General features: G+C 33.7%; 5 protein-coding genes across 5 annotated transcripts in view; 4 read left to right on the top strand and 1 right to left on the bottom strand.

The window, feature by feature from the left end:
- Positions 1 to 2,690, top strand: part of LOC100266489 (putative laccase-9) — an 8,822-nt gene extending 6,132 nt beyond the window's left edge. Inside the window, exons 7-8 of the mRNA XM_019217859.2 lie at positions 2,057 to 2,409; positions 2,488 to 2,690. Of these exons, the coding sequence (XP_019073404.1) occupies positions 2,057 to 2,409; positions 2,488 to 2,690 (556 nt within the window). The remainder of the gene's footprint in view (positions 1 to 2,056; positions 2,410 to 2,487) is intronic.
- A 31,861-nt stretch (positions 2,691 to 34,551) lies between these two features.
- Positions 34,552 to 37,327, top strand: LOC100261284 (putative laccase-9). The gene is made up of 7 exons (XM_002263910.5): positions 34,552 to 34,715; positions 34,863 to 35,014; positions 35,178 to 35,425; positions 35,505 to 35,633; positions 35,775 to 36,366; positions 36,445 to 36,800; positions 36,894 to 37,327. The coding sequence occupies exons 1-7, from the start codon at positions 34,602 to 34,604 to the stop codon at positions 37,094 to 37,096; spliced, it is 1,794 nt and encodes a 597-aa protein (XP_002263946.2). The 5' UTR covers positions 34,552 to 34,601; the 3' UTR covers positions 37,097 to 37,327.
- A 6,950-nt stretch (positions 37,328 to 44,277) lies between these two features.
- LOC109121401 (laccase-14) lies at positions 44,278 to 46,977 on the top strand. Its single transcript, XM_002263949.5, has 7 exons — positions 44,278 to 44,418; positions 44,515 to 44,666; positions 44,769 to 45,016; positions 45,327 to 45,458; positions 45,553 to 46,144; positions 46,249 to 46,601; positions 46,685 to 46,977. Exons 1-7 carry the CDS (start codon positions 44,287 to 44,289, stop codon positions 46,867 to 46,869), a joined length of 1,794 nt encoding a protein of 597 aa, XP_002263985.2. The 5' UTR covers positions 44,278 to 44,286; the 3' UTR covers positions 46,870 to 46,977.
- A 43-nt stretch (positions 46,978 to 47,020) lies between these two features.
- On the bottom strand, positions 47,021 to 53,821 carry LOC132253138 (ras-related protein Rab7-like). Its single transcript, XM_059734547.1, has 4 exons — positions 53,743 to 53,821; positions 52,926 to 53,110; positions 52,707 to 52,852; positions 47,021 to 47,477 (listed from the first exon to the last, which is right to left on the bottom strand). The coding sequence occupies exons 1-4, from the start codon at positions 53,819 to 53,821 to the stop codon at positions 47,414 to 47,416; spliced, it is 474 nt and encodes a 157-aa protein (XP_059590530.1). The 3' UTR covers positions 47,021 to 47,413.
- Positions 53,822 to 67,109: 13,288 nt separating this feature from the next.
- On the top strand, positions 67,110 to 69,884 carry LOC100240798 (putative laccase-9). The gene is made up of 7 exons (XM_010647528.3): positions 67,110 to 67,271; positions 67,419 to 67,570; positions 67,734 to 67,981; positions 68,061 to 68,189; positions 68,331 to 68,922; positions 69,001 to 69,356; positions 69,450 to 69,884. Exons 1-7 carry the CDS (start codon positions 67,158 to 67,160, stop codon positions 69,650 to 69,652), a joined length of 1,794 nt encoding a protein of 597 aa, XP_010645830.2. The 5' UTR covers positions 67,110 to 67,157; the 3' UTR covers positions 69,653 to 69,884.
- Positions 69,885 to 72,089: the final 2,205 nt, after the last annotated feature.

Below are 72,089 nucleotides of genomic sequence, written 5' to 3'. Positions count from 1 at the left end.
TTGGTCGTGTCCATCAACTCCCCTTGTGTTCGTCGTGGGCGCTTGGGTGAATGCACTATAAGGTTAGGGTATGCACTTTTCCTAACAGCAATTTCTTTTAGGAGAGTTGGTAGCGCCTGAGGTCCTACAAGTGGTATCAGAGCCGAGGTCACGAGTTCGAACTCCAGGGGTGTCGCTGGGGGGGAGATTGTTAGCAGATCGGAGGGTTGGCTGTGTCCATCAACTCCCCTTGTGTTTGCAGTGGACGCTTGGGTGAATGCACTATAAGGTTAGGGTATGCGTATTTCCTAACAGCAATTGCTTTTAGGAGAGTTGGTAGCGTCTGAGGTCCTACACTTTCCATTAGACTAGATACTCTATCGCAAGAGGGACTCCTTATCTCCTGATGACCCGTTTAGCAAGGATATTTTTCACCTCCTTCTCCCGTGAGCCCTCAGATGGATGCAAATACCTACACTTTCAATGCTTGGAGTGTTGCTTCCTCTTGACCATTGAGTTTACTTTTCCCTTGGTGACCTTGTTCATGTGTGTGTGGCCTAGCTTAGCTCGCTCCATTTTTACCTCTTTTACTTGTACCCCTAATAGTAAGGAGGTCTTAGGCGTACTAGGCTTTAGGTTGACTTGGAGGGCACCTAGCAGCTACATTGAGCCCATATGTGCTTGAGACACCTCGTGTTTTTCCTAGCTAAGTAAGCCACATCATTGGGGTAGAACTATCTCTTGATCTCCCTCTTAAAGTCCTCCTACGTCTTTATGGTGCAAATGTCTTTCTACATATCGGCGAACCTTCTACGCCACCATAGAGTAGCTGTGTCAGTAAGGTAGAGGGTTGCAGTCCTTACCTTAGTCATCTCATCAGTTAGTGCGATAGCCTCGAAGTATCACTCCATATGCCATAAGAAGTTGTCCAACTCCTTGGCATCCCGCTTGCCACTAAACCCTTATGGCTTTGGCACCTCCACCCTAGATGCCTCTTGTGTGGCCATGACCCGTGCCAACATAATAGCCTTGTAAATGGCCAACTCTTGCCTAACCTCCTAGTCTCGGGACTTCATTCGAGTGGCCAAGGCCTCCATCCTTGACTCCATGCTAGCAAGCATGCTCAAGACCTTTTCTTGGAAGGACATAAACTCCTCGTGTGACACTGGCTGAACTTGTGAGCCTATCACCCCCTCATGAAGGTCTTGGATCTCCTCCCTTAGATCCTCTAAGCCCTTCTCCATGTCTTGCTCGATCAAGTCCACCCCTTCCCGGGTGTTTGCCCCATGTTGGCTATAAAATCACGAGATTTATCCTTCCTGCCCCTACCCTTGCCCCATGTAGTAGGCTCGATCTCCCTCCCACGGGTTGGCTCACTAGTCTCCTCCATGTTGGATCCCGACATGCTTCCTTTACTATGCCCGCTTCATAGTCGCGCTTTGATACCAACTGTCACAGACTTAGGCTTTTCCTAAGCTCGTGCGGCACTTAGACAAGTCAAGACCCTTAATCTTGCTAAGTCAATCTTACTCCCGATGCTTAGCTTGCTAGGATAAGATGCTCATGACTTGGAAGCTTTAGAAGGGGTAGTAGGCAACTCTTAATGAATGGAAGTTTTTATTGCTCAAAGGAAGCTTTACAAGTGCTTTGAGAACTCACTTGCTTGGTTAGGAAGTGATTTGGGTGGTGCCTTGGCCAAATGAGGTCTTAAGCTATTTATTGGCACCTTAGGAAGTTTCTAGAACCTTGGAGGGTTCCTTACAACTCAAGAATAATTTAGAACATCCTACACAATTCTATGTACAAGCTTAGGTACAAGAATATACAAGAGATCCCTAGAATTCTCTAGAAAGCTTTGGACTCCTCTCATGTCTTCCACTATAGTGTAGAGATGTGTGGACATCTCTAAGCATCTCTAGAACCTTTGACACTCTTCCCACCAATGGCTTAGTGTAGATGGCTCCAAGAGTCTCCAGAAACTTCCTGCCCTCTATATAACCCCTATGGGGAAGGTTATTTGAAGCATCTTGTGACACTATGCATGCTTGGAAATGACATTATGAAAACTTTATTGCAGGCACACTAGCGGGGTTTACACTACAGATTTTCCAGACTACCCACCTTCTTACTATAACTTCACTGGGGATACTTATCCTCCTCCTATGTCCGTATTGGCAACAAAAGTAAAGGTGTTGAATTATAATGAATCAGTGGAGATAATAGTCCAAGGGACTAACCTGCAAGGCCAAGGTGAAGATCATCCATTGCATTTGCATGGATACACCTTTTATGTGGTTGGGATGGGTCGTGGAAATTTCAACAATGAGACTGATCCAAAATGGTACAATTTGGTTGATCCACCTGAACGTGACACCATTACAGTTCCAAAGAATGGATGGGTTGCCCTCAGATTTTTAGCAAATAATCCTGGTACGTATGTTTTCTTAAGAGATCACTTTCAGGGTTGCAGAAATCTTTTTGTTAACCATTCTCAGTTGTTCTTTACAGGTGTATGGCTATGGCATTGTCATTTTGATAGGCATCTCACATGGGGAATGGACACTGCTTTCATAGTGAAGAATGGTGAAACCCCAGAGACTAGTATCCTGCCACCCCTTGCTTACATGCCTTCTTGTGCAGTTCAATCCCCTATCAGGCTTGAAGATTTCCAGGATTCGATTGAGCTAGTTAATAAGATAAATGTCAACTGATTTGATATTTTACTTCAAATCTAAACTCTATCCTAATCTAGTGAAGGTTTGTAATTTCCTTAAGAGTAATGTCTTTCTGAAATAACAACTTTTCTGTACTGTGATCTCTTAAAATAGAAAAGTTTATGCTTGTAGTATACATCCCATACGGTGGTCATAATTTTTTTTTAATCAAATAATCTGTCATCCACATTAACTACCTGGATTAGAGATCATAATATATACTTCAATAGTTACAATCTTTCACAAATGCCAAATCCTTGAGAACTTACAGATAATGCTACCTTGTATCCTTGTATATTCAAACTTTAGAGTTCAAATAATGATAGAAATAAATGGTACCTTTGCCATATGTTTCAAAGACCTGGTTACGGTGCCTAAGGCTTTCATTTATAGGCTAAAAGAAAGAATATGCCATATGAAATGTTGGGCCAAAAGTTGGTGGAGTCATACCTAACTTCACAACAAACATGTTTTCAAATTTAAACCGAAGAGTAAGAATACCTCATCACCAACATTATTAACATAAAGAAAGAGCAAATGGTAGGATAAGTCACAAGTGTGGCAGCAATGAATAAGATGGCAACGGGGTGGGTTTGGGATGGGTTGTCCTCATTCCATTTATTTAAAATAATTCAAATTTCTATCCCGATTATTCAAAATAATTTCCATTCTCGTCTTATTTAAAAAATTAAATGGGATGGTGCAGGGCAGATCAAGTATGTGAATTTTCCATACCAACTCTACCCCACCTTGTTTATTTGTTTATTTATATTATTTTATATATATTTTTATTATTTTCAAAATTATTAGTTGCTTTATCAATATTAGATAAACCATAAATTTTAAATTTTTACACCATTGGTCTCTCTCCACTAAAGACCCATGTTCGATCCTCATTCCATATATTCCCTATGTTTGCATATGGTTTCACCCTTTTAAAAAGGGTCCCTTTGAATCCCACATCAGAAATTTAATAACAGAAACTACCCTATAAAACAGTCATCCTGTTCAATCATTTTTGAATAACTGAAACTACCCTATTAAACAGTCATCCGGTTCAATCATTTGTTGGTTGTATGTTCTTTCTTCTTTTGAAAAAAAGAAAAAGTTAGTGGGAGCGGGCACAGCATTGGGCTTTTCTGATCAAGAGGTGGGTAGATTGTTCCGGTCTAATTTTTAAAAGAAGAAATCCCACAACCCAATCGATCGCCCGAGATATCCCTAGTTGTTATTGTGTTGACGACTAAACAGGTAGTAATCATCCCTTTCTTGATATTAATATATGCAATTTGCCTATATTTTTCATGTGAAGTAGCTACAAAATCAATGTTAAAGGATTGATCGTTTGGATCATTAAGAGCACAGGAAATTAAACCTATACAAACCATCAAAAGCAAGGTGATTTGATTTTCTACAAATTTGGCAAGTAATTTTATCGTTATTATTTCCATTATTTGGACGATGTTGTTTTCCAAAGGCATTCCTCTCCTTTGGTTGGCCTATATTGCTATTTGTTCAGGCAAAATTGTTATGATTATTATAATATTTAGTTTGAGCATTGGGAGGCTAAGCAGGGGTTAAGCCTATATATCCTTGGGTAATTAAACTACCTGTTACAATCATGACCATTTTGACCAGTCATGTCAACCAAAAAATGTTTGTGCATATTTTAGATGCTTCTTGTCTTCCTCCCTATGTGTAACTAATATTTGTTTGTGGCCTTCTAGAGTAAATATAAATGGACTAAAAGTTGGATATGGTGGTGGTTTAAAGTTTATTTGATAGTGATTTTTGGAAATATTTTTAATTTTTAGTAAGTCAAACACACTTTTAATATTAAGACTAACAAGGATGGTACTCTGCAGGTGTATGGCTACGGCATTGTCATTTGGACCAACACTTCACATGGGGTATGGCCACACCAAGCGGGCCCTGAGGCTAATCCCCATTTTTGCCCACTGCTAATGGGCCAAATGCTTTGTTAATTTCATCTTAAGCTCGTCTATATTTGTAGGAAGAAAATTTTTTCTGATGTGGGATGGGTTAGATGGATAGAAAATGAAAGTGCCAGCAGCTTGGGGAATCGAACCTGAGTTGCAGCACAGAACATAGGAAATATCAACCATTGGGTTATATCTGTAAACCATTACAAAAACCAAACAACGTAACCTTTGGTTTTTATTTTTTGTTTTTGTTTTCTTTGAAGTTTCATTAATTTAAATTCTTAAATAAACATAAATATTTCAGTGAATATTTATTTTTATGATGATAAGTATTAAAATAATAAAAATTTTAATTTTAAATATGTAAATAGAATTGAATATTATATTTTTCCTTTTATTTTAAATATATTTTCATATTTAATTATTATATATATATTTTATTAAATAAAATTTAAAATATTAATATATTTATATTTAAACTTATCATCGTTTAATTGGGTGATATCAAATATAAAAGATAAAATATTCTTAAAAGTTTGAACAATATTTATATTTATAATTACTTATAATTAATTTTAATTTTATATAATATATTAAATTATATATTTATGACTTCACATGCTTGACTATCGATCCCATCAATAAACCGTAAATTGGTAATTTCTTCGATTCAATGACCAATTCGATTTTAAAAACATTGATAATTACACACCAAAAACTGGTCTTCTTCCGCATCTTGATTACATACCCCCTCATATACCTCCATCATCTATTTGTCTTGAAGGCTTCAATGACTCAGATTAAGTAATTAACGGTATAAACTACATTTGATCGAGTATTATCTATCAAATCCAAACCAAATCATAACTTTGAGACTTGACTCTTTGGTTAATAATTAATTAGTCGTTTTTCGAGGAGATCAACGTTGAAACATCTTCATAGATGTGTTTGGCATTTGTTTTATTGCTTACAAAAATAAATGAATCATTGACGGTCTAATGACATTTTTGTGTTCATCAAGCAAGTTCACTAGAGCTTGAAGGTTTCATGCTTTCATGCAAAGCGCCACTCCACTATTTGGCTTGGAATTTTCAATGCTGATTAAGTAATAGTTAATAGAATAGGATTTGGGAATTGATGAATTAATTTAAATGATATAGCTATTATAGAATAGTATTTAATGACTTAAAATAAGTTTAAATAATTATGTTAAGTGGGTGTTTGGTAAACCAATTTAATAATTTAATTTGAGTCATTAAGTAAATTAAGTATATTTAGTAAAATAACTTAATAGTATGACAAAATTAAAAATAACTTTAAATAATAAATAAAAATAATTAATTTATTCTTAAGTCAAAACCTTTATTTTACCTTTTTTATCCCCATTTGCCCTAAATATCTCCATATCTCCTTTACTATTCCACAACTTCCACTATTATTCAACCTCTTTTACCATAGTTATAATTTATGAGAATAAATGTATTAGAATTAGTTTTAAATTAATTTTATCAAACAACCTTAAAATAATAATTAAGTAATAAGTTTTACGTCAACAAATTAAATATAATTTAACTTAAAATTAACTTAAATCATTAAGTAATAAGTATTAAATTTTATCAAATACCTTAAGTTATTGGCTTAAATCAACATCCGATGTGTGCAGTTGAAATTCAACATTCAAATAAAATCAAATATAATGTAAAAGGGTGAAATTATTATCAAAGAATAAAGAAATAAAACTTTTTTTAACCCCCCCTTTATTTAAGAGCTATTACTTTTTAATATCATCATGTGACAAAATTATAGGGACAATTAAAGGACAGAATTACTCCGAGGTAGTTGTTGCTTACCATTCAAAGATGCCGACTTCTCAAAACTATGGTCTCAGACATAGATTTCTATACCACTCCAGGGTTCATTCTATCTCTCTCTGTACGTTGTAGTGTCATCTCTAAGTGATGGGGTCTTTGCGAATCTAAATATTGGCCTAGTATGAATTGGTTGAACAAAAATAGGGAAAGGTTGATTGGGTTGTAGATGAATTATTGAAGACAAAAGGGAAAGACTGCATTATAGATAAATATATTGGATTCTTTGAAGAAGGAAATATATTATTTTAGTGTATGTTATAAAACTATGGATATTAACATCCACAAACCTAATTGTTTTTAAAAAATAAATAAATAAATGATACTAATTTAAAAATAATAATTGTTAATAATTTTTTATTTAAAATAAATAAAGTTTAATACATTTAGTACTCAATTATGAATAGAGTATTCTAGAATTTTTTTGGTGTAATTTGCAATTAATTAGATTAATTTTAAAATTATAAATTATTTAATAATTTAATATGAAGTGTCACAACCTTTCTAGATATGATCATCCAGTGACTATTTGGGTCACTAGCCAATCTTCTAGTGTCATATCCTCTATTGGTGGGTGTCTTCGTTATATAGAAGAAGGATTTCTCCCATCTTTTGCTCTCTTTCCTTCTTTATAAGCTTCCCAAACTAAATCTTGATTGGTCGAGGAAATGTCATGTCAAGAATTAGATGTTCGAGGTTGCGTGGCATACACAATTAGCTGGCAGATCTGTGTTAGGCGACGTGTGGCTATCTTTCTTGATGCCTCATGTTGATGTAATAGGATGAGGTTTTCCTTTGGGATTTATTCCTCATACACACCTTGTTGGTGCCCTCAATATTCATGACACATGATCCATAAACAACTTCTTCCTGGTTATCTATTTTTTAAGTTCTTCTAGGATCGGTTGAGGCAAGCTCTCAAATCACTGTTGGTTTAAATGGAGTTAAGAGGATTTCTCGATTGGGAAATGATATTCGATCGATACAATATCCAGGTACCTCTTCTCGATAAAATTGGGCACCCCCTAGGAGGTAGTTTTTGTAGCGAAATTAGCCACCCAACCTAAGCGGGTAGGCAGATTCACGGGTTGGCCATTTTCTATGGCCAGTACCTCTAATGCCCCTTTTCGTGGCCAAGTGGGTTCGGGACAACGTGCACTGAGAGCTACTTGGGTGCAAAACCTTTATGTTGCGGTCCATAGGAATATGGTAGGTCATAAACCCATCACCTTAAGGAGCGGCGACGCTTGGGGATTTGCATAAGATGGCACAACGCACACAACAATCTTTTGATTTTTCTTTGGAAATTTCACTTTGTTTGGGCACTTTGCCTAGATGAGCACATGGCTTTGATGGGCATTTCACCTTATTGGGCATTTCGCCTTGTTATGCATTTTTCCTAGATGAGCACTCAACCTTGTGGACTCTCATTTTTCACAATGCGTCCCCACACGAAACGGCGAGACTTGCTTTTGATTTGTGAAAAATTATATTTTCATTAAAATTTGGAGTCACCACTTACTTTTATTTTATTTTTAAAGGGAAAAATCGATCTAGTAAGAACAAAACCCCTAAAATGTCTCCTGAATTTTGGAAAAGCTATATGGGAAAACTCGAGTCTAGGTTCGAGGATCAAGTTGCCTATCGGGAAGGTACCTCTAAAGAGGTAGCACCCCTTTAAGCCCTAAAGAGGTCTCTACTAGCTAAGTTAAGGGAAGTATGACAATTAGTTAGTTGATTGAGGATACCTAGGTAGGTTAAGGTGATTTCAAAACTCTGATAATTCTAATGTGTCAAACAAGGATTCAAATCACAATCATAAAGAAAGGATAATATGCATACTTGGATTAATAACTTAAATGGCATCACAAAACGCTAAAGTAACTTCAGGTATAATATCCCTCAATATGCATTTTATCAGAGAAAATCAAATGAACATCAAGGTACCCAAAGTCAATATCAAACATGGGTATAGTTTCCAATGACAAACATATTCATGGAACTTTGAAATGGGAAGATAGAGAGTGTACCTGAGTACCAAACATTAGTGTTTTTATAAAAATGGGGTTAATTCATAAATAATAATAATGAGATTAAAGAATAATAAAAAAACTAAATCTATATATATATATATATACACTTAGCATGTCCCAAATCAAGAAAAATTCACAAGCATGTTCAAAAGTGACCAAATTATCAAAAGCAAAAGAATATCATTAAAATGGTAGAATATTCGTTCACAAAATAAACTCCAAATAAATATCAAGAAAGATTAGCTCACCAAAATAAAAATTAGGTAACATCTTTAACATGTTCAGATTAACATACAATAGGCTAAATTAATCAATTATATTCCAATTAATAACAAATTTATTCAAAACTGAGACACGTCACAGAAAAAAAAAAAAGTCAGCAAATGATCAAAATAGAAGATTGTACAAAGTAAATCTAAAACAAATATCCAAAAGTAAAGTTTTATCATGAAAATTTTCAGAAAACATCTCCTATATGTCTAATTTATCATCTAAGTGACCAAATTAATTAACCAACCCACATTTAGTACCAGATTTCATAATGATGATAAGCATTTTGAAATCACTAAAAAATACAAATAATCACATAAAATCACACAACTAAAAGGAGAAAATTCCTAAGGAAACAAAGTGGTGTGTGCAAAAAGTGAGTGAAACATGCTGAGTTGTGTGTGATGAAAGTGAAAGTGTGGCTGATGTGTGTGTGTGTTCATAGTGGCAACCTGGTGGTCTCATTCTCTATGTAGCTATGTGTGCCTTTTTCATCAGTTCGGCTAGTGCGTGTTCTTCAAAATTTAGTTGGTGGTGTTGCTTTTCACAAGCTTATGAAAATTCTCAAAATTCAGCAATATGATGTGTGCTTGTGCTAGCAATCTAGTGGTTTCAAAATCTGATGGTGTGATCATGTGCTTATTGTTTTTCTCCTCGCAGCCATGCACTATCAACTTACCTCTCCTCCATTAACAATCATACACAATCAGCTTGCCTCCCCAAAGTTCTAAAGACTCTCCTCTAAAAATTTTGACCATTCTTTTATTCCCACCAAAATTCAAATTTGTCCACTAATAGCCACTTCTCTAATACCTTCTCATCCTTTTCCCTTCAAGCCAAAACCATGCACTAAATCCATGTGACTCTCTAGAACATTCTACCACCTTCTTTTTTCCGCAAACCGTGCACCAAATAGTCTTCATTCTAGAAAAATCTAATGCTCACACCAATCCCCACTATGTCCATAATAAGTTCAAGTGTTCCCCACATTATGACTCTTTCCACTTTACAAATTCTGATTTTTATATTTCATTCATCCACCGAGCCAAATCCGGTATCATCCCAACCAGAAAATTATCTCACCAAATACCCACACCTTTTCATCCAATCATCTACTTCATATTTTTCCTTCAAACCAATGCACTTAATTTTAACTATTAAAAAAAAAAACGAATTTACCCATTCATTCTTCCACACAAAAAAAAAAAAAAAAATCACATGCCCCCTCTTTTCCAATCCATCATTCCAGTGCTATTTATCATATCCATATGCATGCATGAGTGGTTGTTTGTGGGTACAACCCATGAAAAAAAAACCTATGAACCCTTTGGTGTGCACAACTTCTTTTTTTTTAAAAAAAGTCTCGGGGTCTCTTAAGAAAGTGGACTATGTGTGTGTTGAAACAATTTTCGATGGATGCAGCTGTGTTCCAAATGACCTTCCATACCACTCTCACGTTGAAGGGTGTGTGTTGTGTCTTTCATTTTTTTAAAAAACCTCGTCATCTCCCTCAAAATTGACAAGAAATCGAACAATAGGCAGAAAAGAAAAAAAAACACATAAACTGCATAGGTAAAAAAACATAGAACCTAGCTCCATTTCATTGATTCTCAATGGGCTTTGAACGAGTGAAACCATTAGGAAGTTGAAGGTGCTCTCAAGGAATAATTTTAAAATAATCCATGCATCAAATATTACAAGAGAGATTAGTAAAAGAAAATAAACACAGTAAAACCTAAAACAGAGCATGTGCATACATAATCCTATTCCACAAGTTAAACTTCAAGTAATGCCTAACAAAGCAATGAACGTATCAATAGCAATACTCATGCAAACACACTAAAGATCTGCGAAGCTCAACATGCATCCTCTATTACTCACAAACTAATAGACAAATAATGTCTAAGTAACAAAGCAATAGTAATGAGGAATAATCAATAAAAAAAACTACAAAGAAACCATATCTAAAGGTACTCTTCTGATCTTCTCCTGGATTGGTCAGTTTTTCTTGTTCCTTCCTTCTCTTTCAGAGAATCTTTTGTTGTCCATTTTCTATCTCTCTACTCTTCTTAAAAAATTAGAACCTCTCATCTTCTCTCATTTCCTTTCTTCTTCTCTTATCTCATTTTTTTCTCTCTCAAACAACCCCCTTTCTTCGGTACAAAAAAATCCAAACCTCCTCCTCTAGGCTTCTCAATCTCTATTTTTTATATCAAAATACCTCTTCCTAAAGGCTTCTTTTTGCCTCTTTGAAAATTCCCCCCCCCCCCCCCCCCCCCCCTACTCCCTTCCTCATGCATCATTTTTCACCACTAGTTTTTCCAAAACTTAGCTTTTACATGCAGCCTCTTCAATTTCCCATGGTACAACCCGAGTTCCCATGGTGTAGTTCCCTTTCCTTCACCTTCCAACTTGGCAACCTTCTTATTTTCTTCTAAAATGGTACGGGTGCTATGTGGAATGTGTAGCCACCCGTACATATCCATAAGTGGTTTTTCAAAATGTTAGAACTTCTTTTTTTTTTTCCCATATGACCAGCCATGCATATTTTCATGAATTCTTCTATTAAAATTTCATCCACAAATAACTGCATAACTCCATTATTTTAAACCATGAAAAGTTTAACAACAAAATTTTCATACAAAGCCATCAAATTTCCATTACTTAAACCATAAAAATTCAACTTCAAAATTAATATAGGCTGCCACTGAAATCCACTTTAATTTCATCGAATTTTCGATCATAAACTTTAACCACAAAGCCATCAAAACTCCTAATGAATGCCTACAACCAGGATACCTCATGCAAAAAAAATAAAGCCAAATGTAAGTTAGAAATCTTATAATATAATAGCAAAACAAAAAGAATTAGAAATCATACAAAATTTAAAAAAATAGAAAAAAAAAGTAAATAAATAAAATAAAAACAATAATACATGTACCTATAAGAAAAAACTAAAGTATTACTTCATGCAAATTTAATAATAATATATAAGATAAGATCACCAATCACATACAATTTTCTGAAAATAAATAAATAAACACAAACAAATAATAATAAATAAATAAATAAGTAACTAAATAAATAAATAGATAAATAAAATCAAGCACATGCAAGTGTTAAAAATGAAAATAAAAAAAAAACTATGAAAGCCATGCAAGAATTACTTAAAAGGTGACCTGGGTGGGCCAAGTGAACCCGAGTGGGCCTAGGTGGGTCTAAGATGGTGCTTAAGTAACCTAGGGTGATCAGAAAAGTGCCTAAATGACCTAAGATGTGTCTAAATGTCCTAAAAGTGTACCTAAATGAGCTATCCTAAAAGGAAAAAAGAAAAAATTAAATATAACTCAAGGCTACCAAAGTCATAATGAGGGTCCGGATAAACCCTCAACAAAGGGTCCTAGAAAGTGGCTCAGAAAAAGTAAACTATATGAACGTCAATAGGCCACCAAGGGTTGACTACAAGTCAATAGAGAAGTATAGGAAAACACCTAGTGTCACATGTGCTAAGAGAACAAAATGGAGGGTCTACAAATATGCCCTTCTTGGGTATAGATCAGGAATATAAAGAATACGAGTGAAAACATGAGTAATGAGTGGAACAAAATGAATTGTACTAAAGAACTAAGAAATACCAAAAAATTTATCCCAACACTTGATGCGATAGTCACAAAGATAAACCAAACAAAAGAGAAAAAAAAAACTTTAGATAAGAGGAATACTAGAAAGCCTATGTAATGAAACAATAGGAAAAATGAATACGATGAAATGATGAGTATAAGGAGTGGAAAACTATCATCTTTGAACACTAGGAAACTATTGCCTTAAACTCTACGAGAATGATCGATCGATATAGGTGCAGTCCCAAAACTAAAAAACAATCTGAACTGATAATGATCGATTGATATAGATGTTGTCCCAAAATTGAAACTCAAACTGAACTAGAGATGACCTATCGATATAGGTGCAGTCCCAAAACTAAAAATTAGTCTGAAATGATGATGAAGATGACTGATCTATATAGCTGCAGTCCTAAAATTGAACTCAACTGAACTGATGATGATGATGACCAATCGATATAGGTGCGGTCCCAAAACTGAAAATCAATCTGAACTGGTAATGAAGATGACTGATCGATATAGGTGTAGTCCTAAAACTGAACTCAACTAAACTAAAGATGAAAATGACTGATCGATATAGGTGCAGTCATAAAATTGAACTCAACTGAACTCATGATGACTGATCGATATAGGTGTAGTCCCAAAACTGAACTCAACTGAACTAATGATGACCGATCAATATAGGTGCAGTCCCAAAACTGAAAATCAATTTGAACATATGATGAAGATGATCGACGGATATAGGTACGGTCCCAAAACTGTACTCAACTGAATTAGAGAAGAAGATGACCGATCAATATAGGTACGGTCCCAATGACCTAGAGATGAAAATGACTTATCGATATAGTTACGGTCCTAAAACTAAACTAAACTAAACTAAACTAAACTAATGATGACCGATTGATATAGGTGTGCAACTGAATTGATGATGATGATGACCGATTGATATAGATGCAGTCCTAAAACTGAACTCAATTGAACTAGAGATGAAGATGATCGATCGATATAGGTGTGGTCCCAAAACTAAACTCAATTGAATTGATGATGACCAATCAATATAAGTGTGGTCCTAAAATTGAACTCAATTGAACTAGAGATAAAGATGACCGATCGACATAAGTGCGGTCGTAAAACTGAACTCAATTGAACGATGACTGGTTGATATAGGTATGGTCCCAAAACTAAACTCAATTGAATTGATGATGATTGATCGATATAGATGTGGTCCCAAAATTGAACTCAACTAAATTAGAGATGAAGATGACCAATCGATATAGGTGTGATCCTAAAATTGAACTCAACTAAACCGATGATGATCAATCGATATAGGTGCGATCCCAAAACTGTACTCAAATGAATTAAAGATGAAGATGACCGATAGACATAGGTGTAGTCCCAAAACTGAAACTCAAATCAAACTAGAGAGGAAGATGATTGATTGATATAGGTGTGGTCTTAAAACTGAACTCAACTGAACTAATGTTAAAAATGATCAATCGATATAGGTATGTTCTTAAAACTAAACTCAACTAAGCTGATGATGACTAATCAATATAGGTGTGGTCCCAAAACTGAAAATCAATCTGAACTGGTGATGAAGATGATCGATCGATATAGGTGTGGTCCCAAAACTGAACTCAACTGAATTAGAGATGAAGATGACCGATATATATAGGTGCGGTCCCAAAATTGAAACTCAAGTCGAACTAGAGATGAAGATGACTGATCAATATAGGTGTGGTCTTAAAACCGAACTCAACTAAATTGATGATGATCGATCGATATAGGTGTGATCCCAAAATTGAACTAGATGATGATGATGATCGATCGATATAGGTGCAGTCCCAAAACTGAACTAGATGATGATGATGAATGATTGATATAGGTGCGGTTCTAAAACTGAACTAGAAATGAAGATGATTGATCGATATAGGTGTGATCTACGCTAAAAATGAAACTAAACGGATATGATAATGATGACCGATTGATACAAGTGTGGTCCCAACTCAAAACCGAAAGATGAATAGGTGTGATTAGGTATGAGGCTAAAAAAATGATGGCCACCCATCCTTCGACCATGATCTCAAACGTAATACTTCTTCAGTTGATCCATATTGGTTGGCTATAAAATTGGTTTCCATCTAGGTCAGTCAACCATGCAACCCCTTCTGGAGTCAACTCTCAAGTAACATAATATCCATTCTAACTAGGTCTGAACTTCCCCTTAAGGTCTCTAATCAGACCTCTGAGAATCCCCAAAACCAAATCTTCTTTCTATAACGGCCTAGACCTAACCCATTTCTTGAAAGCACAAGCCATTTTCCTCTGATAAACCTGAATATGGTTTGCAACTCTCAACCTCTTCTCATTTAAAAGGTTAAGTTGATCAAACCGAGCCTAATCCCATTCTGTCTTAGAAACTTGCTGCTCAAGGGTTAAAAATGCCTAAACTGAAAAAAGTGGCTTTGAACACCTAAGCTGATGAAGTGCTTTGAACGCTTAACTGAGGAATGTGACTTTGAATGCCTAAGCTATAGTCATATACCAAATGAAACTAGAATGAAGGAATGACCTAAATAGACTCAAAGAATAGGAATGCTTCAACAAACTAAGAGGTGGGGGAATAAGGTCTACAAGAATGACCTAAACAAACTCAAAGAACAAGAATGGTTAAAACAAGCTAAGAAGTGGGATGTTGGGTTTGCAATCGAGAATGCCTAAAAGATAAATGCGAACATGTAAAGGAAACCAATCTATAACCCAAGATAACTAAATGACTCAAGAGAAAGAGCAATTGAGATAATGAACTCAATGAAAAGAGGGTATGCCCTAGTAGAAGAGCTCTGAAAGGGGAAATACCCTTGGTGATAACGTTAGGATCAGTAAAATGGGTCAAATGACCATGAAATCCATAAGAAATCCAATGAACTCAAAGAAAGGATATTCCCCAATTTAAGATTATGATCAACATAAGACAAAGAATGTCACCATACAAAACACTCTAGGATCTGCTCAATGATAATGCAATGAAAATATATAGCCTCAATCAACAAATACTTAAATAATGTCATGCATCACCGGGACTATGTTGACAAAGAAAAAACTAAAATAATGGATCCAACAAATGTTGACCAAGACTCCAAGTCTAAAATGTAAACAAGTCCAAACACAACATATCAACTATCAATGTGAAAATATCATCACAAATACATCAACAATCTAACAAGCCCTAGCATTATAAAATATGTTAAACCTAATGTCCAAAGACATGTGAAAACTTAGCCAAAAAACTCAAGACTAGTCTACATCTTCTTCTTATCAAGACCAGCTATAGCCTCCTAGATCAAAGCCATAGCAGTAGCAAATTGATCAACTATAATCGCCTATGGATCCATATCTCTTTGATCCAAGATTTGATATGTCTGATCTAACTGGTCTGACACTTTAATCAATCTACCTCTAACTTTGATCTAAGAAGTTGAACCCAGATCAAACGTATCAATACTCTTACAATAGTGGAAACATTGGATAAGACACAGTGTAAGAAAAACTCTACAAGGAACGTCTAGTAACTATGTAGGAAAGTAACCAAGAAGTACTCAAACTAATATCAAATTCCAAGCAAATATTTAAGAGACTACTACAAAGGTAACTAAACCTATTAGTACTAACCCGACTCTAAAAGCCCATAGATGCACCCACGTGTAGGAAGAGAATCCTAATGGGGCCTAAGCTTAGCCTATAAGGACAAGGTGGCTCTATAAAAAAAAATGGGTGGGTTAAAGGGATCCCTAACAGAAACAATTGTACTCTCTGACGATACACAACCCCCCCTCTACATGTCTCCGAAGAGACGGGATGCTTCCATGCAAGGTGGTCATCACCTCCACACATGTACTACCTCGCTTCCTAGGGGGTTTCCAAATGGCAAAGGCTCTCACATCTCTCAATACTCAGGGGGTAATCTATTGCGCATAGTGATGTGTGTGGGTGCATCCGAAAATCTATGATCTAAAAGAAACAAAGGAAACACATTGGACGCACAAGTATCCATGAAATCTAGCTTTAGGCTATACAAGTCTTTACAGATCAGACTCCACACAGCATCAATAAGTCTACCTCCTCCATAGTGCTCCCAAACATAGATATAGCCCATTACTAGACCCTACTCCTAACCACCAGTTTGGTTGAAAGACAATCATAAAATAATATGTCTCACATGAAGTATGAGAACAAGAGAAATAAGGTCGACCAAGACTAAGGATTTGGAAATAAGGGGATACAAGTATGTCCTACATAAACAAGCAACAAACAATCATGCAAAAGAAGAGGGAGTCATGCAATAACCAGTCATGCAAAAGACAAGTGTAAAATAGCAAACCATCGATGTCCTAATTGAACAAAAGTGATAGTGAATCATGCTAAAGGGAACATGCAACCAGATAATCATGTAAGAGAAGCAAGTATAATGACATGTTGAGATATCAAATCAATTAAGCAAGCAAACTGAACCACCTTGCCTAAAAGGAAGGTACCCTCTAATCAACTAATTAAATGTCATATTTTTCTCAACTAGTATTCAAGCTTGATCTTCTATGAAACCAGAGATTCTGGGTTCGATCCCCTGTGGACTCGCCAATTTGTGGACCCGCATTTTTCACGTGCATTCCCACTTAACTAGCAAGACTCGCTTTTGATTAAAGTGAAAACATATGTTTATAAAAAGTTGGAGTCACCACTTACTTTTATTTATTTTTTTAAAAGAGAAATCAAGTAAGAACCAAACCCATAAAATGACTCCTGACTTTTGGAAAAGTTATCTACAAAAAACTCAAGTTTGGGTCCGAGGATCAGCTTACCTATCGGGAAGGTACCTCCAAAGAGGTAGCACCCTTCTAAGCCCTAAAAAAGTCTCTACTAACTAAGTTGAGGGAAATATGACAATTAGTCAATTGATTCTGAATACCTAGGTAGGCTAAGGTGATCTTAAAACTCTATAATTGCTAGCATGCCAAACAAAAATTTCAAACGCAATTATAAAGAAATGATAGTATGCGTACCTACACCGCAATTTAAATGCTATCACAAGACATCCAAGTTAGTTCAGGTATTATATCATTCAACATGTATTCTATTTTATTCAAAGGACTAGGCACTAGTCAAATTAAACCTAAACAGAATCAAAATACATTAATAATAACAAGAGGATCAAAAACCTAAGAACTACCGAAATTCCAAAAATGAGAACTTTCAATATGATAACACAATCAAAATACATGAATAATAACAAGAAGATTTCAAAGGACTAGGCACTAGTCAAATTAAACCTAAACACAATCAAAATACATTAATAATAACAAGAGGATCAAAAACCTAAGAACTACCGAAATTCCAAAAATGAGAACTTTCAATATGATAACACAATCAAAATACATGAATAATAACAAGAAGATCTAAAACCCAAGAACTTTCAATATGAAACTAAAAAAAGAAGATCAAATATTAAAATTATCAAACTTAGCATTATGAGACTTTTAATAGCATGGGAAATAATTTAAAGACATGAAACTAAAACAAGAAGATTAAAAACCTAAGAGTTAATGAACTTTCTAGGATAAGACTTTTAAAGGCATGCAAATAATATAAATAACATGAAACTAACTAATTTCAATCAAATAATGAAAAATCATCATGAAACTAAATTATTGACATTTAAGAAAAATTATTTAACAAAAAATTGTCATGACTAATAATAAGATTTAACACCCTAGAACTATCAAATTTTCAAAGTTGAGAACTTTCATGGCATGAAAAATGATCTAATAATACTCAGATGACATGGATTATCAAGATCAATCACAATCACTATTTAAAAGAAATTCTAGAGAATACACTATCATAAAGTTTTAAAGCTAGCAACAGAAATATATATATATATATATATATATATATATATATATATATCAACCAATAGAGGATCAATAGAAACTGAACCTAGAAAAGAAAATAGAAATAAAATGTATACTAACAATTCTAATTCATCAAACTACCAACAATAAATTTTTAGGATCATGGAATAGCAAGACCAATGGAATCTAAGTATAGAGATGTTAAGAAAATGCATTGACAATCAAATATCAAAAATTAGTAACTAGGAAACATTGAAACATGAGACATTAAATCAGTGGAAACTAATCCTAAAAATATTAAGAATATATACTAACATGAAATATTGAAAATTGGCAACTAGAATATTAAGACTTGAGAATATTGATTAACAAAAATTAACCATAAAACTATTAGGAATGCATATTCATATCATATTTAAAATATCTAAGTTCAACTTCATTTCCCTTGATTTTAACCATGCATTCAACTCCATATTATGCTCCATAAATATGATCACTTTGATATATTTCTCAACTCAAACGCACACCAATATGCAACTCATATTATGTTTCTTAAATTTATCCATTAAAAAGAACACTAATCAACCATAATTTGGCTCATGAAGATCTATCAATTTGGATGCATTTACTTCATTAATTCTCAGCCACACAACCACCGTATATGCAACCACTTTCAACTTATTTCTTCACTTGAGTTTTAGCACAATTCAACCATGAAAATATCCACTAAACTTCACTTGAATTTTAGCCATTCAATCACCATATATGCAACCACAAAATCTACTAGAATTTAGTCGTATTTCTACTTGAATTAAAGAAATTTTCAGCCATGAAAAAACCCTATATATGTAACCTCTAATCTCCACCAAACGGCCACCAAAATGCAGCCATGAAACTTCATTACATGGCTAAAATTTAGCTATCCAATTCCATTGATTTTAAGCTAGGAATTAACATTTCCACTTGAATTTCATCCACTAGCAGCCACAAATTCCATAATTCTCCATAAAAAGAAATTCAGCTACCAAAGATTAATTATAGGCCACCGAATTCATGAAATTCACATGTATTTTTCCATTAAAAAAAATCATCAATTCAAATATTTAATAGCCACCACTTTCACTCATTATTACCATTAAAAAAAATAATAATTCAAGCCTCCAAAGTCTCACTATGTTGCTGCCACTTTTTCCATTAAAACTCACCAATGCGACATGAATTTCTACCCCAAATCTTCATGTCCAATCTTGAATTTTAGCTAATTATATTATTTAAATTTTAGCCAATTACATCATTTAAAACCTTAGCAAATCTCCACTTGAATTTCAGCCATGATTTTCATTAAAAATTCAGAAAATAATCACTTGAATTTCAGTCATGGTCTTCATTAAAATTTCATCATTTCTCTACTTAAATTTCCATAAAATTCAACCACTTTATTAAGCAAACATAGCCATTAAAATTTAGTCATGAATATCCATTAATGCAACCACTTTTCTCCATTTTTTCGCTAAAAAATTTAGCCATAGAAATCCACACACACAAGGCCATTATTTCCATAATTTTCCACAAAAATTTACCATGACAATTTACATATTCATGGCCACTATTTCATGCTGAAAAGAGTGGCTACCATTTGATTCGTGCCCAATTGGTGTCTCAGTTGATTCGTGTCCAGCTGGTGCTCCTTGATTGAGGGAGTAATCAACAAAATTTATAACCTATTACACCATATACTAGGGTAGCAAAGAAAAAGCTACTATAGCATAGCGGCTCTAGGATCGTTCACTGGGAAAGATTAGCAAGTTATCAATGATACCAATTCAAAGTGAATTGGTCTTGTTTCATTTCAAGGTTAGCTTAAGAAATAAAATACAAACTTTGATTGGCAAAGATTTAGATTTAAACTAACTATAAAACAAGTAATGGGAATAACTTAGGAGGAAAAACATTCCTTGGAGGGTCAGGTTCACTGGGGTGGTTCCTCATGCAAAAGACATAGCTCTGGTTAGATGGTTCATTTCCTCGCGTTAGAGATTCAACATATAGTCAATTCTCTAACCGGTGATGTACAGATACATCCTTTAATTAGATTTCAACTTTAATTCTCTCACTGATACAACTTGCAATGGTTCAAGTCTCTCACTAAGCCTTAACCATTCAAGGTGATCTTTAACCTTGGACTTCCCTTCTCAAGCTTGCAAGAGATAACTAATGGATGTCTCCTTGGAGTCCAAAAGCTTACCAAGTGTTGGCAATTCCAGAAAATCCTACCTTAAAGTCACCTCCCAAAGGCTCGCAAGGGGTAAACTAGTGCATCTCCTTGGTTGGAGATCACTTGCCTTACCAAGTGTTGGCCCAGGTAACTCTAAGGTGTTTTAAGTTAACTAAAAACATAGAAATCACTAAAGGATTTCACTTCCTCTTCATTAATGGCTGAAACCACAAAGCTTTGCATTCTTGCACTTGGAACCTTCCCCGGCAACCTTAGCTCCAAGGAACTAAAGGTTTAGTTACTCATTCTCTGGGGAAAATTCCTCAGAGAGTTCATAACTTAGAAAAAGATGAAAAAAACAAAGTGAGAAGGTAAGGCAAAACAAAGGGCCTGAACTTTACTTGCTCTCAAACTTTTACAAAAAGGTTCCTTCTCCCTGAGAACAGGCTCTCGAGAGGTATTTATATAAACATAATACAAAACTAATTATTACATGGATATTTACTCTTTTTCCTAACTTAAAAGCTAAGGAATCTTGTAATTGGTGGCTTACAAGGAGAATTTTGGGATTTAGACAACAAAATTTGATGGAAAATATCTCCCAATGTCGGTAGCAAATATCGGGAAGCACTAAGGACCATTTCGCAAGAGAAAATGATGTCTGCGAGATTTCGCAGACACACAAAAAAGGCTGCGAAATCACTTCGCAGCAAAAGGCTAATCTCGCAGCTCTGCGAAGTTGGCTTTCACCTTGAGGCTCTCAGCTTCCAACATGCGGCATATATCGGGCAACTTCAGGAGGAAATCCACAACACTGTTCAAAAAGGTTGTGAAATCATTTCGCAACAAAAGGGTGATTTTGCAACACTTTGAAAAATGCTTCTTTCAGCTTAGAGTGATTGACTTGTAATGGCTGTAACTTCTTCGTTTCAACTCCGAATTGTGCACCATTCGAAGCATTGGATTTTTGACTTCCTGAGCTTTAAAATGGTGTATAGCATGCATCAATTAGCCTTCAGAAAGTGCTCCAAAAGTGGCTGATATGACTGTCATCAAGAATATGCTTTATGGCAGATTCTCTTTGCTTCTTCTCCTTGCATTCCGGATTTACTTATGGCAAAGGACTTCCAAGATTTGGTTCTTCATGTTTCTGAGCTTCCAATTGCTTTGCCCAAGATTCCTCATAACTTTCCTCAATCACGGATTGCTTTGGTGATCAAAAAGGCTATCAAAATACCAAAACTTAACACAAATTGATTAGAAGTGCTTGCAAAGGTCCTTAATACGAAGGGCCATGTAGGCCATGAAGAATTAAACTCTCCATCCATTATGATATGTGTAAAGCTCTCAATACGCGAAGAATATTAGTTGATATGTAATTTAGAATAAGACAAATTGGTAGAGGTGGAATGAGGAATCTTGGAGACATAGAATTGAGATAAGGTCTTAGAGAAATAAGTATGGGAATGGGTAGAGAATAATGGGTAATTTAAAGAGAAAAACTAGGGGGTGTTAGGAAGAAAGGATCACGCTGCCACCTTTATTCCCATGAATGCATGGTTGATGTTTTGAAGAATCCACCTATATAGGGCGCCCAAGGTTGTCATGGTCATTCCCTATAAGCGTGATGTTGCTGAACATGCACTAGAATGATCATGCCAAGGTTGGGGGCCCAAGATACGACTTAGGGTGTGTCATCCTCAAGTGACAGCAAAGGTATTCATATGCTAAATGAGATATGGGGCTATTCTAAATATGGTTAGATTTCTTATGCCATTATGGTTACTCAGACTATCAGATGCACTTGTCTCATAATATCACTATAAACGTCCTACGACTTATATCACCCTGAAATTCACGACAACAACTGCATGTGTAACATTAGAAGGTAGGATTGTGCATCCAACACCCAATTTCTCACTAAGAGGAACACATTAGTAGGCTATGAAGAGGAGTGGTTAGGGAGGACAATGCTTCTCGGGCAGTATCACAGGTAACATAACTCGACCAACATCAGCAACAAATATAGAAACAATAAACACAAAAAAAAACAAGATCATAAACAGAGCATAAAAGATGGAAGTAAAGGAAATCACAAAAACCACATTTTACATTTCAATCCATGAGCTTAATTGAGCAAGGAGAACTTGAGATAAAATTAAAAATGAGAATAAGACTAAAATTAATATGTGCATCTAAACAATGAAAAATAAAGCAGTGAATAAATCAGTGGCCATAAACGTGCAGACAAACCAGAATCTTATGAAACTCAACATGCATCATCTGTTATCCACAACCGAGAAGGCAAATGATGACTAAGCAGCAAGAAAACAAGATGGAAATCAAAGATGATTAAAACAAGCAAAGAATCCATAACAAACTTATGCAGTCCCAATGGCTATACCCCAAGCATGCAATAAAACACACAAAAATAATCAATGATAGAAATTTAGAAATGAACAAGGGTTTTACAGTAAAGAACTTACCTCTGAAAGGAAGCCAATCAATCACTCTTTTTTCTTTTTTTTTTTCTTTTTTTTTGTTGAAAACCTCATTTTCTTTTTCTACAATCTTCCTTTCCCTTGTCTTTTCTCTCAGATTTTTTTTAACACCTACTTTCCCCCGAAACTCATCCACCCCTCAGGAAATCAGAGCATCATCTTCTTAGTTCATTTTCTCATCTTTCTCTCTCTACTTCTTCTGCAAGTTGTGTACCATTCTCTTCAAAATAGTTTGTCTTTCCGATTTTTCATATCCATTTCTTTCCAGCATCCCACCATTTTTATTTTATTTTCTTCTTCCTTAAAAGTGAAGGTTTTTTTTTTTTTTTTAAGGCTTCACTATGTCCCTTTGAAAACCACATCCAACTCATTTCCCATGTATCATTTTCCACTAAGACTCTTTAAATCTCCCTCAATTCCCAACTTGAATTTCTTTTTTCTGTACTTTTCCATGACTTCTCCAATTTTTCATGTAGCCCCCTATTGAGTTGCCATTGAAATTTAAGAGCTTGTGGTGGGCCTTCCTAGAACTGGAGAGAAACTAGCCCGATGCACTTAAAATGATGCATCAAAGGTGCCCATGCATGACAAGGTTGCATGCACGTGCATGGGATTAATGTTTGGCATGCATGTGAGAGTTGTTCTCCCCATTGATAGCCCATCTTTTATTTTTCTTATAGTATTGTTGGTTTTTTTGTTGCTACTAGTTTTTCCATAATGGTGTAACCCTCATGATTTCTACATAGAAATGCATTCACAAAGCCTAATGTGCACAAAGTTTACTCAATAAACATGTCAACCACTAAAACACTATATATACCGCCACTATTCTCATGAATTTCATTAAAATTTAACGACTCAATTCCAACTACTAAGCCAACAAAATCCATATCGAACTTTTTTTCAATTTTCGAAAACCAAAATCTCCAATATATAGCCCTCAAGTCCCATGCAAAAATAGGATAATGATTAAAGTAAAAAAACATGCAAAATTAAACATCAAAATTACGCAATTTAAAAATTAGAGTGTCAATCACATGCATATTTAAAATCAATCATTAATCTCATACATGCGAAAGAAATCAAAGTACAAATCTCATGTAAAAATAATAAAAATAAAAACAAACACAAATATTAATATCACGTTTGCACTCAAATGAATCAAGATATTAAACGAACTCAATAAACAATAATAATAATAAAAATGTCAAGCTCGTATAACCAAAGAATTCATCTCATCTAATCAAAGATCTAAAATCAAAACAAAGATCACTTATGCTCAAAATCAAGCAATCAAACTCAAAAACTAACCTAAGTGAAATAGGCCTATCAGAGACATCCAAGTGGAATCTATCCTCAAAAAAATCTAAATGAGACCTAAACTAAGCTCGAAAGGCAACCAAGGGATGACTACGAGTTAATAGAGAAGTACAGGAAGGCACCTATTGTCACATGTGCTAAGAAGACAAAATGGAGGGTCTATAGGTTGTCTTTCATGACGCCTCATGTTGACATGACAGGACAAGGTTTTTCCTTTGGGATTTATTCCTCATACGTGCCTTATTGGTGTCTTTAATATCCATGACACATGATCCGTGTTGACGACCCGACAACTTATTTCGGGTTATTAATTTTTAAGTTCTTCTAAAACTAGTCGGAGCAAGCTCTCGGATCACTATAGGTTTAAATGAAGCCAAGTGGACTTCTCGATTGGAAGATGATATTCAACCGATACAACATTCGGGTACCTCTTCTTGATAAAATTCATCACCCCTTAGGAAGTAGTTTTTGTAGTAAAATCTGATGTGCGTTGAGAGCTACTTAGGCGTGAGACCTTTGTGTTTCAGTCCATAAGAAAATGGTAGGTCATACATGCATCACTTTGAGGAATGGCGATGTTTGAGGATTTGCACAAGGTGGCACAATGTGTACAACCATCTTTTCATTTTTTTTCTTTTGAAATTTCTCTTTGTTTGGTCATTTTGCCTAGATGGGCCCTTGGCCTTGATGGGCATTTCGCCTTGTTAGGCATTTTTCCTAAATAGGCACTCAACCTTGATAGGCATTTAGCCTAAATGGGCACTTGGCCTTAATGGACATTTTGCCTAGATAGGCACTTAGCCTTGATGGACATTTCGCCTAGATAGGTATTTCGCCTAAACGGGCGCTCAACCTTGATGGATATTTCGCCTAGATAGGCATTTCACTTTGTTGCGTACTTAGCCTTGATTGGCATTTTACCTTGTTGTGCACTTGACTTTGATGGACATTTTCACTTAGATGGGTATTTTGCCTTCTTTGATCATTCGCAGGTTAGAACTCTATTGGTGGTAGAGTTGTATTTTCCTTATGCATGCGCGCAAAGATAGGGCAGTGCTACCTTGTCCCATGGTTCTAGCTCCCAGATGTGCTTATTGTCATGCCATAGTTTTTTTCTCGAGACTTGAGTGTGCTGGTAAGAATTGGTCTACTTCTTTTTGTTTCGTTTGAGGGTAAGCTGAATTTTTTTCATACACTTATGTTTTTCCTCCATCTTTCTGTTTTTTTTTTTTTTTTTTTTTTTTTTGTGTAGCATCATGAATTTTGATAGCAAAAGGGCAAGTTTCTTGACCGCATTGCTGAAACTGACCAATAGAGGCACGTTGGGTGTTTTTTTGGCACCTAAGATTGTTGGTCAGGTGTTTCTTAACCCTTGAAGCTTTGGTCGAGTGCTATTTGGCACCTAAGGTTTTTTAGGCAGGTGCTTCTTTGGCAGCTAAGGCTTTTGGCCATTGATCGCTCGAATTTTGTCGTTTATTGATCAAAACAAAATTTATAACCTAATTCACTATTCTATAGCAATTTGCACCCGATCAAAAAGTGGTTTTAGTACAAACTACTGTAGTATAGTGGTTTTTAGGTATCGTCAACAAGGATGGATTATTCTCGGTAATTAAGGCTTCAATGAGATGATAAGAAATGATTGTGATCAAGTGAAATTGACTTGAAATTGCATGATAAAAATCCAAAACAACAATGTATTCAAATTGAGAGGAAAATGAAGTGTAAAAGAGAATAAAATTAATAAGATGTGAAATTCTCGGAGTTAGGATTTTCTAGAAAGCAATTTCCATGGTGAATAGATGTTGAGATCTAATTTTCATCAAGTTAGATTGAAAACCTAAATTTTCATCTAAACCGATTTTTGATTTAGCTTTAAGTCTAGATCTAATTTCTCTTCAAATTAGGTAATCTAATCCAAGAGATCAATTCAAATCATATATTCAATTCATCTTAAATTATTTTCCAATGATTCACACAATGCAACTATTCAATCTCATCAAATCTATCATTAAGAATTTGATGAATTTACCTAACTTGCATTGTAGTAATCATCCAAGACAATTTGAAGAGAAAAATCCCCAAATTTCAATTAATCAATCAATTGGATCAAATTACCTTTGCAATTCAAGCTCAATTCTCTAATTCACCATAGATCTTGCCTCTAGATCCTCCCTCCTCCGAGAAAAACGAGATTTAGCCACTCATGCTTGGAGATTTGATCTCACAAGACATGTTTGGCTATCAAGAAAATGAGAGAAAAAAAAAAGTAGAGAATTATATAGAGAGAAGAAATATGGAAAGTTCTACAATTATGAAAAATCAAAAAATTTTAGAATGAGTCAATCTCGTTTCTATTTATAGGCCAAGGTCAAGTGGACACTTGGCATCATCTAAGAGGTTTTCCGGAGGCTTCTTCATCACGAAATCTAGAGAAAATACATTTTCGCACGAGTCCCAGCAATTTTGCATGATGGTGCGAAGTGGAAGATCCATCAAAATTATTTTCGTCTTCTTGGAGCGTTTCGCATGGTCATGCAAAATTTCTTTTCACTTTTCCCTTAGTATGCTACAGCCAAAACCCATTTTGTTTCATTTCGCATGGTCATGCGAAATTGAAAAACATGTTTTTTCGACTCCTCTTTGCAATTTCTCTCGTTTCTTCATTTTTAATCTATTTCCACCACCTTCAATTCAGCTCCAAAGCTTGGTCCAAACCAATTACATTACTTCTTTCATTGTGTATTTGGATCATCGTCAACTTTATTTGCTTTCTTCAATTTGATTCATCTCTTTTGACACAAATTTATCAAAATGATATCTTGAAATGGCTCCAAAACTTCATAAAACTTGTAAGTAACTCTTGCAAGGGCAAAACACATGTTAATTGAGTGTTTTAGGCATAATTACTACTCAAAATATGTGAAACTCATGAGAATTATTATCTAAAATATGTTCTTTTTGAGTAGTAATCAGTCATGTGCTTTTTTAGTAACTAATGTCTTTGGCCAAGTGCTTCTTGGCACCTAAGGCTTTTTAGTTGGGTGCTTTTTGTCACTTAAAGTTTTAGCCAGGTACTACTCGACACCTAAGGCTTTTTAGTCAAGCACTTCTTTGGCACCTAAGGCTTTTGGTCGGGTACTTCTTGGCACCTTGGACTTTTTGGTAGAGTGCTGCTTGGCACCTAAGGCTTTGTTAGGTGTTAGGCCTGGTCAGATGCTACTTGGGCACTTTAGGTTTTGTTAGGCGTTAGGCTTGACCAGGTTCTTCTTAGGCATTTTAAGTTTTGTTAGGCTCTAGGCCTGGCCGGGTACTACTTGAGCACCTTTAGCTTTGTTAAACGTTAGGCCTAGTCGAGTGATTCTTGGACACTTTAGGCTTTGTTAGACTCTAGGCCTGGTTGGGAGCTATTTGGGCACCTTAGGCTTTTTGGGTTGGGTGCTTCTTGGCACCTAAGGCTTTTTTTTTTTTTTTCTTTTGGGTCGTCGTATGATGCACAGTAGATCCACTTCGAAAAATACAATTGTTGATGATCGTGCCTCCTCATTTGGGGATCTTTGCTTCCAGACGAATTGGGCCATTTGGGAGGACCAAGAAATTTTTATTTGGCAGGCCCGCCAACGCCTCTTTGTCAATTGGTAGTGTTTGGGTAATTGTACCAAGTCAAGACGCCAAGATCTAGGTTCTCCCTTCTGAGCTAGTCATTGGCTCTTTTCAGCTCATGTAGCTATCTTCGGTACTCCATCAATTGGGGTTCAATCATCCATTGTGGCTGCTCGTTATTGGGATGAAACTCACCATCAATATGGTTAGTTGCCCATTTAGTCACCATGGTTAGCTTTTTGTTTCATTCCGATAGACGACACCAATTATTGGTGCACAACCTTTCTGAATGTGATCATCCAGTGACTATCCGAGTCACTAGCCAATCTTCTAGTGTCATCTCTTCTAATGGTGGGTGTCTTGGCTGTGTAGGAAAAAGATCTCTCCCATCTCTTGTTTTTCTTCCTCTCTTGTAGTCTTCACAAACTAAGTCCTTATTGGTCAAGTGGGTCAACCTTCTCTTAGGGAAATGTTATGTCGAGAGTTAGATGTTAGAAGTTGTGTGGCATACACAATTAGTTGGGTAGATCTGTGTTAGGTGGGGTGCGGTTGTCCTTTTTAACGCTTCATGTTGACGTTATAGGACAAGGTTTTCCTTCGGAATTTATTCCTCATACATGTTTTGTTGCTACCCTCAGTATCTGTGACACATAATCCATGTTGGTGGCCCGACAACTTTTTCCCGATGATCAATTTTTTAATTCTTCTAGGATCAGTTGGGACAAGCTCTTGAATCACTATAGGTTCAAATGGAACTGGGAGGACTTCTCAATTGGGAGATGATATTCGGTCAAGTACAACATCTGGGTACCCCTTCCTGACAAAATTTGACACCCCTTGAAAGAGAGCTTTTGTAGCAAAATCTGACACCTGACCCTTGAAAGGTAGGCAGACCTATAGGTTGGTCGTCTTCTATGACCAATACCTCCAATATAGAAAAAAAAATAATAGTCATTATGGACCAATTTTTATCCATAAATTTTTTTGTACTAATTAGGTCACTATTTGAGTTTCAAATCATTTTTAAAAATTATCAAACTTGTTAATGAATCCAACACATTATCTCTTGCTTAATTTTAAGTTTGTTTGTCTATTAAAAAAATCACAAAATATGGTTCTATGCAGACGAGAAATAATAAAGTCATTTTGAACCAATCTTTGTCCATAAACTTATGATATCAATATATTTATTATTTGAGTTTTAATTTATTTTTAAAAATTACTAGACGTGTTAATAAATCTAAATCTTAAGTCTTGCTTGATTTTGAATTTATTTGTCTAGTAAATTTTTTTGTAAAGATATGACTATTTATAAAGAAGAAAGTAGCCAAGTCAATAAAATAAATTTTTGTCAATGACTTTATAATGTTATTGAGTTTCATGACTTTCAAATAATAATTAATTAGTTTTTTAATTTTAAATTATTTTTAAAAAATTAATAAATTTTATGTATTAATTATAGTTCAATTTAAAATTTATTTACTCAATAAAAAGTTTTAAAGAAATTAAAACAAAAATAATACGCATAACTCAAAGGATGATCATACTGAAGATTTTCAATATTAGTACCGAGTCAAAGAAAAAGAAAAAAAAAATATTATGTTCAATTTTATTTATTTTTTATCATTTTTTAAAATATCTTTACATATATATATATATATATATATATATATATATATTAAAATAGATAAATAATAATAATTTTTACGTGTTCCCAATTTTATTTTATTTTTAAAATTAGAAGAATTACAGGTCAAGATTGGCGTCTCCTCCGAAGCTCCATCTTGAGGGGGCATATTAGAGAATTCATTACAATAGATTTTCTTTCTATTTTTAAATTCTTCTAATTAGTTGTAGTTTCCTATTTTTGTGTTTTGGGTAGATTGTTTCCTATTTTTGTGTTTTAGGTTTGTGTATATATATTCATTCTTAATCCATGAAAAAGTCAAGTCATTGTTTCTCAATAATCCTCTCTCTACTTTAGCATCAAGTATTAGTTTTAATTATTCTATCCATTTCAAAAGTCAATTAATTTATCTAATTATTTTAGTTATTAAATTCTTGTTCCAAATATTAATGTTGAACAAAATCTCTTGATGTGTACTTAATTTGCTTCAAATCTCAATTTCAAATATAATTTTAATATTAATATTCAAGAAAAATGTTCTTAATATTCATCTTATTTTTCTAAATTTTAATTTGACATCTAATTTCCATTTCATAAAATTTCTAACCACAAAATCATTGTTTTAAAAGTTCTTTTCATATCTTCCCATCAATTCATCCTCCTATCTCTCTTTAATTAAGTTTTTAATTCCAAATGTTACTATTCTAAAAAATCTCTTTACATTCATTCAAAATATTTTAATTGCTATGAATTATGGAAAAATATGTATACAATAGCACAAAGTATATTTTATTTATCCATATAATCTTTATCCTTAGAAAAAATAAAGCTATTGATTATAAATATTAATGTACTATGTTTAATTGACAATTTTGTTTCATATCTTACTTAGGGTTGATTTCATTCAACTTTCTTAAAGTTTTAACTAAATACAATTAGCTTCTATTGACTTGAAAATTCATCAAATACCTCCTTTATTTTGAATTAGAAGAAAGGTGAATAAAAATATCAAATGAAAAAAATAAGATAGGTATTTGATGAAATTTCGATTCAATGAAGGCCAAAGGTATTTAGCCAAAACCTCAGAGGAGGTCAATGAAATTAACCCTTCTTATTAAAAAACTCGTTAATCTTAATATCTTCAAGAAACTTCAATAGAATCGAATTTGGAATCATTTAGAGTCGTTAATTTTGAGGTATGTATTTTTAGATTATTAATTTGGAATAACTAATATATAATTATGAATTACAAGAGTACAGATAAATGATAAATGTAAGAAAATCACAAAAATAGAGAGATATATGGGAGAGCATTCAAATGCTCCAAGGGCATTCGAATGTTCAACTAATTCTAGTGATTCCCACTTGGGTTTTAATTCTAAAAACCCATTTTTTGGTATGTGTGAAAGTGGGGAAACTCTCCTTATTAGATATTTAGGGTTTTCTAAATATAAATAGGCTTATTATATTGAAGTACAAGAAACCTAAGAGAGGTATTGTGATCCATCAAAAGCTTGAATGTCTAACTCTCAAATTTTCAAGATATGTTGTAAAGTACCTTACAACTTCAACAAAGGTTAAAGATTTTCCTTATAAAATCTATAAGAGCTTGCAAGGAGGAGTGTTATAGACAGATCTAAGACCCTAGGGAGTAGACACATTCAATCCCATAAATTTGGACTGACGCTTCACATGGGGTATGGCAAGTGGCAACACCGAGCGGGGCCAGAGGCTAATCCCCAGTTCAGCCCACTGCTAATGGGCCAAATGCTTTGTTAATTTCATCTTAAGCTCAGGAACAAATATTTTATGTCAATTTCTGATGTGGGATGCGTTAGATGGATAGAAAATGAAAATGCCAGCAGCACAGAACTAAGGAAATATCTACCATTGGGCTATATGCAAACTATTACAAAAACCCAATAATGTAACCTTTGGTTTTTATTTTTTGTTTTTGTTTTCTTTTGAAGTTTCATTAATTTAAATTCTTAAATAAGCATAAATGTTTAAGTGAATATTTATTTTTATAATGATAAGTATTCAAATAATAAAATTTTTAATTTTTAATATGTAAATAGAATTGAATATTATATTTTTCCTTTTATTTTAAATATATATATATATATATATATATATATATTATTAAATAAAATTTAAAATATTAATATATTTATATTTAAAGTTATCATCGTTTCATTCCATGATATCAAATATAAAAGATAAAATATTTATTAAAAAAATTGAATTATATTTATATTTCTAATTTCTTATAATTAATTTTAATTTTATATAATATATTAAATTATATAATATATTAAATATTGAGGTACTTGCCATTCAAAGATGTCGACTTCTCAAAACTATGGTTCAGGCATACATTTCTATACCACACCTTTTTCCCTTGGTTCTCTCTCTCTCTAAGATTCCTTACATGATAGATTTTTAATTATAAATAAATTTAAAAATAAATATTTTTTTAATAAAATATGATAGTAATATTATAATAAAATCATAAATTATATTTTTATAAAAATATATTATTTTAATATATGTTATAAAAATATGGATATAAACATCTACAAATATAATTTTTTTTCTTTTTTTTTAATTAAAAATGAATTATACTAATTTAAAAATAATAATTGTTGATAAGTTTTTCATTACATTTAATATTCAACTGCAGATAGAGTATTCTAAAATATTTTACTATAATTTGCAATTAATTAGATCAAATTTTTAATTATAAATTAATTTTAAAAATTAGAAAGAAAAAAACATTGGTAAAATATATTAAGAATTTTTTAAATCTACTTTCAAATATTTATGTTAGAAATGACTATTTCTTTACTAAACAATTTCCAATGACATGCTCGAATAAAAGTCTCTACATTATTCTCATTTTTAATTTAAATAAAAATACTTTCTTTTTTATTTTTCATTTTCACTGTCAAATAAGTCATTAATTAATTTTTCAATGGGCGATGAGCAAGAGATCAAAAAGTTAGTTGCAGGGTCACATCCATCAGTCAAGATTATGCTGATGTGACTCAAAAAGAATTCCCACAGGTGATTAAAAGAATTCCCACATGTGATTCACAACATGGCAAACTACAGCTACCTTTTACTACATGGTAAGGATTCCGGCAGACATCAAGCCCAGCAGCCAACTAAATATCTCTCCATAGGGTGGACAAAGGAGCCTAGTCCAACTTCTAGCAAACATTCATGTATTTCAAAAGAAAAAAACAAAAAATCACAGAAAAAGTGGGTTTGACTCACTATTTAATATATATATATATATATATATATATATATATATATAAAATTGAATTTTAATTTTATCTTTCATTCATTTAAAAATATTTTAAAATATATACACTTTTTTATAAATCAAATAATTTTTTCCTAAAATACCATTTTATTTGATAATATAATTTATAAATTTTAAGGCTTTTTTTTCTATATATATATTTTTTAAAATTAGTGAATTAAAACCCGCTTTTCATTCGGTAGATAATTTCATTATATCAAAAACTTAAAAATTCTTTCAAATTAAATCTCGTAAATAGGATTAGATTAAGATAACTTTTGAGTTGAATATTTTCCTTCAAGTTTCTCTTATTTTCTCCTCAATCTTCTTTGTTTTAGAATGCAAATATTTATTTCATCCATTTCAAGGAACACTCAATTTATGATTTTATTATTTTATCTATTAAATTTTAATTCCAAAACATTAATGTTGCACAAATCTTTTAACATTTACTTCTTCAAAATATCAATTGTTAGTTCATTGCTTCATTTATTAGATACTAATTTTAAACATTGATATTCAAAAAAAAGAAAAATCTCTTCCAATTAATCACATTTTAATTCTTATTTTATTTAACTTTATCTTAAAAATTAGTGTTGTTGATGGTTATTTCCCATTTTTTTTTTCATTCACCTTTTCAGGGTCATTTTTCAAATATAGTTTTATGATTTTCATCCACCAATTTTAACTCTCACTGGATGGCAAAAAAAGTTCCTAAAGCTGTACATGTACGAGTTCTTTTTTACTTTATAGATGCGTTTTAAAATTATGAGGGTTATTTGATATTAGAACGAATAATATCCATACGATTGACAACGGGGTATTACAATTGGTATCAAAATTGTTGATGGTTCTCACTTGAATAATAAAATTTTCTTGTTCAAACTCGAATCAATGTTTAAATTAGTAATCTTACTAAATGCCTCATATAATAATTTTTTTAAAAACCTTTAGAGACCTAAGGAAATATAAATTAATAATTGAAGAACTCTATCCAAAAATTAGCAAACCATGATACAATATTGAAAAATTTCTTACAAGTTCTATTTTTCTTAATTCAACTTTTTCTCGGAACCATCCACACTTAAGATTTTTACATCGATCATATCTCTTTTTTATAGGAGTTTTTCTATTTTTTACAATTAATAACATCTCTTCTTTTTGTAGTATCTTAGACATTAATATATTAACTCTTTGACCACATCCCTTATTTTTGGATTTATACATTATATATATACCAAACATAATGCTGTCCCGAAATTAATAAATAATTATTTATCAATAAATAAGTAAATATTCATTGATGCTTTCACATTTCATTAGTCATTGGAATGTTGTTTGGCTTTCACTTTAATTACAAAATCAAATAATTAAAATTTCATAAATTAATTTTGATCTTTTCACATTCCGTGAGTCGAATGTTGTTTGGCAACGTTTTTCTAGCCTACGTGGCAATTTCAGGGGAGACAAAAGTGGGGTGGGAACAAAGAGGTCAGACCATGGACTCCACCTAAAATTGAAACAACAAGAAATCAACCAAAGGCAAACCTGGGCCAGTCCAACTAACTCAGGACCAACCGTTGTTCTTATAGACACTTGGTTTAAATGAAGTAGCATTTAGGAGCCAAATTTTAACTGGCCTCCTTCCTCTCAGTAGACGTATATTAGAAGAGGGAGAGTGAAGAAATAATGGCGTTGGAGAAAATGGGTTCTGCCGTACAGTTTCTGCTTCTTGTGCTTTTGAGTGGATTGATGCTTGTCTGCAGGATTGCTGAAGGGGATACGCACTACTATGATTTTGTTGTGAGTTATGCTTTTGGCACTGCCTTGGTTAATTTAATCATTGGATCCTTCTTGCCCGCTTTTCTGATATTTATGGACCTTGTTTGTTATTTATTTTTATTTTTTTTAATATACTCATATTCTTCCATTTTGCTGGTCGTCTTGTAGCTCAAGGACACCAATTTCACAAGGCTGTGTGTCACAAAGACCATGCTGGCTGTAAATGAGAGCTTCCCAGGGCCAGTGGTTTATGTTCACACAGGCGATACGGCTATTATCAATGTTCAGAATGAAGGGAGTCATGGCGTCACCATTCATTGGTGAGGACACTTGAATCTCTTTCTCATACTGACACTCCCCATATAAACTAGATAAAAGAATTGGAGTTTTGCCTACATTCTTAGAAGATGAAGGAACTAACTAATAACTAATAAGACGTCAAAGCTGAAGAATAAATGTTATAGATGTCATTTTTGTTATTAGGCATGGAGTGAAGCAGCCAAGGAATCCATGGTCAGATGGCCCAGATCACATCACGCAGTGCCAGATTCAACCAGGGACAAGCTTCACACAGAAGGTGATATTTAGTGAAGATCAGGAAGGAACCCTTTGGTGGCATGCCCATAGTGACTGGACACGGGCCACTGTGCACGGTGCCATCGTGGTTTTGCCAGCTGAAGGAACCACCTATCCATTTCCCCAGCCTGATGGCGAAGAAGTTATTGTATTGGGTATGCAAATATTTTCATCAAAATTTATGATTTTGTATATTTTTAGGAAGAGCAGCTTCTCATGATCATGTACCTGCAGCATGTTGGTATGATGCAGACCAGAACGTGGAGCTTGAGTATGACCTGATCCATTATAATGCTACTACACCCGAATCCGATGCTTACACCATCAATGGCTTTCCTGGAGATCTAGTCGCATGCTCTAGTGGTATGTAATTAAGCATATAACTAGTTAACATTTCTAACAGACTTATGCATATATATGAAAAAAGTTGAAGAGGAATTTCAAGTCGTTGTACATTTATAAATTTAGATCTGATGATCACCATGTTTGTTTCCTGTGTGGCAGAGCCAGCATACAGTTTGGTTGTGGATTATGGCAAGACCTATCTTCTTCGCATAGTGAACGCAGCCATGAACTCAGAACTCTTCTTTGCTATTTCTGAGCACAACTTGACAGTCGTTGGCACAGATGGAACCTACACCAAACCATTAGTTACCAATTACTTAATGATCACCCCAGGACAAACCATGGATGTCTTGATCACAGCAAACCAAACCCCAAGTTACTATTACATGGCTATAAGACAATTTGTCACCATTGACCCAAGTATACCTGACTTTACCAATATGACCGCTACCGCGATACTTCAGTATAGAGGCAACTACACCCCACCAGCTTCGCCTTCCCTTCCCACTACGCTTCCCACTTTTTACCAATTAGACGCTGGATATAACTTCACCAGCAAGCTCAGGAGCTTAGCAAGCCCAGAACACCCAGCAAATGTGCCCCAAAATGTAACTACCAGAATGTTCATAACAGCTTCAATTAATCTGGTCAGCTATACATTTGAGGGAATTATAGTCCCCCATATTGCTTCCACCTTGAACAACATAAGTTTCATGGATCCCAGTTCTAGTATATTGGATGCCTACTACAGGTATACCTTTGTTGCCTACTACTAAAAAACATGGACTTTAATATTTGCTTCCTAATGATTCCAAATCCTTAATTTCAGGCACATAAGTGGGGTTTACACCACAGATTTTCCAGACGACCCGCCTTCCTTTTTTGACTTCACTGGTGTGGACGATTTGCCTTCTGCCATAACGAAGCCAGCAACCAAGGTGAAGGTGCTGAATTACAATGAAACATTGGAGATTGTATTCCAGGGAACAAATTTGCTAACGTCAGCTGAAGATCATCCAGTTCATCTGCATGGATATACCTTTTTTGTGGTTGGCATGGGTTTTGGAAATTTCGACCCTGTGGCTGATCCTAAAGGCTATAACTTGGTTGATCCACCTGAACAAAACACGGTTAGAGTTCCTAAGAATGGGTGGGTTGCCATCAGACTTAGAGTTGACAATCCAGGTATGTTCTTCCTCAACTTTTCATCCACTCGTTTTATAGATGAATCATAGATGCTAATTTTCGAAACTGATTGTGTGGATGATTTTCTTGAAGGTGTGTGGCTATGGCATTGTCATTTGGATCGGCATTTCACATGGGGTATGGCCACTGTTTTCATAGTGAAGGATGGTGGCACACCAGAAACTAGTCTCCTTCCACCTCCTGATTACATGCCTCCCTGCACAACTCCATCCCCTATTCGCCTTGAAGATTTCAATGATGCAGATGGAGTAGTCAACACTATAAGTAAGATTTGATCCAAGTATACCATATCAATTCCAAGCCACATCTATTAAGATGATCTTAACTGTAAGAATAAAAGTCCTGTTAGTTAGACAGCTGCTTTTGTATTTTTCTAAGAGATGAGCTGGAGTTAGTTACAGATTATTTACAGTACTCTTTTTGCCCGCCCCCTGTATCAAGAACCTTGCTACTCATATTTCTCTGTATGATGAATGAGAATGAAATGAGCACTCTGTTTCTTCTTCTCTTCTCTTCTCTGTTTCCTTTTCATAATAGCTCTGTTTCTTCTTCTCTTCTCTGCTCTGTTTCCTTTTCATTATAACATCATAACTCAATGAGGGTACCTGATCTGCTTATTTGACACTCCAACTGAGAGCTCCTCCTTCTGGTTAAGAAAACAGGGGCTCTCTCTGCTTTGTCGTTGGAATAGGGCCCCCCACATCTCATACCATGCTCTTATATGTATTTCGCTATTAGTCATTTTTCTTTTATTTTTTAGGTGATAAATACCATTTTCCTTTTTCCTTTTTCTTTTCTAAAAAAATTGTATGTGATGGGATGAAAACGTCCTCACCTTCTTCACACCTATCAAACCTTAAGTCTCCTCTGCTCACTCTATTTCTAAAAAAGTTGGTTGAAAGTCTTCATTTAGTGGCTCAATTAAGGCTCATCAAAACATGTTGGTCAAAATATTGTTAAACTTATTTTTCTCAAATTAAGAGAAAAAGGAATCACTTAGCAGGTAGGGCACATACAGTTGTTACCAAATATTTCTCCTATGAATCTTTTATATATACATGTGACACCATCTTATCAATTATCCAAAAATTCTTAATAAATGAAAATTTATATGAGAGGACTAAGAGTTTTTTTACTCTCTAAAATATGTTCTCCAAACACCCGAATTAATGTTTTTAAAACTCAACCAATCACTAAACCGAAAAAGTTATTATAATTATTATTATTATTATATATAAAATTAAAATTAAAAGTAATTATGAGAAATTAGAATTAAATATAAATAATTAAAATTTTTAAATATTTCATTCTTTTATCTTTTATATACTCCTATTAAATCATATAAAATGTAAATATATTAATATTTTTAATTTAATTAAATAAAAAAATTATAATATTTTATTGTTAAGAAGATATTTCATATATAAAAATAAAATAAAATAATTTTTTTTTTACATCAATTAACTTCATATTTATTATCTTTTTATTCACATTTCATTAACTTTATATTTTATTATTTTATCCTAATAGATAAGAGATGTTGTTAACCTAGTTAGGATGTGGAAACAGATAAGGGTACTTAAAGAGGGGAAAAGTTGTTTTCTACTGTTGGTCAAAATCTAATTCCCCTCTCCTCCCCTTTTCTCATTTTAATCAAACCGTTAATCTAATTAATCAATTCTCCAATCCAATTAGTCGATCTACTAGTTCAATACTAGTTAATGTTGCTTAAAATGGCTCAATTTTTTTTTTAAAAAAAAAAAAGTTAACCCACTAGTCTAATCAATCAATTCTCTAATATGTCTAATTAGTCCTACTAGGACCCCTAGATCTCTTCATTCCCATACTCTGGATTGTATAGGTGCATGCAAACTACCCTAAGCCTTTAGATCCTATGTAACGAAAGCAAAAAAATAAAAAATTTAACATTCTCCTTGTCTAGCAAGTTTCATTATGAGTTCTTTTAAGATGAAACATTTTTCCACCGGGTGGATAACGATTTGGTGGTAACGATAGTAGTCAGATCATCAACACAACCCATTTTTTTCGACCGTTTGCACTCAGGTATTTCAATAACCTTTTTATAGAGCAGATCTTCCAACATGCTAGGCACATTAGAGTCAGAAAAATGATATTTCTTCTCCTCCAATTCCTTCAAGGTGAACCGACACTTCTCATTTTCTTGGGTTGATGCAACCTCTTTTACCTCCTTTTTATCTCTTACTGAAATTTTAATGGGAGTCGTATTTACCATCATTGACTCCTGGACAGGTTTCTTTGAGGTCAAGTCACACATTTTCCCATCATTTATCTCCCTTTGTTGGTCGATGATAGGATCTTTCGTTACACCATGGTTGGCTATGCTGAGTTCTATGTCATGTGCCCAAGTAGCCAATTCTTCGAAGGTGTAAGGTCGTATTCCTTGGAGGATATACAAAAGACCTCAATGCATTCCTTATATGCACATTTCCACAACTGAACCTCAAATAATCTATTCTTAAGATCAAGACTTAAGGAACGCCAATTATTGATGTAGTCAACAACCGACTCATCTTTCCATTACTTTGTATTGGTAAGCTCCATCATGGTTACTGCTCATACGGTGCTATAGAAGAGGTTGAGGAATTCACGCTCCATTTGATCACAATTGTCAATGCACTCAAGTGCAAGGTCTATAAACCAATCAAAGGCATTCCCTTGGAGAGATTGAACAAATTGTTTTACCAATAGATCACCTTCCATGCTTGCATTATTGCAAGTTTGGACAAAGTGGGAAATATGTTGCTTTGAATTTCCTTTTCCAATTGAATGATTGAAATTGTGGAGGTTGATAACCTACAGGCATACATAGGTTATCAATCCTCTTGGTGTAAGGCTTAGAGTAAATAAGTGTACTTTATGAGGGTCTACCATACTGCTCTCCGATGGTGTTAGTTATCATGTCCTAAAGTTTTTGGATAGACAGCAATGCCATCGAGGCAAATTCAACAGTTTGTCTCTCGACTTACACCGACTTAGACGCATGTGGTACATCACTTGGAGATGCGATCCCCGAGGGGTTAGTGAGTCCTTAATTTGACTCAATGTGTTTTGTGCTTGTGCCTCGACCTTGTTTATGAAAGAGGTTATTTGTAGATCTTTCTCCTATATAGTCTTGGTGAGTTTATCGATGGCACAAGCCATTTCTACTAGTTGTTCTTCCACAGATGTAATGCTAGTAGCCATTACCAACATGGTCATCAAGAATAAAGAAGTGAAAAAACTAGAATGGTCAAAGGGATTGTTTTGCTTTAACTCCCCAATTGGTGAGCAAGTGGTTGAGCTAGCATCAACAATAAAGTATAGAGACTTATCCTCAAAGTCCTTCATTGTTGAATGGTATTTTTCCCTACCATGAAAACTCTATCCCTTTGGCCCCAAAGAGGCCAAGGTGATGACTAGTTGGTGACTGTCACACGTCTCCGTTGTTTTTAACAAACAAGTGTGCTCGCTTGCTAACTTTGTTAGTGGTGCAGTAGTCAATTTTGCTTTGCTACATGTGATAAGGTTGATAAAGTTGCTATATGTTGATTGGGTAATGACAATCTTGGCATCACCCTTGTCAACATGTGTAACTTAAGCCTTTTTAAATGTCATTGTCTTGGTAGTGATCACCTTTTTGGAAAAAGAGATGAGAGGCAAAGAGGTCCCAACAATCGTGCTAGAAATTTATATGCACAAATTTCATGAAAGTCCTATAATGTAAGCAAAACAATAGGAAAAATATGTGAAACAAAATATTTTATTAAAATTAATAAATTGTGGGTACAATTTTTGTGGTAATATTCTTTTATAAAAGAATATATCTCTCTGATTATTTCACCTTGATCACAATTTGAAAGACAACGATGAAAACGTTTTCTTGATTTCAGAGATCAATCGAGGACCACAAGTGGCTTGTTCCCGAATGAATTCATTGAACAACGAAGATCATGTATGTAGTTCTTCTATGATTTCTTGGACTTGTAAGGATATTTTGTGAAGCCTATTCTTCTTTATGGAGCCTTGTTTCCATGTGGAGTCATTTTTTTCAATCCTCAAAAGCCTCTTTTCCCGTGAGAGTCATTTTGTTGATCCGAAGAAATCTCTCCATTGAAGGAAGTCACCCCTGTTTATAGTTGAAATTAAGGAATTAAATTTTGGAACTCTCCAAGATTTAGTTGTTTGATTTTAGCAACTTGTCTTCTTTGTTAAAGAAATTTGCTAATAAGAGAATATTTATTTGTTATTTATTCTCTTTTGACTTCAGTTGACATATTTGTTTCCTTTAAGAATTTGTTAACAAGAGAATATTTATTTTTTTTACTTCTCCTTTTACTATAATTGAAAATTTTAATTTTATTTGGAAGACAATTTTTTAGTCATCCAAATTTTACCATGTGCCACCTTTTAATATATGTCACATGTCAAATGTGTTTAAGACCTATCACTTGTCGATCCCAAATTCTATCAATTAGGGAGCCACATTTTTTTGAAGACCAATTTAGCGATAATTTATTTCACTAAAAATTTTGATATCCAAGGTGAGATGCTAAGTCAATTTTAGAATTGGATTATGAGGGATTCAGTACTTTCCTATGGATCCTAATGGTCCTTATTCAAGCTCATATCCCTTGATAGAACATTATTTGAGGGATAGTTAGGTTATTATTCATATATGTGCATTAAGGGTTAAGTGACCCAAGCCCAAGGTGGGCTCAGGTCATTTAAGCCTATAAGTAAACCTATAGAAACTCCTTTAAGGATTTAGAGATCGAATCTTTGCTATTCGGTCTTCTAAAGAGAAAAATTCTAGCTTTCATCCACACAAAGAAGATTGTACCATCTTCAAGCTAATCTCTAAGAGAGAGCCATTAGACCAAAGATCGCAAAGTATTCAAGATCCACGTCAACTTGTGATCATTTGGAATTGGTCTAAGAACATTCAGACCAAGGTAAAGATTTTTGAGCACATAAATCTAAGGTTCAAATTTGTGAATGCTTCCCTTACATAAATTTAGAGATCTTTAGGATAGTTTTGCATACACCCCAACGATCGAAGGCTTAAAATAAAGAAGTCCAAAGATTCTAACAACTAGTGTTGGAGCCTTGAGTTAGGGAAAAGCATATTAAAACCTTACTATGGTGTGCTCACTTGGTTTTGTAAATATTTTTTTTTTTTTTTTTCATCCCATGGTCCTAAGGGATGAATGAATGAATGCATGTATGTCTTGAGGACTATTGTGAATTGATGTTTAAATTTTTTGTTCTTTTAGATAGGTTTTTTATTAATACCATATTTTTGCATAAAAATAGGGTCAATATCACATCTTAAGTTTGAGTATATCATTAAAAGCACCCTTCAACTAAGCAATTATATGTTATCTTGTATATGCCCAACTTTCTCATGCTTACTTTGAGTTTTTTTTTTATATTTATAGGCATATTTCATGAATAATGATGACCTTGAAATCCTCTTGGACATCTTGGATGTGAGGATGAAGGGTGAAGTAAACCGAAAAAATCAAAACTTCAAGGATTTCTCAAGTGCAATCTATGTTCAACCAATAGAATGTTTCTATTATGCTCCATTAGTGTACAATGCTTCTAAGTAGGATCTCATCCCGCTACTCCACTCCCACTTACACTTGTAATAACATTAAATGAATTAAAAATATAGAACTACATATATAAATGATATTTGATATACAATAGACTATAATTTAATTTGGATATAAAACTTATATTAAAGTTAACTACCATTGAAAGTTAACTATGTATTACATGAAATTGAATAAACAATTAACTATAATATAATTTCAATACTATACTAAATTTAAAAATACTAAATTAAATTACTAGTTTTTATTGAAAATGTACTAATTAGGTGATTTAAATATAATAGACATTTAAACTTATAATATAATGTTAGTAAATAAAATGAAGATTAAACAATGCATATAAATGAAATTCAATATATAAATACAAGTGAGTATAATTAATGTTTAATGTTAAACTATTATTAAAATTAAACTAATAATTTCAATCATTTAAATTATTAAATTTCTACTAATTAAATAATTTAAATTAAATTACATATATACCTTAAAACAATTTATCAACCTTGATTTAGAGTTAATCCACAACTTTAATATCAAATTCCCAAATTTATAAACTTTTGATAGCAATCACTAATAAAATTTGAGTAATAAGAGATCAAAAGAGTTTCAATTAAATTGTGGTTGAAATTAATTAAAGTCAAACCCAAAATAGTTATTGGGTTGTCATCTTAACGATATAATTCATTTCCATTAAATTCACTTCCCAACCATTGGATCAAGGCTAAATTTAATTCTAGTCCTTCGATCAATTATTTGACCGTTGGCTCAGGTTTAACAAGCATAGGCTTTATTCTAGTCATTGGATCAATCCCTCATAAACCAAATCGTTGGATCAACTTTTCTTTTATCCATCGAAAAAATCGGTGATTTTTTTTTCCCTATGTATTAACACCCAAAAAATAATATTTCTATAAAATATCGTAAAATTTTTGTCGTTAGTTTGAACTACCTAAATTTCTTGCACCCTCGTACACACAAAACATCCGTGCATCCTTAATTACTATAATCATTTTGCTTCTTTGCTTTCTACATGCAATTCAAGGGTTACCCTCAAACCTAACTTTCTTCCACACTTAAGAATAAGGAACCACGACCAATCTATACACCTAACTATTATTAACATTTCTTATGAATCTTCAACTAAAAATTTAATCAGTTAGTAAATCTCCAAAAAATAAAAAAATAAAAACATTTATTTTAACCATAACAATCACTCACAAATAAAAACTAAGAGGATAAATGATAAAACTTAATACTTATTATCTTTTAGTTAACTTAAAACTTATTATTTAATTAATTTTACATTTTTAAGTGTTAAAGTTATCTAGTAATCTAAAATTTTGGATTAAATAGGCTGATTTGTTCGGAATTTTATATATATTTTCCAATTTTTTCTTCCAAGTTTTTTGCCTGGATTTAGCCTTGGTCATGTACATATTTAGCAGCAGTCATGTATACAATTCAATGAGTCAGCTATGGACGCTGAATCTACGCAGAAGACTGGACAGTGGCTTGCAAAACATTACTGCCTATCGTAGGATAGTCAGTTATGGAGGCTGAATTTAAGCAGAAGACTGGACAGTGATTTGCAAAGCATTTCTGCACGTCATAGGATAGCTATCAGCTGGTGATACTTTTTTTTCTTGTGAAATTCTTGTCAATTGGACTGTTGGTTGGTGGGTGGAAAATAGAGGTGGGGCAGTAACCAGAAGTCAAGTATCAAAGAGGAAAGGAGTCCAAGGAAATGAGAAATCTGTCAGATTTTCTTATAAATACTTCAGAAGGCTCAAATATAAAGTTTTATCTCACCACCTGCATCTCAGTCAATGCAACAAAGCAGGAAAGAAGCTATGGGGTCGAAGAAGATGGGTTTTTTCTTGAAGTTGCTTGTGCTTGTGCTTATGAGTGGAATGCTTGTTTGCAGTGTCCAAGGAGACGCCCACTACTATGACTTTGTTGTGAGTATTACCTTAACACTTGCCTGCTTTGATCAGAATCCAAGGTCTTTGTTGCTACTCACATTGTACATTGCCTCTCTTTTTGATGTCCTGTAGCTGAAGAAGTCCAATTTCACAAGGCTGTGCAGCACAAAAAGCATGCTGACTGTGAATGAAAGCTTTCCAGGGCCAGTCATTCGGATTCACAGAGGCGATACGGTCTACGTAAACGTGCAGAATGAAGGCGATTATGGCGTCACCATTCATTGGTAATGACAGTTCTTTAGCTACTCTTTACAAATGAAGGAACTAACTATTTATTCACATGAGTAAAGCTCACGAACAAATAATAAGAAAGGGGAAATTGTTAGGCATGGAGTGGAGCAAACAAGGAATCCATGGTCGGACGGCCCAGAGTACATCACACAGTGCAGCATTCAACCAAGAACAAACTTCACATACGAGGTGATATTGGGTAAAGATCAGGAAGGAACTCTTTGGTGGCATGCCCATAGTAACTGGACAAGGGCCACTGTCCATGGTGCTATTGTTGTTTTGCCAGCTGAAGGAACCACCTATCCATATCCCAAGCCTGATGCTGAAGAAGTTATTGTGCTTGGTAACTCTGCAAATATTTTTTACTACAACGGATTTCTATTCTTGAAAAGTAGGTAGGGGAATTGAGAGTCCATGTGATTTTGTATACTTTGGAAAATTAAGTAGGGGACCCAAGAGCCCTATGTGGAACAAGCGAGAATGAGAACAAAAAGCACTATTCTTTCAACAGAAAAAAAAAAAAAAGAGATGGCCCATAACTAGCTGGTACCATGAGAATGATTTTTTTTTTTTTTTTTTCTATAAAACTACAATGAATGGAATGGATTAATTCCGGATATTTAGGTGTGGATCTTATTATTTTCTTATTGCAGCATCTTGGTTCGAGGGAGATGTGAACTTGCTGGTTCAGGAGGCTCTGCTCCAAAATTCCACTTCATCTACTCCGGTATCAGATGCTTACACCATCAACGGCCAGCCAGGAGATTTTGCAGCATGCTCCAATGGTACCTCAACATACAACTAGCACATAAATGTATCCTGTGTATGAAGAGTTACAAGCATCAACATCTATTGATTTTCATGACTAATTTGTTGCAGGAACAACATATCGTTTACTGGTGGATTATGGCAAGACCTATCTTCTTCGCATAGTGAATGCAATCATGAACTCGGAAACCTTCTTCGCCATATCCGGCCACAACCTCACTGTTGTTGGCACCGACGGAACCTACACCAAACCATTTGTCACCAGTTTCATAATGATCACCCCGGGACAAACCATGGATGTCCTGGTCACAATGGACCAGGCTCCAAGTTACTATTACATGGCTGCCAGGCAGTTTGTATCTGAAAATCCTGAAGTTCCCGACTTCGATGATTCAAATGTTACTGCAATTATTCAATATAGAGGCAACTACACACCCCCGGCCGCACCTTCCTTTCCAGCCAACCTTCCTGCTTACCACCAATTGGGGGTTGCATACAGCTTTTTGTCCCAGTTTCGGAGCTTAGCAAGCCCAGAGCACCCAGTGAATGTGCCTCTAGATATAACTACTAGAATGTACATCACAGTGGCAATGAATTCAGTGGTCTATGAAGATGAGGGGACAACAGGGACTTACATAGCTTCAAGCTTGAACAACATTAGTTTTCTGAACCCCGAGATGGATGTGCTGCAAGCCTACTACAGGTAATCCACTGTGTTTTTTATTTCTCTTTTCTTTTCTTTTTTTCAGTCTTTTTTTTTTCCTGGATTATTGTTTATGATGGTCTCCAAATGAGGGTTTATTACAGGCATGTTGGTGGAGTTTATACCACAGATTTCCCAGACCATCCGTCCTACTATTTTAACTTCACCGGGTACGATATGCCTTCCGACGTAACAATGCAGGCGACTAAGGTGAAGGTCCTCAACTACAATGAATCAGTGGAGATCATATTCCAGGGAACTAATGTGCAATATACACCCGAAGATCATCCACTGCATCTACATGGTTATACCTTTTATGTGATTGGGTCGGGTTATGGAGTTTTCGACAATGAGACTGATCCCCAAGGGTTTAATTTGGTTGACCCACCTGAACGGAACACCGTTACAGTTCCTCAGAATGGATGGGTTGCCCTCAGATTTGTAGCAAATAATCCTGGTGGGTGTATTCTTCAGGACTATACAAGTATACTATAAAAACTGATGTTGATCATTGGAACTGATAAGGATGGTTGCATGCAGGTGTATGGCTATGGCACTGTCATTTGGATCGACATCTCACCTGGGGTATGGACACTGTTTTCATAGTGAAGGACGGCGGCACGCCTGAGACCAGTATCCTTCCACCTCCTGCATACATGCCGCCATGCCAAGATCCATCCCCAATTGTGCTGGAAGATTTCAGTGATTCAGTAAAAGCCTGGTGAAAGAAGGCTAGCGTTTTACCAGTTCAACTAGCAGGTCTGCAGATACTCAGAACTCTGTTTCCTATATGGAAAACTTGAAATCAATTCATATTATTTCAGTACATGGAACATCCACAGATTTTCTAAGTAAAACAAAGCTTCCCATGCAATCTCAAAGAATAGGAGTTCGATTACATGTAATTCGATCCAACTAAAACTCCACAAGTTAAATAAACCGTACAGAAAATACATATTAAGCTTAAAAGCAATGATTTTTCCTACTAAAAATGGATCTCAATTCCGAACCACAGATGAAAATGATTCCTGGTGAATGAATCCAATGGGGCTTTCTACTCTACAATTTTAAGTACTAAAGCTCATGTTCAGCAAAATAAAGACTGCTTTCTTCTAAAGTGGCAACACAAGACAACAGCTCAAACATTTCAAAGGCAAAAAATGACTATAAATCACAACAAATGAAAAAACGAAAAAAAAAAAAAAAGACAAATTGAAGAAATAGGGAACAATCAGGTGGGACCGAGTCTGCATCATTCCATATTCAAGTTCAGCATGCACAACCGCCTCCTTGCTCAGTTTCAGAAACTGCCTCAGGGATGCCCTGGAAATAGCTGCTTATATACATTTAAGAAGGAAAAAAGGCCAATATGTCAATTCAGTGATTCTCATTACGCCATATAAAATCGTTTTAACGCTAAAAAGAAATGGTAGAAACAAGTATGTAGAGATATATTTGGGGGAAATCGATTCTGCAATATTATAACAAAGAATAAAGAATCTATTAAACCAATTAAAACACAGACAAGCAATGGGCAACATCATCCTAAGTCACTCTTGAACATTATAGGCAAACAAGTTAGAATCAGCTTTAAAGTATAATCAGCACAAAAAATGGTTACTTATTAACCATAATTAATATTATGTTCTGCTAAAAGACCAGAGGTCCAACCTGGTAAATACAATAAAAAGCACCACGAGAAAGCAAACCCCACCAACATAATACCATCCAAAGAATCCGATAAAGACAAATTTCCCTGCCTTGGAGGATCTCCGGACTAATGAAACAAAGCCACAATAAGGAGAGCTTTCAGCTAACACAAACAACACCCCTTCAAAGATACTTTTGGTTACACTCCTTCCAAATGCACCAAAACAGATTAAAAAAAAAACGAAAGAAAAGTAGTGTTTTCTAGTATTTTTGTCTTCCTTTCTCAAAGCTGCACCAACTAACAAAGTGGTCCTTCACAAAACAAAGAAAAACCCAGAAAATCTCTAAGATGGAAAAAAGTAACACCACAGCAATGTAGCCAGTAGAGACTCCATGTGCCAAGGATAAAAGCAATGTCAGTTAACCAAAACACATCTTCTCATCAACTGATCCATGGCAAGGATCTTACTTAAGTTACTTCATACTACCTCCCGTACGAAAATGCACACCTTGAATTGAACCCTAGGAACCCAAACCTTCAAAGCTGGAAAACAAAGAGAATGCCTAAAAGAAGCACCTAGAAGAGAAACTTAAAAGAAACTTCTACAACAGAGTATCCCCCCTGGCCTCCCTAATGCATAAGTTGTTAATGAGATGAGCATTACAAGAAACCCCTACCACTAATTCCCAATCATAAGAGCTCCTAATGGAACACAAACTCTAGTTCCCATGATCCACATCCAAATTCCAACTACCAACAACCTTAAGGTCTGTTTACAAATTATTCTTGAACATCAAAATTTCACCAAGATCTTAAACTAATTCGTCTGCAGATACTCAACCTTAAACCATCTGGATAAAGAGATCCAACATATTCTAACTTCAAAAACACATTTGGCAAATTTTTGACTGGACAAATTTCTTTGATAATTTTTTCTGAAAACATGATGATTTTTTAAAACAAATTTGAGGTATTTTCATGTGGTTTTTATAGTGTTCTGAAAGACAACAGGAAACATAAAGAATAGGCTGAGAATTTTTGCATTGTACATAAATGCATAATGATTTCACTTAGAATAAGACAAGAAAAATGTTTTTCATATTTGAGTTCTTAAACTGAATTTTGTTGCTAAAAACAATTGAGAACTATTTTTAAGAACTATTCTCAAAAATAATTTTTTGAGAATTGTTTTAAAAAACTTCACCAAACAAACCTTTCACTTCTCTATTGGCTGCTAATGAATAAATTCATGAAGAATAATACTTGAGAGTTGTTTACCTGCACCAAACATGACATTACTCTGGCACCACTTAATGCAACAAGTATATAAAAACATGGTTGAGTAACAAATAAAATGCAGCATCTTCTAAAACTTGTAGATTTATTAAAGAATATACCAAAAACTAGGTATCTAGAGTGTTGTTGATTCCATAGAACAAGAAAGAAGATCACCTTATTACGATCATAAATGACTTGATCATCTTAAAAAACCATAAAAAATAAATAAGAAACATCTAATGATCCTACCATTAGGGTTTTTTCTTAGTTTCTTTTTCCATCCAGCTATTTGGTTGTGCTGGCTGTCTTAGTGATGCAACCTGATGCATGAGGATGATTACTTCTGTGTAATTCCCAATTTTTAGATTTCACATTTCTAAATTTCTCATCCCTATACTTGTATCATGCTAAAATTAAAGAAAGGCAGGAGAAAATAATTATTTTCTTATTCCTTCTAAGGTTTGATACAGAGCTATATATTGAACAAAGCTCTTGACTCTAGAATCTAAAGAAAGAAACAGAAAATTTAACAAGGAAACAAATTAATCCCAGCAAAACCTTAGGATCTATAATATTGTACAACTATACAACACTTATATATGGAAACTATATTACATGGTCAACAACCCAATTGCAATTCTTCCAACACTCCTCCTAAAGTTGGTGCAAAGATGCTTTGCATTCCCAGCTTGTCAGTCATTCGTTGAAATGCTAAACTTGGGAGTCCTTTAGTGAGAACATTGGCTAGTTGATTAGTAGTACAAATATATGGCATGCACACTTGACCACCATCCAACTTTTCCTTTATAAAATATCTGTCAACCTCCACATACTTGGTTTGATAGTGATGGGCTAGGTTGTGAGCTATATTGATGGCAAATTTATTATCACAATACAATATCATAGGTTCTTAAAATTTGATTTTGAGATCCCTAAGTAAGATCTTAATCCAAAGAAGTGCAGAAATATCTTATGCAATAGTTCTAAATTCTGCTCTCGAACTTGAACAGTGTACAACTGATTATTTCTTACTTCTCCAAATGATAAGATTACCTCCCAAGAAAGTACAAAATCCCATAGTTGATCGTCCATTCACAATAGATCTCGCCTAGTCTCCATTTGTGTAGGCTTCTAACTTTAATTCTTTACCCTTCTTAAATAAGATAACCTTGTCAGAAGCTGCCTTCGAATATCTCAAAATCCAGTATGCAGCTTCTAAGTGGGGTCTAAGTGGAGCATGCATAAAGTGACTTACCATACTCGCGGCATATGCAATGTTTGGTCTTGTGAGTGACAAGTAAATTAGTTTTTCCACCATCTGTTGGTAGTTGCCTCAATCAATTAGTTGGCCTTCAGATTTCTCTCCTAGTCTGTGATTTTGTTCAATAGGTGTCTTAACTGATTTACACCCAAGCATACTCATTTCCTTAAGTAAATCTTGTATGTACTTCTGTTGAGAAATCGATAATCCTTGCTTTGATCTAGCCACCTCAATTCTAAGGAAATATCAATGCTTACCAAGTCCTTGATTTCAAATTCTTCAACTAAGTATGATTTCAACCCCATAATCTCTTCTTGGTCATCTCCAATGACAACAATATCATCGTCATACGCAATTAATGCTTTAAGTCTCCCTAGATGAAAGTTCTGATAAATAATGTGTGATCACCTTGGCTTTGATGGTAACCTCTCTACATCATAGCTTTAAAAAAACAGCAGAATCAAAGGATTTTGAACAGGTGAAGCCACTAATTCTGAAACTGAGATTTCTATTTGAAATATTTGTTGGTGCAAGGATTCATCATTGAGTATATCTTTCAGGAATGGAAATCTTTTATTGTTAAATTTTAACAATGAGTAGGGAATGGGTTGAGCTCTTCTTGTTTGTGCTTTAAGTGTTCCTTACATACAACCTACATACCTAGGTTTGGGCCCCCTCTTTTCAAGCACTAATTTAGTATATTCTTATTTGCCTAACAAGAAAAAATGGACTCATATTAAAAACAAATTTATGACTACCCCTAAAAAGGTACAATTAAGTTTACATCTACATTTTCAGAATGCCTAATAGTGTGGCAGAAATAACAGTGGAGATCCAAAGGGCTTCTTAAGGGCCCTAGGAAACCAAGCGGAGGTCATCTGATTGGGTGGATTATAGTCACCAAGCTAAGCACAAGAGTGATTGAGATTAGGCAATGATGCTTTCGCACAGGGCTCTTTGTGGCAAACAGACAAGGAGATTTCCTAGAAAACAAAGGGTGGCATCTGGCACTCTAGACTATATTTGGCCTTTAGACTGGTGGATTGAATTCTAAAATCACTTAGAGAGAAACTCATTGGTCTCCTTAGAAAGTCATTTCGGCCATGTATAAGGTCAGATTCATTGTGGTGGTAGTGTGGGGGAGTGGCGGTGCGGGGTGTGTGCCTAATCCAATCTAATGATGAAAAGGGCCATCTCTTATTTTCCTGTCAATTACACACAACCATGAATTTTAGGCTAACTTTACAAGCCCCAATGTCAACAAAAATTGAGGTAGAAGAAACATGAGATCTTCACATAGAAAGGTCACTAAGATTTCAAGCACTTAAATTATTAGCAAATTAGGCTTAATTTAACTAAATGGATCTAAGAAATATTTACCATTACAACATGAAAATCTGAGCAAAATGGCAATATGGGCTCATGCATAGCTACATCACGTGTTATGCAGTAAAAGTTAAAATACATGAACACTTCATTAAAACAAATGAGAAAAATCTTATGCTTAAGTACCCTTCACTCTTTCTAAGATCCTAGACCCTCTCGAAAGAACCTGCTTGTTGAAATATTTGTTCACTTTGTAGAAAACAGCCATAGGCTGGAATGATCTTAACCCTACATAATCAAATTTGAGAAGACAAAGAAAGACGGAAATCATTGAAGAAATGGAAAAAAAAACCAGGACGATCACTGCACCCAATACTTAAATGAGAGTGCAAAAGGTGGCATGCTCTCTCAGTTAGGACCAAAGATGCCAACAACCCTGGCTACGCAACATGGCCCATGAAAAAAAAAATGTCTTCAGATCAACTTCAACAAGAAGCTTCAAAAGTCCTGGTGTTCTGAAACATCAAACCTGAAGAAGGCTCAAAACACCCAGATCTAACAACACCATCAAAACAGAACTCAAGATCATCACTATGACCTCATGAAATTCCATGTGAACCACTTACATGGAAATCATAACAAAATTAAATTTCATCAAAAATGGTGATAGTTAACCCTCCGTATGTGACTAGAACTTTATATACTCAACCACTTGCACCAAAATAAAGAGAATATTTCTAGCAAATAAGAAAGAAATGGTTCTGGCTTGTACATACACTGCCAAGAATCATACTTGAACAATAACTAGTGTAATTTTGGAGCACAATCTCAAAATTAATGGATGAATAACTAGCATATACTTACTTCCCAGCTATCATAAACCAATATAGTTTTCCTATTGAAGTATAACAATCATGGACAGCACATAACACGATAGACACTCCTTTAATACAGATGAACCTAACATGTAAAAAAAACTGAGCAGCAATTATCACCTCCATGTCAGATCATTCCAAAGAACAAATCAGCCTTAAAGGTTAACTCACATGTCTTGTTCATGCTCATTGGCTAGGGCAGTTTTGGCAATACAAAGGAATGCAGCATCAACATTGTAATCCTCCTTTGCTGATGTTTCAAAGTAAGGAATGTTTCCTTTCGAAGCACACCAGTCCTCTGCTTTTTTCTTAGAAACCTGTATTCAAATAAATTAGGACCAGATGCAATAAATAACAAAATTAAAATAGGACAGTAACTATAGTCCTTACCACTCGGCTATTTCCACCATCTATATCAATTTTGTTTCCCAATAATATAAAAGGAAATGTCTTGGGATCAGATGGATTTGCCTGGAACACAATGGAGATGGAAACCAATTCAGCATCCAAAAATAAAAAATAAAAAGAGATTATATCTAAAGCAAAGAAGTGCAAGTCATGAAGGCAATTCAATGCTAACTAAGAAATGGCAGTCGACAATGCACAAGGTCTACATTTTAAATAACCACTATTAACTGTAAATCTGCCTCTGGAATTCAGTGAACCAGAAAACATGGTAAGAAGACCATCATACAGTTAGTGACTCAAGCTAGCCAAGATTTTCCTACAAATCACTGTCAGAAATCATGTTGTGTTGGTACACATTTTTCCTAAATAGAATGACCTACAACCCCTAAAGCACTATTTCCCAGACTTCTGCTAGCACACACTAAAATACTGGCCATTACAACATAATTCAGAAAAAGGCTATAGTAATCCTTGACAAATCTGCTTCTAGACTCTTTTACATACATCAAAAAGAAAAAAGAATCATACATTAGAAAACAATGGGAAAAGCATAAAAATCAGAACATGAAACAGGCAACACATAATGGTAATACACCATATCATGTCAAACTCTTGCAAACCATTAGATCATTCATTAGTTGAAATCCTGAAGCAAATGGTACCATTGAACAAAAAAAATTGTAATTTAAATACCTATTTTTCCATTGAACAAGTTTTCATGAAGTTGTCAGTCTAAACAAGCAAACAAAAAAAAGTGCAAAACAAAAAAAAAATAATAAGAAACTGGGAAGCCACAGACAACAGAACTCCCCCTCAGGAACAGGAGGTGGCTTGAGATTCAAGTCCTGAGCTATGGAGAGAAAAATCATCAGTTTCATTAACAAAGATATTATGGCCCCATTGACAATGAGTTTGAGTTTGGACCTTTGTCAAGGCTTTGAATAATAGATTGCCATAAGATAATAATTAAGACATTTCAAAATATCCCTTAACTTATTAAGAGAAATGTCAATTTCACCATTTGCAACCTATGTAACTTGCCAAAACTGGTTGAAGAGTTGAGAATTCATAATTTCAGCATGATTTTCAGTTTTTAGTATGGTTGCAAAAAGGGACACAGTAGACCAAAATGAAGAAATTTAAAGAAGATTGACTATCAGGTCTATCAACAACAGCCCAAGATCACGTGTCGATTTATTGAACAAAGGAAGGCAATGGCAACATTTGAGTGGCAATAGAATCGTGTTATATGGATTTGTAGAGTAATATTTGTGTGACACTGAAGTCATGTTATATGTAGTTTGTTCCATGTTGAGATAAGATCATAGCGAAATCTGGTCAAGCAAATACAACCCGTTTAATAATCATGTCATAGTCCTTTAATATGAATACAACCCATTTATTACACACGTAATATGACAAGATTTACATAACTTCTTTAATAAACAGGTCTGGTTCAGTCAGGATTTAATTTGAGACTCATAACCCACTGACTTTTAACAACAATCTCTAATGGTCAATGGCCCCACTTCTACTGATCTTCTAGTGGTCATGAGAAAGTTAGATGTAATTCAAATTCTCTACCAAGACCACAATGCAATTGTTTATAATATAAAATAGTAATCGTGAGTATTAAATGTATATATAATATATATTTAAATATTAAAATATTATATACATTTAAATATTCATTTTAAAAAAGAAAAGAATGATATAATTGTAAAATGTTAGAATATATAATAAAATAAAATAAAATAAATTTAGAGTGTGTGGACCCCGCATTTCTGCTCGATATGTTCCCATTCGATAGCGAAACTCGTTTTTTATTTATTTGGTGAAATGTTGATTTTTAGAAAAAGACTTGGAGTCGTCACTTATTTTTGTTTTATTTTTAAAGGAAAAAACAAAATACCAAAGAAAAAAACTCTAAGTGTGACTCCTGAAGGAAAAACGGGTCTGTGAAAAACCAAGTTTGGGTCCGGGGGTCGGGTTACTTATTGGGAAGGTACGATGATGAGCCGTAACACCCCTTTAAGCCTGTATACATACGGCCTTTACTAAACGAATTAAGAGAATTGTGAAAATTAATTAATTAATTATGGATATCAAGAAAAATAATCAATGTAGAAGTCACGGTGAAAATTAATATACACAAAAATAATGACGAAATCTAATTATAAGAATATAAAAAATAAATGACAAAAGAATTATGCAAAATGATTTATTGAACTAAATAAATAAATAATGAAAAAATATTTAAAAAAGTTTTCAAGAAATTTCAAAGGATTTTATTAAAAATTATTTTGAATGAGTGATTTCAATTTATTTATTTACAAAATATTTTCTTTAAGTGATTTGATTCAATTTCATTTGTATTTAATTTTCAAAAAAGGTTATTTACACTTATTGTATCAAAAGAATTTATTACAAAATTTCAATTTGGGCACAAAAATTATTTTTACTTGTAAAAAAAAAAAAAAAGAATTTTTACAATTTTATTTACAAAAATATTTCAATTTGATTTCATTTAAGGAGAGTGATTTATACAAATTATTTAAAAAGACATAACTTTATTTACATAAGAATTTTTAATTAAAAGGAAAAAATAAAAATAAAAATAAATAAATAAATCGTCTATTTCAAAAAATGACTTTTAATCCAATTTTAATTAAGTAAAAAAGAATATATTTATTAAAAAAAAAACATTTTTTTGGACAATTTTATTAAAAATTAATTTTTGGGACAACTTTATTTACAAAACAATATTTGGACAATTTTTATTAAACAAAGAAATTTTTGGACAAATATTATTTAAAAACAAATTTTCAAATTCCATTAAAAACATTTCTTTTGGATTTTTTTAAATTCATTTTTCTGAATTTTATAAATAAAAAAAACTTTTTTTTATTAAAAATAATATTTTAAAATTATTGTTTTATTAAAACACATTTACTGACTTCTTTCTTTCATTTAAACAAAATTTTTAGTTTGTTCGATGTTCAATTCTGTACACACTCAATAAATATATACAAACGAATATTTACAAGAACTAATAAAAATAAAACAAAATAAAAGTGGGAAATAAACTTACAACAAGCTCCACATGTCATAAATTTATACTCAGCCAACAAGATTATAAAACGGGCTCATGCAAAAACAAAAATAGCACAAATGTAAGTATCCAAAAATATGTAGAGTCCAAAATAATTATTCAAACCCAAATTCAAACTTCAAATTAGTCTAATAAATTTCATCAATTACAAATGGGTCCAAATTAACAAATATAACATAACAAAAATATCTCACATATCATAAACCCTAATCTAAAATTTTTCAAATTAATAGCTAAAATGTAAGCTCAATTAATCAAACCCAAAACACGATAAATTAAAATAAATCTCATTATGCCTAAATTTGATATTTCATAATCCAAACCTAATTTAATATACATCATAATTATCTCATGTTCAAATTAAATAATTCAAATAGGTCAAGCTCATATCAAATATTCAAATCATCCAACAAATCCCACCCATATTATGGACTCAAAATTCACATCAATTAACAAACCCACATTAATAATACACATGACCAAAGGAAATAATAACTTAAGCTCAATCTAATAAGCCCAAACAAATAACCAATTAATAAGTCTACATTAATAATACACATAGCCTAAAGAAATAATACATCAAGCCCAATCCAATAAACCTAAACAAATAATCAATTAACAATAGTCCAAGTCCAAATAAACAATATGCAATTGATATAGTTCAAATATCCTAAATTAATCCCATAAACCCAAATTAACAAATTTCAAATTAATTTACCAACAATAAATTAACCCAAATTTCATATTAATTAACAATAAAAAATTAACTCAAATTTCACATTAATTAACAAAGCCTAAACATAATGCCCACAAACAAACATAGCACAAGCCCAATTTCAATAACAATTACTATTAAAATCAAATAAAGAAAAATAAAGAAATAGTAATAATAATGATAATGATAATAATAATAATAATAATAATAATGGGAGATGAGTGATACGGGAAAATGAGAGGATGAGAGAAAAATGGAGGAGGTCGCCGGCCGACAGGGGCTCACCGGAGGAGATTGACCGGTGATCCTACCGACGACAGTGAGGGATGATGAGTTTTTGGGAAACAAAAATAAAATAAAATAAAAGGAAGATGAAAAAAAATGGGAGAAAGAAAATGGAAAAGGAATGGGGGTCGGTCGTGTGTGTGAGTTGGGGAGGAAGATGGAAAAGGGAAAAAATCTAGGGGTTGGCGCGTGTGGGAATTGGAAGAAAGAAAAAAAATGATGAGGGAAGATGGGGAGCCGACTGTGTGGGTGTTTTGGAAAAGGGAAGCAGAAAAAAAAATGAAAAAAAAAAAAAAAAAAAAAAAAACAGGGGGCGGCCGGTTGGGAATTGCAGCGTCAAAGAGAATGGAGGGGGGGGGAATCGGAAAAAATGGTGGTCGTCCTGTTCCTTTTTTGAGAATGTGGGAGAGGAAAAAATAAAAAATGAAAAAAAATCCCAAGAGAGAGAGGTGGGCTGTCGAGAGAGAATGAAGGGAAAAAATTGGGGGAAAAATGGAGGCATTTTCTTGGGAATTGGGGGCTGTTGTTCTTGGGAAATGGGAGGAGAAAGTGGAGGGTCAAATGGGGAGAAAAAAGCCGGGGGGGGGGGGAATGGAAGAAGGAAGAGAGGAAGAGAGGAGACAGAAAGTGATAAATAAAATATAAAAATATAATATAATAATAATAACAAATAGAAATAAAAGTAAAACAATTTACAAAATAATAAAAATTAAGAATTAAAAGGGTGAGTGGGCCAAAAAATAACACATGTAATCGGGATTTAAAATTGGGTTCAAAGTTAATGTAAAAATAAAATTGGGACAAATTTTGGGGTCTACATAGTGTTAAATTATTTTTTTGCATATAATATTATTTAAAAAATATTAAAATATAAGAAATATAAGTAGAACATTATCCGAAATTATGAATTTATCTTCTATATTTTATAAAAATTAAGATTTGTCTTAAATTATTGAAAAAATTCTTGTAAGATATTGAGAAATAAAAATAAAAAATAAATAAAAGTAGAAATGAAACTAAAATATTATTTGATTTATTTAAATGGATATTTTAATGTATAATATATATATATATATATATAAAGTAATTGTGTACAATATAAAATAGTAACCATGAGTATTAAAGGTATATAATATATATTAAAATATTAAAATATTATTTACATTTCAATATCCATTTTAAAAAAGAAAAGAAATATATAATTGCAAAATGTTAGAATATATAATAAAATAAAATAAATAAATTTAGTAATGGTTGTTAGTATTTTTTTTTTTTTTTTGCACACAATATTATTTAAAAAATATTAAAATATAAGAAATATAAGTAGAACATTATCCGAGAGTTGGTCTTATCTTATATAATATGTAAATGTACATTTAAAATGTTATATTATATACATTTAATTATCCATTTTTAAAAAGAAAAGAAATATATTGTAATGGACAATGCACCATAATATTAGTAAAATAGATTTGCAAAATACATATTGTATATCAATTATTATCATAAAGTTTATTGATAATGATACTTCTTTGTTGATATTTTGAATAGGTTTGATAATGGACGGTTATACCACAGTATTGTGTTATACCAGGGGTGAAATTATTGATTGTGAATTTGGGGTATGTTATAATCGTCCTCCTAAGAAAGGTGTTTCAATCAATAGTATGATAACATTTGATGAGTTAGAAACAAAATTGTGTCATGCTCTGAATATTAATCGTACTTACACCAAGTTAAATATGGTGTTCCGATATCCAGTTCCCTTTCCAAATGGAAGGGGTACTGTTAATTATGTCCCTTTGCCTATTCGACATGATGGTGATGTAAGAATAATGTTTACTGTTGTTGCACAATCTCCTCCTCCAAATACTATTGAAATGTATTTTCAAACTTCTTCCATTAATTATCACCCCATGCTTAGTAGCTTTACCATCCCAATGCATATTGAAAGTCTAGGTCCAAGTCAACAAATGGTAAAAGAGAATACATCTTCCCTTATGTATATGCAAAGTTATGATAATGACATGGAACCTATAGTTAGGGTAGATATGGCGGGGGTTAGTGATTCAATTGTAATGACAGTTGGAAATTATGTTGATATTTTACCTGAAAATGATGATGACAATGTGGAGTTATTTGATGAAGATGATGGTAATGAGGATATTATGGACATGGAGGATAATGAAAATACAGAAAATGATGCATCATTGCTAGGTGGTGGTGAACATGATGTCCTTTCCCCAATATTAGAGAATTGAATTGGGATGTAATTAACTCCATGGCTGACAAGGATTTAATAGCACACACTGACTTATGGAATGAATCAGATGAATTGTTTAAGGGTTTGCGATTTGAGAGTAAGGTAGACTTATAATATGTTGTTAAATGTCATTCCATATGTAGGAATCAACATTTGATTGTTATTGAATCTGAGCCAGATATGTAAGCTGTAAAGTGTAAAAAATAGTCTGAGGGTTGTAATTAGAGGCTTTGTGCATGTCGTCCTAAATCTCATGGTTTGTTTGAGATAACAAAGTACATAGGTCCTCACACTTGTGTTTACCCTAAACTATCACAAGACCACTCACAATTAGACTCCATATTTATTGCACGAGAAGTTCAAAATGTAGTCCAAAGTGATCACACAATTTCAATTGCTGCATTACATCAAATAGTGAAAGATAAATTTGGTTATTATAATATATTTTTATATTAAATTTTATTATTTGTTTTTATAATATGGAGATAATTAAAGATATCAAAATGTATAAAAGTTTGAAATTTGGGTGGTGAAGAGATGATTTCATGGGAGACGATTTCCATTTAAATAAATTTGTTTTTGTCTTTTTAGGGAAATCATCTTTTCAAAAGACGATTTCTGAGTGGTTAATTTTTTTTTTATATATTTGTTTTGGTGGAAATAGTCTTCTCAAAAGACGAATTCTGAGTGGTTAATTTTTTTTATATATTTGTTTTGGTGGAAATCGTTTTCTCAAAAGACGATTTTTGAGTGGTTAATTTTTTTTTATGTTTGTTAGGGTGGAAATCATCTTTTCAAAAGATGATTTTTTAGGGATTAATTTTTTATTTTTTTTTGGTGGAAATCGTCTTTTCAAAAGACGATTTCCAAGTTGAAAAAAAAGAAAACAACTCTCCTTCTCTCCTACCTGGCAAAAACTATTGTAGATTTGGAATTATTTTTCCTACTATGGTAATTTAAAAATTTTTTTTTAAAAAATTACCATACTCTTATCAAAAGTCCCTTGAATGTCTAACTCTCAAATTTTTGAGATATGTTGTAAAGTACCTTACAACTTCAACTTCAACAAAGGTTAACGATTTTCCTTATAAAATCCATAAGAGCTTCGAAGGAGCACAAGAGAGTGTTGAATTAAGAATATAGAAGATGATTATAGACGGTACCAATCTAAGACCTTAGGAAGTAGACACATTCAATCCCATAAGTTTGTGTACATTTTCTTATATTTAAGATTTTGTGTGATTGATATAGATATTAATATGCAGAGTTCGTTTGATAGTGATTTTATGAAGTATTTTTAGTCTTTTTTATATTTGAAAGATAAAAATTTCAAGTGTTAAAAAAACTAGAAACACTTCTTAGAATCACTACCAAACATACTCAATAACTAATAAGGATGGTACTTTGCAGGTGTATGGCTATGGCATTGTCATTTGGACCGACACTTCACATGGGGTATGGCAACACTGAGTGGGCCTAGAGGCTAATCCCCAGTTCAGCCCACTGCTAATGGGCCAAATGCTTTGTTAATTTCATCTTAAGCTCATCTATATTTATAGGAAGAAATATTTTATGTCAATTTCTGATGTGGGATGCGTTAGATGGATAGAAAATGCAAGTGGCAGCAGCATGGGGGAATCAACATGGGTTGCAGCACAAAACTAAGGAAATATCTACCATTGGGCTATATGCAAACTATTACAAAAACCAAATAACGTAATCTTTGATTTTCATTTTTTGTTTTTGTTTTCTTTTGAAGTTTCATTAATTTAAATTCTTAAATAAACATAAATGTTTAAGTGAATATTTATTTTTATAATGAAAAGTATTAAAATAATAAAATCTTTAATTTTTAATATATAAATAGAATTGAATATTATATTTTTCCTTTTATCTTAAATATATCTTTATATTTAACTATTATATATATTTTATTAAATAAAATTAAAAATATTAATACATTTATATTTAAAGTTATCATCGTTTCATTCCATGAAATCAAATATAAAAGATAAAATATTTTAAAAAAAATTGAATTATATTTATATTTCTAATTTCTTATAATTAATTTTAATTTTATATAATATATTAAATTATATAATATATTAAATATTGAGGTGCTTGCCATTCAAAGATGTCGACTTCTCAAAACTATGGTTCAGGCATACATTTCTATACCACACCTTTTTCCCTTGGTTCTCTCTAAGATTCCTTCCATGATAGATTTTTAATTATAAATAAATATTTTTAGTAAAATATGATAGTAATATTATAATAAAATCATAAATTATATTTTTATAAAAATATATTATTATAGTATATATTATAAAAATATGGATATGAACATCTAAAAACATAATTGTTTTTTCTTTTCTTTTTTGGTTAAAAATGAATGATACTAATTTAAAAATAATAATTGTTGATAATTTTTTTATTTAAAATAAATAAAATTATTTTATTTTTGACACGTAAATGATTAAGTTTTTCATTACATGTAATACTCAACAACGGAAAAAGTATTCGCAATTAATTAGATCAATTTTTTAATTCTAAATTATTTTTAAAAATTAGAAAGAATAAAAAAAACAACCATAAAATATATTAAAAAAATTTTAAATCTGCTTTTGAATTACATCCTCAAATATTTATGCTAGAAATGACTATTTCTTTATTAAACAATTTCCAATGACATGCTCGAATAAAAGTCTGTACATTATTCTCATTTCAATTTAAATAAAAATACTTTTTTATTTTTTCATTCTCACTGTCAAATAAGTCATTAATTAATTTTTCAATGGGTGATGAACCAGAGATCAAAAAGTTAGTTGCAGGTCTTCAAATTGATAAATGGTAGTTTTTTTCATTCATACTTTCATTCGTTCATGTACAGAGTATATATAGAGGGTAATCATCATTCTAAGAATGGGAAGGAATGATACAAGGAAATAATGATATAAGGAAATAACAACTAATATCCTAATATCTCAACTTTCCTAATATCTCAATATTCCTAATATCTCAATATTCTTAATATCTCAACTTTCCTAATATTTAAACATTCCTAATATCTCAACACTAAATAATATAAGGAAATGATGATATACGGAAAGCATTCCTAATATCTCAACACTCCCCCTCAAGTTGGTGCATAGATGTCACACATGCCCAACTTGTCTAAAAATTTTGAGAACACTTGACTTGAGACAGCTTTGGTGAGGATATCGGTCAATTGATCTTCTGATCGAATCTTTGGCAATTCCACAATCTTATCATCCAACTTTTCCTTAATGAAGAATCTATCCACCTCGACATGCTTTGTACGATCATGTTGTACTGGATTATGAGCAATGTCACATGCGGCTTTATTGTCACAAAACAATTGGATTGGTTGCCTAGATAGGTAACCTAAATCCTATAAGGGAAGTCTTAGCCATAATGCCTCACAAAGTCCTAGAGCCATACCTCTAAATTCTGCTTCTGCACTTGAACGAGCGACGACATTCTGCTTCTTACTTTTCCATGTCACAAGATTACCACCTACAAAGGTAAAGTAACCAGATGTAGATCGCCTATCATCCACTGCACCGGCTCAATCAGCATCAGTATATACTTCTATACTCTGATGATTAACATTTTTAGCGAACAAAATTCCCTTCCTAGGAGCATTCTTCAAATACCTCAAAATACGCATAACTGCATTCATATGTTGCTCTCCAGGATTATGCATGTATTGACTCACTACACTCAATGCATAAGCAAGATCTGGTCTTGTATGAGCTAAGTACATTAATCTCCCCACAAGTCTCTGGTATCTTCCCTTATCGGGTGATACTTGATTAGGCTCAACACACAATTTCAGACCTTCTTCTATTGGTGTATTAACAGGTTGACATCCCGACATTCCAGTCTCCTGTAAAAGATCTAAGGCATACTTTCTTTGAGACAGAAAAATTCCTTCACTTGATCGAGAAACTTCAATCCCAAGAAAGTATTTCAGATGACCTAGATCTTTCATTTCGAATTCTCTAGATAGATAATTTTGCAGAGTTTTTCTTTCTTCAGGATCATTTCTTGTAACTACCATGTCATCCACATATACGATGAGTGCGGTAATCTTACCATGTTGCTTTTTCAGGAACAAAGTGTGATCTGAATTACTTTGACGATAGCCAAAAGCTCTCATTGACCTTGTGAACCTTCCAAACCATGCTCTCGGGGATTGCTTCAACCCATACAATGACTTCTTCAATTTGCACACCTTCTGACATTGCTTTTCTAACACCATGCATCCTGGTGGAAGATCCATATATACTTCTTCAGATAACTCACCATGCAAAAAGGCATTTTTCACATCGAACTGTTGTAATGGCCAATCTAGGTTTGCAGCTAAAGACAGTAATACTCAAACTGTGTTGATCTTAGCTACAGGTGCAAATGTCTCTGTGTAGTCAATTCCATAAGTTTGAGTGTACCCTTTTGCTACCAGTCTTGCTTTAAATCGTTCAATACTACCATCTGCCTTGCACTTCACAGTATAGATCCAACAACACCCAACTGGCTTCTTTCCTGGTGGACATTCTACGAGTTCCCATGTTTCATTCTTCTGCAATGATTTCATCTCTTCATTCATAGCTGCTTTCCACCTTGGATCAGCTAAGGCTTCCTGCACACTGTTAGGAATAGCTACAGTAGATAATTGATTTACAAATGACTTATTTGATTCAGAGAAACGATGGTTAGACACATAGTTGCTCATGGGATATTTGACTTTGGTAGACAATTCAGGTTCATATGTGGGTTTAGGAATACCTCTATTATGACGGTGTGGTAACCGTTTCATGAATGGATCAGGTTCCAAATTAAGAACACCTTCAACATACGACGATTGGTTTGGTATTTCAGTAAATACATCTTCGGACCCAAATTGTTGACCACTCATATCCAACTCACCCGCTTCTTGGTTCACTAGTTCAGATTGTCCAGATTCATTCTCCTCAGAGATATGATAATCATAATCGACAGTCTGAATTTCCTTATGGTACTCCCCCTGAAGTTCAGACTCAGATGAAAAATACATCGAATCTTCATGAAACACCACATCCACTGTAATATACATTTGTCGAGTTGGAGGATGGTAACATCGATATCCCTTTTTGTGCAATGCATATCCAACAAACACACATTGCAATGCATGGGAAGTTAACTTGGTGCGTTGGTGTTTGTGTAGATGCACAAATGCCACACAACCAAAAACACGAGAAGGTAAATTTGGGACAGTTGGGGCAACTACAGCATTAGTAAGAGTTTGGAGAGGTGTTTGGAAGTTAATTGAGTTGGAAGGTACCCGATTGATCAAGTATGCGGCAGATGTGATTGCTTCTCCCCAATAAAATATCGATGTTTTTACTGTTATCAAGGAAGCACGAACAACCTCTAACAAGTGCCGATTTTTCCGTTCAGCGACTCCATTTTGCTGGGGTGTATTGGAACAAGTAGTCTGATGAATGATGCCATGTCCTTCCAAATACTTTTGAAGATCAAAACTTTGATATTCTCCACCATTGTCACTATGCAGAACCCGAACCTTTGCATTGTACTGAGTTTCAATCATTTTATGAAATTTTTGAAACAACAAGTTCACTTCATCTTTGGTCTTCATCAAGCATAACCATGTCATTCTGGTATAATCATCAATAAAAGTAATAAACCAACGTGAGCCACTCAAAGTTGGGACTTTGGATGGGCCCCAAACATCAGAATGTATAACCATAAAAGGAAATAGACTTTTCTTCAAAATTAACGGAAACAAAACACGATGACTTTTATCCAATTCACAAATATCACAACGGAAACCAGAAATATCACTCTTTGCAAACAAACTAGGAAACAATTTTTTTAAATAACCAAAGGAAGCATGTCCCAGACGTCGATGCCACAACCAAATTTCAGACTTTTTCTTCTCACCCTCAGATCCATCTGCCATCAAGGCTTGTTGCAACTTATTTGAATCCTTTGACTGCAAGTCCAAGTAATAGAGTTTTCCCCGCTTAATACCACAACCAATCGTCTGTCTTGTTTGGATGTCCTTAATCACACAAAATTCAGGCCAAAAAATGACAATACAAGATAAGACTGCGGTGATTTGAGAAACTGACAAAAGATTGTAATCTAAAGATGGAACAACTAAAACAAAATCCAAATTCAAAGTATCAGTAAGAGTTAATGATCCTTCCCCAATGACTAGGGTTGTGTTACCATTGGCTGTGGAAACAATTTTTTGTGAGGAAGGTCTAAGGGGTGAAACCTGTCTAGAATCAAAAGTCATATGATCTGTAGCACCAGAATCAATTATCCATGCACTATTAATAACAGGTGTAAAAGTATTTAAAAACTTACCACCATGATCTATAGCGGCTACCAATGCAGAGGCTTTCTCAGCAACATTAGTTTCTGTTTTTATTTCGGCAACACTTGCAATCGAGGTTTTCTTGGAATCCTTCTTTCGTTGATCACGATTATTATCATTAATAACAAAGTGTTGATAGCCTAAACATGATCTAAAGGTCCATGGTTCAAACCCTCGGTTCCTCATTGTTTTCTTGATCATACCAAGAGTCGTTGCTTTGAAATTGTGGGATATCCAGATTGGTGGGATCAATCTTATTGCAATGAGTGCATTTAAAGGTTGACTTATCAATATTAGGGCTTGTCTTAGGATGGATGATCATTGTCGGACTACCATAGAGACAAAATATTCAGGATTTCAGTTCCATTGCTCTGATACCATCTTCAAATTGATAAATGGTAGTTTTTTCCATTCATACTTTCATTCGTTCATGTACAGAGTATATATAGAGGGTAATCACCATTCTAAGAATGGGAATGAATGATACAAGGAAAGAATGATATAAGGAAATAACAACTAATATCCTAATATCTCAACTTTCCTAATATCTCAATATTCTTAATATCTCAACTTTCCTAATATTTAAACATTCTTAATATCTCAACACTAAATAATATAAAGAAATAATGATATATGGAAAGCATTTCTAATATCTCAACAACAGGGTCACATCCATCAGTCAAGATTATGCTGATGTGACTCAAAAAGGATTCCCACATGTGATTAAAAGAATTCCTACATGTGATTCACAATATGTCAAACTACAACTACCTTTTACTACATGGTAAGGATTCCGGCAGACATCAAGCCTAGCAGCAAACTAAATATCTCTCCAAAAGGTGGGCAAAGGAGCCTAGTCCAACTTCTAGCAAACATTCATGTATTTCAAAAGAAACAAACAAAAAATCACAGAAAAAGTGGGTTTGACTCACTATTTAAAATATATATATATATATAAAATTGAATTTTAATTTTATCTTTCATTCATTTAAAAATATTTTAAAATATATACACTTTTTTATAAATCAAATAATTTTTTCCTAAAATATCATTTTACTTGATAATATGATTTATAAATTTTAAGGCTTTATATATATATATTTTAAATTAGTGGATTAAAACTCACTTTTCACCTAATTGAGTAGGTAATTTCAATATATCAAAAACTTAAAAATTCTTTCAAATTGTATCTCGTAAATACGATTAGATTAAGATAACTTTTGAGTTGATTTTTTCCTTCAAATTTCTCTTATTTTTTCCTTCAAACAACAAGAAATCAACCAAAGGCAAACCTGGGCCACTCCAACTAACTCAGGACCAACCGTTGTTCTTATAGACACTTGGTTTAAATGAAGTAGCATTTAGGAGCTAAATTTTAACTGGCCTCCTTCCTCTCAGTAGACGTACATTAGAAGAGGGAGAGTGCAGAAATAATGGCGTTGGAGAAAATGGAATCTTCCGTACAGTTGCTGCTTCTTGTACTTTTGAGTGGATTGATGCTTGTCTGCAGGATTGCTGAAGGGGATACGCACTACTATGATTTTGTTGTGAGTTACGCTTTTGGCACTGCCTTGGTTAAATTAATCAATGGATCCTTCTTGCCCGCTTTTCTGATATCTATGGACCTTGTTTGTTATTTAGTTTTTTTTTTTTTAATATACTCATATTCTTCCATTTTGCTGGTCTTCTTGTAGCTCAAGGACACCAATTTCACAAGGCTGTGTGTCACAAAGACCATGCTGACTGTAAATGAGAGCTTCCCAGGGCCAGTGGTTTATGTTCACACAGGCGATACGGCTATTATCAATGTTCAGAATGAAGGGAGTCATGGCGTCACCATTCATTGGTGAGGACACTTGAATCTCTTTCTCATACTGACACTCCCCATATAAACTAGATAAAAGAATTGGAGTTTTGCCTACATTCTTAGAAGATGAAGGAACTAACTAATAACTAATAAGACGTCAAAGCTGAAGAATAAATGTTATAGATGTCATTTTTGTTATTAGGCATGGAGTGAAGCAGCCAAGGAATCCATGGTCAGATGGCCCAGATCACATCACGCAGTGCCAGATTCAACCAGGGACAAGCTTCACACAGAAGGTGATATTTAGTGAAGATCAGGAAGGAACCCTTTGGTGGCATGCCCATAGTGACTGGACACGGGCCACTGTGCACGGTGCCATCGTGGTTTTGCCAGCTGAAGGAACCACCTATCCATTTCCCCAGCCTGATGGCGAAGAAGTTATTGTATTGGGTATGCAAATATTTTCATCAAAATTTATGATTTTGTATATTTTTAGGAAGAGCAGCTTCTCATGATCATGTACCTGCAGCATGTTGGTATGATGCAGACCAGAACGCGGAGCTTGAGTATGACCTGATCCATTATGAGGCTACTACACCCGAATCCGATGCTTACACCATCAATGGCTTTCCTGGAGATCTAGTCGCATGCTCTAGTGGTATGTAATTAAGCGTATAACTAGTTAACATTTCTAACAGACTTATGCATATATATGAAAAAAGTTGAAGAGGAATTTCAAGTCGTTGTACATTTATAAATTTAGATCTGATGATCACCATGTTTGTTTCCTGTGTGGCAGAGCCAGCATACAGTTTGGTTGTGGATTATGGCAAGACCTATCTTCTTCGCATAGTGAACGCAGTCATGAATTCAGAACTCTTCTTTGCTATTTCTGAGCACAACTTGACAGTCGTTGGCACAGATGGAACCTACACCAAACCATTAGTTACCAATTACTTAATGATCACCCCAGGACAAACCATGGATGTCTTGATCACAACAAACCAAACCCCAAGTTACTATTACATGGCTATAAGACAATTTGTCACCATTGACCCAAGTATACCTGACTTTACCAATATGACCGCTACCGCAATACTTCAGTATAGAGGCAACTACACCCCACCAGCTTCGCCTTCCCTTCCCACTACGCTTCCCACTTTTTACCAATTAGATGCTGGATATAACTTCACCAGCAAGCTCAGGAGCTTAGCAAGCCCAGAACACCCAGCAAATGTGCCCCAAAATGTAACTACCAGAATGTTCATAACAGCTTCAATTAATCTGGTCAGCTATACATTTGAGGGAATTATAGTCAACCATATTGCTTCCACCTTGAACAACATAAGTTTCATGGATCCCAGTTCTAGTATATTGGATGCCTACTACAGGTATACCTTTGTTGCCTACTACTAAAAAACATGGACTTTAATATTTGCTTCCTAATGATTCCAAATCCTTAATTTCAGGCACATAAGTGGGGTTTACACCACAGATTTTCCAGACGACCCGCCTTCCTTTTTTGACTTCACTGGTGAGGACGATTTGCCTTCTGCCATAACGAAGCCAGCAACCAAGGTGAAGGTGCTGAATTACAATGAAACATTGGAGATTGTATTCCAGGGAACAAATTTGCTATTGTCAGCTGAAGATCATCCAGTTCATCTGCATGGATTTACCTTTTTTGTGGTTGGCATGGGTTTTGGAAATTTCGACCCTGTGGCTGATCCTAAAGGCTATAACTTGGTTGATCCACCTGAACAAAACACGGTTAGAGTTCCTAAGAATGGGTGGGTTGCCATCAGACTTAGAGTTGACAACCCAGGTATGTTCTTCCTCAACTTTTCATCCACTCCTTTTATAGATGAATCATAGATGCTAATTTTCGAAACTGGTTGTGTGGATGATTTTCTTGAAGGTGTGTGGCTATGGCATTGTCATTTGGATCGGCATTTCACATGGGGTATGGCCACTGTTTTCATAGTGAAGGATGGTGGCACACCAGAAACTAGTCTCCTTCCACCTCCTGATTACATGCCTCCCTGCACAACTCCATCCCCTATTCGCCTTGAAGATTTCAATGATGCAGATGGAGTAGTCAACACTATAAGTAAGATTTGATCCAAGTATACCATATCAATTCCAAGCCACATCTATTAAGATGATCTTAGATGTAAGAATAAAAGTCCTGTTAGTTAGACAGCTGCTTTTGTATTTTTCTAAGAGATGAGCTGGAGTTAGTTACAGATTATTTACAGTACTCTTTTTGCCCGCCCCCTGTACCAAGAACCTTGCTACTCATATTTCTCTGTATGATGAATGAGAATGAAATGAGCACTCTGTTTCTTCTTCTCTTCTCTGCTCTTGTTTCCTTTTCATAATAGCTCTGTTTCTTCTTCTCTTCTCTGCTCTGTTTCCTTTTCATTATAACATCATAACTCAATGAGGGTAGCTGGTCTGCTTATTTGACAATCCAACTGAGAGCTCCTCCTTCTGGTTAAGAAAACAGGGGTTCTCTCTGCCTTGTCGTTGGAATAGGGCCCCCCACACCTCATACCATGCTCTTATATGTTCATAACAGTTTCTTTTCTTTTTTAGGTGATAAATACCATTTTCCTTTTTCCTTTTTCTTTTCTAAAAAAATTGTATGTGATGGGATGAAAATGTCCTCACCTTCTTCACACCTATCAAACCTTAAGTCTCCCCCCTCTCCTCTGCTTACTCTATTTCTAAAAAAGTTGATTGAAAGTCTTCGTTTAGTTGCTCAATTAAGGCTCATCAAAACAAGTTGGTCAAAATATTGTTCAACTTATTTTACTCAAATTAAGAGAAAAAGGAATCACTTAGCAGGTAGGGCACATACAGTTGTTACCAAATATTTCTCCTATGAATCTTTTATATATACGTGACACCATCTTATCAATTATCCAAAAATTCTTAATAAATGAAAATTTATATGAGAGGACTAAGAGTTTTTTTACTCTCTAAATATGTTCTCCAAACACCCGAATTAATGTTTTTAAAACTCAACCAATCACTAAACCGAAAAAGTTATTATAATTATTATTATTATTATTATATATAAAATTAAAATTAAAAGTAATTATGAGAAATTAGAATTAAATATAAATAATTAAAATTTTTAAATATTTCATTCTTTTATCTTTTATATACTACTATTAAATCATATAAAATGTAAATATATTAATATTTTTAATTTAATTAAATAAAAAAATTATAATATTTTATTGTTAAGAAGATATTTCATATATAAAAATAAAATAAAATAATTTTTTTTACATCAATTAACTTCATATTTATTATCTTTTTATTCACATTTCATTAGCTTTATATTTTATTATTTTATCCTAATAGATAAGAGATGTTGTTAACCTAGTTAGGATGTGGAAACAGATAGGGTACTTAAAGAGGGGAAAAGTTGTTTTCTACTGTTGGTCAAAATCTAATTCCCCTCTCCTCCCCTTTTCTCATTTTAATCAAACCGTTAATCTAATTAATCAATTTTCCAATCTAATTAGTCGATCTACTAGTTCAATACTGGTTAATGTTGCTTAAAATGGCTCAATTTTTTTTTTAAAAAAAAAGTTAACCCACTAGTCTAATCAATCAATTCTCTAATATGTCTAATTGGTCTTACTAGGACCCCTAGATCTCTTCGTTCCCATACTCTGGATTGTATAGGTGCATGCAAACTACCCTAAGCCTTTAGATCCTATGTAACGAAAGCAAAAAAATAAAAAATTTAACGTTCTCCTTGTCTAGCAAGTTTCATTATGAGTTCTTTTAAGATGAAACATTTTTCCACCGGGTGGATAACAATTTGGTGGTAACGATAGTAGTCAGATCATCAACACAACCCATTTCTTTCGAGCGCTTGCACTCAGGTATTTCAATAACCTTTTTATAGAGCAAATCTTCCAACATGCTAGGCACATTAGAGTCAGAAAAATGATATTTCTTCTCCTCCAATTCCTTCAAGGTGAACCGACACTTCTCATTTTCTTGGGTTGATGCAACCTCTTTTACCTCCTTTTTATCTCTTACTAAAATTTTAATGGGAGTCGTATTTACCATCATTGACTCCTGGACAGGTTTCTTTGAGGTCAGGTCACACATTTTCCCATCATTTATCTCCCTTTGTTGGTCGATGATAGGATCTTTCGTTACACCATGGTTGGCTATGCTGAGTTCTATGTCATGTGCCCAAGTAGCCAATTCTTCGAAGGTGTAAGGTCGTATTCCTTGGAGGATATACAAAAGACCTCAATGCATTCCTTATATGCACATTTCCACAACTGAACCTCAGATAATCTATTCTTAGAATCAAGACTTAAGGAGCGCCAATTATTGATGTAGTCAACAACCGACTCATCTTTCCATTACTTTGTATTGGTAAGCTCCATCATGGTTAGTGCTCATAAGGTGCTATAGAAGAGGTTGAGGAATTCACGCTCCATTTGATTACAATTGTCAATGCACTCAAGTGCAAGGTCTATAAACCAATCAAAGGCATTCCCTTGGAGAGATCAAACAAATT

Source organism: Vitis vinifera, chromosome 18 (assembly GCF_030704535.1).
Source record: "Vitis vinifera cultivar Pinot Noir 40024 chromosome 18, ASM3070453v1".
NCBI classification, from domain to species: domain Eukaryota; kingdom Viridiplantae; phylum Streptophyta; class Magnoliopsida; order Vitales; family Vitaceae; genus Vitis; species Vitis vinifera.
The sequence above is the reverse complement of the archived record's forward strand: the minus strand, read 5'-3'. Positions and strand labels throughout refer to the sequence as shown.

Excerpts from the sequence above, each read along its gene's own strand:
- LOC100261284 (XM_002263910.5), top strand. The coding sequence starts at position 34,602 with ATGGCGTTGGAGAAAATGGGTTCTGCCGTACAGTTTCTGCTTCTTGTG. Across the intron at positions 35,015-35,177 it reads CATGGCGTCACCATTCATTG|GCATGGAGTGAAGCAGCCAA; the intron begins GTGAGGACACTT and ends TTTTGTTATTAG. Across the intron at positions 36,801-36,893 it reads ACTTAGAGTTGACAATCCAG|GTGTGTGGCTATGGCATTGT; the intron begins GTATGTTCTTCC and ends ATTTTCTTGAAG.
- LOC109121401 (XM_002263949.5), top strand. The coding sequence starts at position 44,287 with ATGCAACAAAGCAGGAAAGAAGCTATGGGGTCGAAGAAGATGGGTTTT. Across the intron at positions 44,419-44,514 it reads CCCACTACTATGACTTTGTT|CTGAAGAAGTCCAATTTCAC; the intron begins GTGAGTATTACC and ends GATGTCCTGTAG. Across the intron at positions 46,602-46,684 it reads ATTTGTAGCAAATAATCCTG|GTGTATGGCTATGGCACTGT; the intron begins GTGGGTGTATTC and ends GGTTGCATGCAG.
- LOC132253138 (XM_059734547.1), bottom strand. The coding sequence starts at position 53,821 with ATGAAACTGATGATTTTTCTCTCCATAGCTCAGGACTTGAATCTCAAG. Across the intron at positions 53,111-53,742 it reads TCCTGAGGGGGAGTTCTGTT|CATTGAATTGCCTTCATGAC; the intron begins GTCTGTGGCTTC and ends TTTCTTAGTTAG. Across the intron at positions 47,478-52,706 it reads AATGAGCATGAACAAGACAT|CTATTTCCAGGGCATCCCTG; the intron begins GTGAGTTAACCT and ends GTATATAAGCAG.
- LOC100240798 (XM_010647528.3), top strand. The coding sequence starts at position 67,158 with ATGGCGTTGGAGAAAATGGAATCTTCCGTACAGTTGCTGCTTCTTGTA. Across the intron at positions 67,272-67,418 it reads CGCACTACTATGATTTTGTT|CTCAAGGACACCAATTTCAC; the intron begins GTGAGTTACGCT and ends GTCTTCTTGTAG. Across the intron at positions 67,982-68,060 it reads CGAAGAAGTTATTGTATTGG|CATGTTGGTATGATGCAGAC; the intron begins GTATGCAAATAT and ends ATGTACCTGCAG.